Genomic DNA, 72,089 nt, shown 5'->3' with positions numbered 1-72,089 from the left:
TCTATATATAAGCTTATAGAAGAGATGTGAAAAACTACTGACACATTTCATTACATCGATTTCAAAAATTTTATAGGTGATGTGTTCCAGAAAAATATTGCTTCTGTGCTACAATAATATCGTCAGTAGATCATAGTTCAGATTCCAGAAGAATTGCTCAGCTGAGAATGCATTTTATAAGTCCACTAACAATGAGTATTGCAGAAACTTGTAACTAATAATTCAAATGTAAACAGGGAAGGTCCTACTGATTGGGTAGAAATCACTTATAGGGCTCCACCAGCCTCTGTCTTAGAACAACTATTGTTTCTTACATGTGTAAACGATTTTCTATCTAATATACTACAATCAGTATTAGTTCTTTTTGCAGATGACACTATAATTGTAATCAATTCAAACATATATACAGCAACAGAAGACATGGTAGGCAATGTTTTTAAAACTATTATTGAGTGGTTTTCTGCAAATGTTCTCACTCTGTTTTAAAAAGACAGAAAGTATTCAGTCATGCACTTCTAGAAGTACTACACCAGTGATAACTGTAACACACAGTAAGGATATAATAATTGAAGTTGGAAGTTCAAAAATTATAGGTGACCATATTGATGAGAATTTAATCTGGAAAAACCACATATTGGAACTCCTAAAACAGCTCTGTTCAGCTACATTTGTGCTTTGAATCATTCCAGATCTTCTGGATAGATAAATCAGTAAGTTGACATACTTTCATTAAAAAATATCATATATTTCAACAATGGCTATACCAAAACAAATACCTTCACAGACACCAACCACATCACACAGGGGGCCATATTGAACATCTCTGAACTTGTTTTTGAGTGAAAAAAAAACCTTTTTAAATACTCTTTGTAATGATGTATAACAGAAGGTTATATTATGTTTCTTTCATTAAATACACGTTTTTAAAGTTGTGGTATTCTTTTTTAATCACCCTGTATAACATTAATTGTTGGTAAGGAGGGTACCAGGTTGAGATTCATTGGGAGAGTGCTTAGAAAATGTAGTCCATCAACAAAGGAGGTGGCTTACAAAACACTCGTTCGACCTATACTTGAGTATTGCTCATCAGTGTGGGATCCGTACCAGATCGGGTTGATGGAGGAGGTAGAGAAGATCCAAAGAAGAGTGGCGCGTTTCGTCACAGGGTTATTTGGTAACCGTGATAGCATTACGGAGATGTTTAATAAACTCAAGTGGCAGACTCTGCAAGAGAGGCGCTCTGCATCGCGGTGTAGCTTGCTGTCCAGGTTTCGAGAGGGTGCGTTTCTGGATGAGGTATCGAATATATTGCTTCCCCCTACTTATACCTCCCGAGGAGATCACGAATGTAAAATTAGAGAGATTAGAGCGCGCATGGAGGCTTTCAGACAGTCGTTCTTCCCGCGAACCATACGCGACTGGAACAGAAAAGGGAGGTAATGACAGTGGCACGTAAAGTGCCCTCCGCCACACACCGTTGGATGGCTTGTGGAGTGTAAATGTAGATGTAGATGTAGATGTACTGACGAAGCAACCCTTACTAGAACTGGCATCATCAATCTATATAATCGTTGTCTGTGTGCTACAGACAATCCGCAGGAAATGGTTGAGGGATCTCATCAGCACTGGTTCAGCATCAATGTGTGGGCAGTGATTCTTGGCGACTACATCCTTGGACCCATTATTATTCCACAACCCTCTGACAGAGGAACGTACTTGAACTTCTTTGGAACACTCTGCTTCGGCTGCTTGAGAAGGCAAAGGCAATAAGACTGTTATTGTGATTTCTGCATGAGAAGCACCACACCACTTCCGCATTACAGTTCACTGTCACCGCAATAGCATCTTCCCTGGACGTTGGATAGGATGCAAAGATGCTGTAGCAGTACCTGCTAGATCATCAGCTTCAAATCCCCTGCCTTTTTATTTCTGGGAGCATCTGAAAAGCGTTGTGTATACTTAGCCAGTTCCTGATGTGCAGACCCGTCAACAACGTGTTCACAACACCTGTAACACTATTCAGAGAGAGGCCATAATGTGTGAAAGAGTGTGGCAAATTATGATACGCCATATGAATGCATACACTGTATCCCATAGAAGCCACTTTGAACATCTGTTGTGATACGGATGCAATGCAGTTCTCTACTGAGTTCCGGGACGATTAGTTGTCATTGCATCCACACCGTCCATTTCCAGAGACATGTTCATATGACCTTTTTCCCTCAGTTTCCAATTCGTCCCTGCAGTTTGTCGGTATTATTAACGTTCACCCAGTATAATCCACTGTAGTTCAAAAGGAACAACTATGTATATAATTACAAAACGAGATGGAAAAATGGCCTTCATTAATCCACATTAAGGTTGTCTTTAGCACCAAATGAGGTGCACAGTGTCGCAACAAAAATTTTCAGCCACTTGCCCAGTGATATCAAATGTCTGACAGACAGCAAAGTTAAATCTGAAAACAAACCAAAACAGTTTCTCCGTGACAACACTTGCTATTCTGTTGAAGAATTTCTATGATAGAAACATGTAATAGGTGATGGGTAGAAATTATTAAATCACATCTTTGTTTTTCAAAAAAGGTCAGCATGCAGCCATATTGCCAGTTGAATGTGTAATGTGAATGTAAAATGACTCATTTTTTATCATTACAAATGATCACACAAAAGGTCTGTGGAACATGAAACTAGCTAACTAATTCGTACTAGATGGAAAGCCAACATGATTTCATTTTGCTTAGATTAATATAATGGTGAAAGTGAGGTAATGAGATAGAAAAATCTAGACTATGGTACTTTTCACCTTCAATACAGCTAACTCTCTCACTTGAAAGAGGTGATTTAGTGAAATTCGCCGTATTAGTTTATGTGATGTTTTATATACAGAATAGGCCGCACTCGGTTCAGATATTGTAAAAACAAAATCATTTTCGCTTTTTTAAAAATATTCTTCTCTCTTGAAGAAGAGCACCCCTTTTAAAAAATATTCAAGTCGTCATTGTTTGCATTGTGCTACGAAAACAAAGCAAAATTATGGAAAAGACACTAAGAAAAAACAAAAGCACAAAATCCATTACTATAATATTAGTGAGCATCGCGAAAACATTGAAGTTCGCATGTTAGCCATTCCCTCCACCAACATAAACATCAAAATTTTCTTGTCTAGTAAACTTGAAAATGACGGCCCATTCTGTCCCGTCGAATTTCGTACCATTAATAGCTTTGTTAACGGTACCATTTGAAAGGCATTGTGGAACGTTTTGACGTTCTGTTCATCCCCTTCAATTATGTTCATCCATTTACGTTCTCATTCACGCAAAGATTAGGCTTTCTCTTTGTCCAAGCATGCTAAAATCTAAAGCTTTTTTCGCTTCCAAATGTCCTGCCTATTGTTTCGAAGGACATTCATAGGAAGAAATATCCAAGTTGCAGTGGAGCATCTACAGTGTGTCAGGAAAACAAAGCAAACAATAAAATAAAGAGTAAGGGAAAATAAGCTGAAGATATGAACTGAAGTTTGTGTTGGGGAGGGCACTGAACTTGGGTAGTTCGTGCAGCAAGGTGGACCATTGTGCTGTGGTGGTATAATGTTTAGCATTTCTGCATAGCAAGCAAGAAGACTGGGGCTCGATCCCGGCAGTAGCACAAGTTTTAAATCATTTCTTCTGCTACGATCATTAACGTAGACTTTGAAGAAGCAAAAGCATAATATCCACAACCTATAGACGACACCGACGTCCGTCCCCACTCCCCCTAGTCTGACCTGTCCTCACCAACATCAACGTCAAAACATTCTCCCCGGGGAACCTTACGGTTGACATCCCATGAAATTGGCAGCCTGTATGAATGGAGCCATTTGAAATACATTATTCAATGTTTTGACATTCCATTCTGTATAGTGTAAATTGCCCTTAAATGTTTTCCATAAAGGAGGAATCGCACTAGGCGTCAGCGGACTGTCACATCGTGTCACGTCATGTCACCGTTACATAAGGGTGTATTCACACCGTACAGCACATCACGTCACATCAACGCATTTAGCCCAGTATCTAACGGTGAAAGGGAGGTTATGAGATACCACCTGTGACACAAAAAGTCGGAATATCGTATAGGAATTGAGGAACTAACGACGATAACGCTCATTAATTGCCAAAGCAAACTCCTTAACATATATTCATTATCAGTTTTGCGTGTAAATTGCTGATGTGTCATGATGTGATGTGACGTGAAACGAAGTTTTGTACCGTTGATGGCCTGTGTGAATGGCACCATTTGAAATGCATTGTGGAATGTTTTGACGTGACATGATGAAATTGTGAGTTGGCATTAACAGGAACATGTTAGAAATAAATTACTGTCATTACCAATTTTTGCACTGCAATAGTGTCAGAAATTTATCACAACTGTTTGACATACACCCTACAAATGAAACAATTGACACAGAAATGTAGGATATGGGACTTATAAATCACCATTCACAATGCAGTTACCCTTTTATGAGCAGAACTGAAGCTCCTCTGTTTTGAAATTAAGAGAGGGATTGTGATGCAGCACAAAACACTTTGCCACAATAAGTGAGTGAAAACACTGCAGACTATGAAAAGCATTCTGCGCTGTTAGCATAGTTACTGTCGTCATTTACAGTTGTTGGTCGAGTGTTCTTTGTTTAATCCTGCATTTGCATTATAAAGTTATTATCGAATACCGAGTAATATTTACTGTGAATGAGAAAATAAGTTTGAGTTCCCAGAGTAGTGACCCCAAGAAGGAAAATGAGAGTAAAGGGTAACAGCGAAACACATCGTCTCAAAGAATGGATCCATTAATGTAAGCACTTGTAACTGGAATTGGAAAGGAAAAGGCTTACCACTCGACCCAATATCAGCATCCATGACTTTTAATTCACTGCAAAACTGCTTGACAGATGTAAATATACAAGACAGGAATATGTACACACAATATGGAAATTTTAAGCTTCCCATGTTCTGGTCAATGCCACCTCGCTTTGTTTCGTGTAAGTCGTATGCATATTTCACCAGTGACAGGTGTTCAATAATACCGATAGATTTAATATTGCGGTCTGACATGTGGACTTAGAAGTTATGGAGGGAACTAAAGAAAACTTATCACAGCAAAGTTACACTGCACTACAGGAAGCTCTCACATGGCGCTACATACTGTCACATGTATAGTAATTGCAAAAGATTTTCGCAGATGTAAAAACATGGGCGGTAAGACGCTGTCACAAGTGCTCACAACTCTAAGCACATTAGCAGGCCCAGAATTTCTACTTTAGTGGTCTTTAAAGGTATTATGACTTCATAAACTTCCAGCCACCATCTGCACCATCACTGCAGCACAAACAGACGTGCCATTGCAAGTCTTAGCAAAGAAAGCAGTCACCATTGCAAAAAGCTTAAGTGAGGTTTCTGCATACGCAAAAAGCTGCAACAGTGCCCATAACACACGCAACTACTTCTCACCATCAGCAACTAGCAACTTAAGTGACAAAACTGAACATGCAAATACTCGCCAGAGTGGAGGTACTGGTTTCGGCAACGGAGCCATCGATTCATTCAACACTGCAATTTCCCAAGTCTCAAAGATGGGCTCTAAGAGGCGCTAATGTTTATCAGCAACAACACAAGACCCCAGATCAGAGTCTGGTATGCAAACGCCACATTAGCAGCAATCAACCAATCACACCGAATGTTTGTACAGGACCAGTTGTCAGATGACAAGTTTCTTACTGATACATGTTTGCCAATGACTCAATTATGGCAACAGTGCAACATATACTTACTGAAGCCAACAATTCCAGGATCGCTACCTGTAGTGAAAAACGGTTAGCACTACACATGGATTCAAACCTCCACCTGACAAGGACTTTTGTGAGTGCAGACGTGCATGATCAAGTAATGACACTGGACTTTAACGACCTATTCCCGACCTGATCAACCACTGACTAGTACCCACTGTGCCTTCTATGTTGGGCCAACACAGTGTGACATGTTCAATGCTTTCTGCATGAAGATATCTGGTGTCTCTACCGCATCATCGGTGCTGGAGTATGTTGGTTCATTTACATAGCAAGTACAATGCAGGGTGCACAGGTGTAAGTCATCCAACTAGAACCCTGGGGGTCCTAACGATTCATGTGCTATTAGCAATATTATGGCATTATCTGAGGACCCACTTTTTCATAATCTACTCTTAGACTTTCTAGCACTCACCAAACCCTTCTGTGCCACCAGAAAACGCTCACACAATACTCATCATTTCCGCCCCTGTGGCTGAAGTCGCTAACACATGCTTGAGCAATGGCGCTCGCCTTGAGGGTAAGCCGGTCCAAATCCTGGTGGTAGCAAAAATTTTACTGCCAGTATTTGGCTGGCAAAGGGAGGACAGATGAGGGGGCTATGTAAAGTTGCTGATTACTAGACTTTAAATACCAAACCTCTCCACAGCGTCTCATGAAGTGAGGACATGTGACACTGTTGATGGTGACCCATCCATCACATGGGGATATTAAGCTTGGCAGCCTCCTTGATATTGTTCACGAAATGTAGTCTATGAGCTGGCACTTGGTGTCACCTTCTCCCTTCTCTCTTTAATACGGTCATCATCACACAACACCAACGTTACACTATGCGCGTGCACACACACACACACACACACACACACACACACACACACACACACACACACAAACACACACACACACACACACACACACACACACACACACACACACACACATACAAACATACACACAAACTCACACACACACACACACACACACACACACACACACACACACACACACACACACAGAATACATACACGTAGTATTACAAATATTGTAGTGGAGAATGTTACACATAATAAAATATTTTACATCTGCCAAAGAGAAGGTCAAGCCGTCATCTTTTGCCCATGATGCCTACATCCAGAAAAGCTACTCGAAGCACAAGCAGTGTTTGACCAACTGCTGAAAGCAGATATTGTGATTAGATTGGACAGTAAGCGGGCCTCCCCAGTCAACATTGTTCGTAATAAAGCTAATTCCAGGAGGATATGTGGAGATTATAGTGTTCTTAATAGACACACGACTCCAGATTGCTACCCTGAACCCAATGTAATGGATTTTAACAGCACCATCAGTAACACAAAAATATTCAGTGTCATAGACTTTGCCAAGGCATACTCACAGATTCTCGTGGCACCAACTGACATTACAAAACCAGCAGTGACCACACTACTTGGCTTTTGAATACTGTTTTATGCTCCCTGGCCTCAGAAATGCCTTCAAACTTGGCAACAGTTCACGCACGAAGTGCTTGGAGAATTACCATTCAGTTTTTGTTACAGGGAAGACATTCTTGTACTTTCTACTACAGTGGAACAGCTTGCAGCACACCTGCTCCAGCCTTTCAGCTGCCTGCAAGTGTCCTATGTCCGACTTTTGTATCTGCACAGTGAGTGTATTAATATGTACATACTTAGCTTACCACTTAGCGCGCAAATGGACAAAACATCTGAACTGTCTGCTCAAGCCCAGGGTGTCGAACAGCCATTCTAAATAAATATGGCCCTGACCCTGTAAGGCAGCTGATATCAGGTGTGGATCGTAACAAAATCATTATAAATGCTGCTGTCACGTACCTCGAATGCATGAATTAATAAAAGTGAAAGTTTGGTGTCTATTCCAGAAAGACAACACAGATATTCTCCTTTTTATTCTACATATAACTTATCAGCTGTTGCTTTCAGGGGTCAAGTGATAACCAACAATCATGTTCAAATACTTTTGACACTCAATAACAAAATATTTAACTAATGGATGTATTGAGATGACTATTATTAAAATCGTTATCTCTACACATAAAAATTTTTCATCACAGGAAAGAATGATTATTAAAATCCCCAACAGCTCATTTAAATCTACATTATCGTAGCTGGTCAATGCACTGAGTTGGTGGAGAATGAATTTACTTTTTGAACCAATGAATAAAGACTCTCATGTACACAATGTGAGGGTAGGATAGTATCCAAGCTTTTGATATTCAATGGTCAAAGCGTACATGAGTTGGAAAGAGTAAAATCTAAACTCAACATTTACTGTTGCCTAATGCGAAATGGTACTTTACCAAGCGGCATCTGCAACGGTGTTGTCTCCATGCTGGATCTGAAATGCTAATTCCCTACTCTGGCCTTGACTGAATAAACTCAATCGCAACTTTCCAGTGTTCCATAGAATTTCAATCTTTCCCTAGTCGAAATAATGGCTATTGCACACTCATTATGGGTTGGAGCAATGCACACAATTTCTTTGACTGAAAAATTCCTGCAGGAATAATTAACTACTGCTTTGCTATCTGTCGACACAATACGTTAAGTGTATCGTCCTCACTTTCTAGAAAGCAAAGCTCTCAATGCCCTCGCTTATTTCCACACACTTGTGCAGTCCACTGCGAGACGAGAGAGAGAGATAGAGTCTTAATTTTTGTTCTCAAAATGCCTTTATATAACAGGGATCTCCCAATTGTGTCTCATCTGCGTCGCCAAGTATGGCTTCAGCAATTCACTGTCTCATTAGAGGTGAATACATTTTTATTTTTCCTGCTGGGTCGCAGCCTAGCTCTTGGTCCTGGCCTTATGTACATTAAAAGGAATAACGTATCGTTCTGGCCTTATCCCTTTCCACGCTGAAGCTCGCCGTTCTCTTGCTAAATGGCAGTTTTACAGTATCATTAACCACCTGTTTGGCTCGTCCCCAAAATGCATTACACTTTAACTTGTTTGTTAATGCCAGTCCATATACTGGTAGATATTGTTTTGTTAGTTTTTGGTACATTAGGTTAACTGCAATTGCCTTTTGTTGATGTATTATAATTATTATTTTCTGAGGATCTCATAGTGTATCGTCCTGTCATTATGGATTAAGCTAATGTCCATAAAATCTGGATGCCTCACACAAGAATATGACATAACTATTATCATAGCAAAGTGTGTATTGGGGAAACATGAGATGAAATTCTTGGGATACTTGTTCTCCCCAGTGGGATGGTCACCTTTGCCAGATTAGATCGAAGCAGTATGATGCACCTCTTCCCACAACTTACAAGGGGCTTTGCAGAGTCTTAGACACGCTGAACCATTATCGATGGCACTTGCCTCAATTAGCTGCCATCCAATAGGCGCTAATACCTTTTCTCACTAGTGAGAATACTGTCGACTCCAGATACTGAAGCAGCTTTACAAGACCTCAAGAAACATTCAGCTTAGGCAATGTTCCTGGAACCCCCACGATTGAACACCCCATGGCACTTGTGTTAGTTGCGAGTCAAACAGACACAACAGAAAGTCGAGGGCAACAGGCAGCCACTTGTCTTTTTCTCTAAGAACGTGACTCAGTATCAGCAAAAATGAGTGCAATTGACCATGAGCTGTTTGCTATGTGTTTGTCACTTAAACATTTCCATCCATCTTTTCCATCCATCCTTCAGTGCAGCACTGATTTCATCTCACTGCAGGAATGTCGAGTACACTGCGCAGTTCTCAAGCAATGTGCAGCACTTAGCAGGGGAAACAACATGGCTTCAGATTGACTGTCTCGAAAATACGCCAGCTTATTTGTTTGTTGGGCAGAGACAGCATTAAAACAACAGGAAAATCTTCTTTCGCGCTGTCTCATATAGGAACATTGAAATGCGTCGCAGCTCGTTTGTGTTCCAGACAGTATTAAATGTGACATAGCAAGAGGGAAGCTGTAACCCTACATACAGGGACAGTACTGTCCGGAAGTTTTCGACACACTGCATAAATTAGCATGTCTAGGAGTCTGAGCGACAGCAAAGTTAGTCTCTGGTAAAGTTTTGTAGCCAGGAAATTTGTCGTGCACGAGCATGTATGTGTCTGACATGCTGCGGTAATAAGATTGGTAGCATCTCTCCACACCTGTTGCGCACTTCCAAATACCATAAACCATATTTTCGTACATATATTTGGACGTCTTAGGACCACTACCATCCTCTGCCAAACACTGTTATCTGCTAAGGATGATTGATAATTTTGCCATGTGGTCGAAGATCGTCGCGATACAAAATACATCCGCTGAACTGGTTTGGGAGCTTTGCTGCACCACACTTGGTTCTCCAGGTTTGCCATACCGTAAGGCATAACTACAGATTGTGGGAAACAATTTGAAAGCCAACTTTTCAGTGAATTTCTCCTTATGTGCAGCTCCAACCATCTCCACACTACAAACTACCATCCAGCTAGCAGTGGCATTTAGAGTGATTCCACCATGTACTCAAAACAGCCCTAATGTGCAGTTAATACTCCTGATTAGAAGCATTGCCACTAGTTTTGCTCAGGTTAATAACAGCAACCACTAGTTTTGCTTAGGTTGAGAACAGCAATGAAGGAGGAACTCCAGTGCTCACCAGAACAGTTGGTCGACAGTGAGCAGCCATGGGTTCTGGGAGAGGTGATCTTGCCAGCATCTGCACAATGTTGTACCAGAGCTATACACCCATTTTGCGCAATAACTCAGGGTCACAACGAAGTCCATTCGTCATGCCGCTCCTGTCAGACAACAGTGGCTGTTTGCTCCACATGCGGCTCAGGTATGATGTCATGCATCCATGCTTTGTTTCGCCACATTTAGAACCGTACAGAGTAATTGGAAGTTGGAGCCACACTTCCAAGACTGAAAAAGACTATAAACAGGAGACCGTGTCAAGAGAGCGGTTCAAGCCTGCATATACCGTAGAGTGTATGTCCCCTTCTCACACCACTACATCTCACTCCAATGAAGAGTCCAGGGCTTTGGCACCAATAGAAGACACTGAACCTTCTACTATGGACCAGGAGCAATCTTTGCCTGTGTCAGGCAGATTAAGTGCCAGTTCCCTCACATACTGAAGGCACCTACTTTTGTTTTTAGTAAAGGAGGAGGGGGTGGCTGATGGGGCGAAACCACAATACGCTTCGTTGCGGTAAGAGAACGAAATTATCGTGGACTATAAATAGTATCTTTACCGCCGTCGGCATAGTTACTTTCGTTATTTACAGTTGTTGACTTTGTCCTTTGTTCAGCTTATACCTGCTTAATACAGTTACTATGGAATACTGAGCAATATTTATCGTCAGCGAGAGTATAAGTTTGAGTTCTCATAAGATCTTTTATGTATGTACTGAATTTTTGGGGAATATAATGGTTTACCAAATTTCTAAGTTTAATCTGTTTAATTCTAAACTACAATATTGATTGGTTTTGGCTGCAATCTCACCACAATCGATGACGCTCATTGGCAATGTATCGGCATCGGATTTCGATCGCACATTTGTTGATTGCTGAAATATATCAAAAACATTCTCGTTGTTTCCAAGTCTCTCGGGTGTTCAGCCGGATGCGATCGTTTAAGTCCGACGATATTTTGGCGAATATCACCGAAATATGATGGGAGTTCAACGATCGCATCCGGCTGGGCACACGAGAGCCCTGGAAGCTACACACACGCCGGGAAAGCTTCCGATCACATAGAAACATTCTCGTCTGTGGTTACTTTTATCTTCAGCATGAAGTTCTTTGAGAACTCCGATGTTGTGATTGGCATGTTTGTTTATTTGTACTTGTAAAGAATAGAGTTAGGGATCTTGGAAGTTGTGGTACGTTATTAGCTGAAGTCAATAGTATTGTGCTTAATCGCTGGAAATTATGAACACACATTTGACTCCATGTAGGATGCATGAGAGAATAACTTTTGACAAACATTATCCCGGTTTTTACGTGATCTTTTAGTGCGCAGACGAGGGCCCCCATCTCTAAGCATTTTCAAGATGCAGGTGGTTCACCAAGTGTTTTCTAACAAACTGAGAACTTTTGCTTACCAATCAACAGCAAGGAGCCTATGTCTGTCCTGTGGGGCAATGAACAAATACGCGGCACGGGAAGGACGATTCTTGGCAAAGGTCATGAAATCAGGTCCTAAGAAGAAGTGAGTTTCCTTTTGTCATCTGAATATACTTCTTCATTATGAATCTTAATATTGCGGAGGTATTACTGCATAATTAAAATTTATTGTGATGTCAATACTGGCTTACACAAATGAGCACTGAAAACTGTGTTCCACGCTGTATCACCTGTATGATAAACGCTTCGACACTGTTGAAAATACGAGATCTTACGTTTGTTTTTGCAACACAAGCATTGTGACACAGAAGGCGGTACGTTACGTATACCAGATGCATGTAAAATCACTATCGGCCTATGATGTTCGCTGTTCATGATTATGTCATCGTTCAATCGGCGCGGTCTAGCGTTGTTAACGAAACCTACCGTACTGAATCTGTTTTTGTTTAATGTTGATACTCTTAAAATTTAATAATAGAACAACCAGTACAGAATGATCCAGGTATCCTATTGCTCTTTAGCCATATTCGAGTAGTACTTGACGCTCGCCAACTAGTTATATTTTGGTAACATGTGAACATAACTGTCAGAAGTTAACCTATGGCGAAATGTTAAATGTCATATGTGTGCATCACATACTCGAATGTGATTATAGAACAACGGAATATCAGGATCATTCTGTACTTTGGCTGTTCTGAAAGATGAAGAGGCCCAACATGAAACAAGTACAGCATTGGTAGCTTTAGCAATTAGTAATGAGGGCTGTGGATACCATTGTGACTGCTGTTGACAACCCTTTTATAAATGCATTGAGACTACTGAGTCATAATGTAATAGTCAGTTAATGGTCTTTCAGATCACTGTTAGGCCTAATGTTTAAAATCAGATTACATGATTCGTATTAAAATAATTGGAAAACAAGAATAATAAATTAAAATTGGAATTGAGGAATTTAAGAAGAATTTGTGAAATACTGACAAGTGCACAACACATCTGGTGTATGAAAAATAAAATGTAACATAGTCATAGGCTGTTTTTCAGACAGTTTTCCTAAGAAAATAAATGGGGGAAGCAGATTAAATCAGCATAAATATTGGATTACAAATAGCATCAAAACTAAGACGAGACTCCATTTGGCACCAAGGGGGCACATATTATATAACATGGTTAAATTACATTTCAAACTGTAATGCAAAATTCTAAGCAAAGTCAGAAGATCATCAAAATGTAGGCACTTGCAAGAGTAAAGCATAAATAAGCTTCTTAAGCAAAAATATAAAAACTGTTTGGAACAGAGTAAGATATGTAACCAGAAAAACAAATCAGGAAAATGTAGCAGTTTCTGTAAAGGTAGATAATGAACTGACCAAAGATAGCCCCAAAAATTACAAGAACTGTTAACAACTTTTCTCTGTCAGTAGCAGATAATTTAGCCCACAGTTCCTAAGAAATGCTTTCCAAAATAAGTTTCACAAAATTAAACTACAATCAACATCTGAGGTTTCAGTGTTAACTATCTTCAAAACATGTTCAGGTGACTATGATGAAATCGGGGGGGGGGGGGGGGATGTTTTTTGCTCTACTTAGTAATATATTAATTTACATTTGTGCTGAATCTTTTCACAGCAGTACCTCCCAAGAGAGACTTAAACATGCTGTTGTTAAATCAGTTCACAAAAAATAAGATAAAATGTTAGCAAAGAATCACTGAACAATGTCATTACTGCCAGCATTTTGAAAAATGTTTGAGAAAATAATGTACTGTGCAACAAACTTCATACATAGTTAGTGCAGGCCTATCAACTGACCAGGCATTATGTACCTTGACAGATGATATACTAGAATCAGTAAACCAGAAATTGCCACCATTGGAAGTATATTATAACTTGGGGAAGACATTTGATTCTGTGAACCATGCTACCGTAATGAAAAACCAAAAATATTATGGGATACCAGACACAACAATTTCATGGTTTTTATCTTAAGTGAATAACATAAAGCAAATGTTTTACAATTCCATGTGTTACATAACAATAAGCTCTCAGAATTAGAAGCAATAAGACATTGTGGGCCACAAGGTAAACTTTGTGTCCTATGTTGTTTCTGACATAGGGCCTACATAAATGATCTTCGATGTGCAGTGTCAGTAGATGCAAAATTTGTACTTTTTGTGGATGGTACAAGTATAGGAATGTGAAATAGTACCAGCCCCCTCACTGAAAAGACAGCTAATGAAGTATTCAAAAACATACAAAGATCGTTCAAAGCAATTCGATTATGGTTGAATTGTTACAAGACTTAGTTCAAAGAGATGGGCATTACAGAAGCATCCGATTCCACCCATCTGCTTTGACCCACAACACCATTAATATGGCTAGTTCCAATGTATACAATACAGTGATTATGATGTCACTACATACACATGCCAACAAAAGTGAACAAAATAAAAACGACACAATGATGTATCGCTCCAAAAATAAAATAAAACTAATGACACACACACACACACACACGGAAATATGGAACTGTCCGATTCCACTTGTCTGCTTTGACCTATGACGTCACAAATATGGCGGAAACAACCATCCACTATGACTCAAATATGGCGCCTGTGACATCATTATGTAAACATGACAACAAACATGAAAATACATTGAAAAACCAACACACACACCTTCCACAAAAAAACCTTTTCAAACTAATGGGTCTAGCGTAGAAAATAGGACATTTTTGGGTGGGGACAAACTAAATATAATCACACGCCAAACCTTCTCAAATTCCACTACACACAAAATCCACTGAAATCGATCTCTTCCCTTGAATAGGTCAACAGCAACTACCGATGCCACACTATAAATCCCAAAAATGTCATCTCACCACCACCACACTTAATCCTACCACAAAAAAAGACACCTGGAAAATCAAAATTGGAATCAAACACTTCCCTTGACATATATAGGTCAACAGCAACTACAGATACCACACTATAAATCTCAAAAATTTCACCACCACCACACTTAATCCTACCACAAAAAAACACCTTATCCTTACAACATCTCCACGTATAGCTGTCCCTGGTCAGAGATGCCGGAGCTTTAGTAAGCCTCATTTCTTCACGACTTCAGCCAATGGGCTGAATAGCTGAAGAAATTTTATTAGAAACAGCGCACTGTCCCCCATCATCGCCGACAGCCAAAAACTGTTGACCTTGTCAGTCATATCCATACCTACCAACGGCATAAACAAAGCAATTTACCGAAATTCACAAATGATGGAAAAAAAAAAAAAAGATCTCCAATAACATCGACATAACAAAACCAAAATCGTTAACGCACTGAAAAATATTCTGCTGAAAGTACAGTCACCACCGATACCACACACGTGCAACGCTACCACGCAAGTGAATCCCATACGTCACATAACACGCTACCCATAAACACACCACCAGAGAGAACCACTGACCGCAACAATGCGCCACCTATAAACATGCAAACTAAACCAAAAACATCACCTAGCACATAAACACACCACCAGAGAGCACCACCGATCACATCAAAACGACACCCACAAACTAAACTCCACGCCATTGTGACGTCTCGCACACCACAACAACCTTCATCACGGGTCAAAGCCCACAGGTGGGATCGGACGCTTCTGTCAGTGCTCCCCCCCCTCCCCCCCCCCCCCCCCCCCACACACACACACACATATTACCACACAAACTACCTAAACTTAAAAACCACGTTAGCACGATGACAACCAAAACACATATAAACTCAATACCACAAGTTAAATGCAGCACATCCACATCCAACACCAGAGGGCACCATCAAATACAACAACAAAAGATCTAAATACACAACCAACTCAAAAACACTGTACCGTAATGACATCACACACCACATCATCATTATGTTAGGGGTCAAAGTAGATAGTTGGAGTCTGATGATGCTTCCATTTACCCAAGAAATGAATACTTCTCACACTACTCCACAAGCTATAAAAATACCGAGCGAGGTGGCGCAGTGGTTAGCATAATGGACTCGCATTCGGGAGGACGGGGTTCAATCCCGCATCCGGCCATCCTGATTTAGGTTTTCCATGATTTCCCTAAATTGCTCCAGGCAAATGCCGGGATGGTTCCTTTGAAAGGGCACGGCCGACTTCCTTCCACGTGCTTCCCTAATCCGATGAGACCGATGACCTCGCTGTTTGGTCTCTTCCCCCAAACTATCCAATCCAAGCTTTAAAAATATAATTCTTAAACAGTGAAATATAAGAAGAAGAAAGTGTTAAGTGTTCGTGACTAGAGATAGATCACAACCTTGAATGGAATTTGTGAAGCACCCTGATTAGGTTGTGTTTGCAATGTGTGATTCTTCATATATATCCATACTTTGCAAACTACTGTGAAGTGCATGGCAGGGGGTACTCCTCATTGTAGCAGTTATTAACGCTTCTTCCCACACTATTTGTGTATGGAACGCTGTAAGAATGAGCATTTAAATGCTTCTGTGCCTACTGTAAGCAACCTAACGTTGTCCTCAAAATCCCTATGGGAGCAATATGTAGGGGGTTTAATGTATTTGTAGATTCATTCTTTAAGCATGGTTCATGAAACTCTTTAAATAGGCTTTTACTGGATAGTTTGCATCTATCTTCAAGTCCCTGCCAGTTCAGTTTCTTCAGCATTGGTCTCCCATGAGTCGAACTAATCTTTGAGCATGTATCCTGACCTCCCCTGTATACGTTGATCCTCTGTTAGGGCTATGTATCCCGCACACGTGAACAATATTCTAGGATGAGCCATACAAGTGATTTGTAAGCAGTTTCCTTTGTGTACTGAATGTGTTTCCCTAGCAACTTACCAATAAACAGAAGTCCATCACCTGCTTTAACTACAACTGAGCCTATGTGAGCATTTCATTTCATATCGCTGCAAAATGCGACGACCTGGTATTTGTATTTATGTTATCTGGTTCCAACTGCGATCTATTGATATTGTATTCGTGGGATAGTACTTTTTTTATTTTGTGACATGCACACTTTTACATCTCTTGGAAATCGAAAAATACTGCTTCCACTGAACTGCCATGATCCATGGCTTTCAGGATGTCATGAGAAAAGTGCGAGCTGTGTTTCATATGACTGATGTTTCCAGAATCCATGTTGCTTGGCATGGAGGAGATATTTGTGGATCACATCTGCTTCCCTTCTTGTAGGCGGATGTGATCTGTGCTTTCTCCCAACAACCGGAGATGGGTTTTTGTTCAAGAGACTATGGTAGATTATGGTTAACAGAGGGGCTAGCTCACTCTCAAATTTGGTACAGACTCTGATAGGTTCTGTTAGGCCCTGGAGCTTCGTTCAGTTGTTGTTATTTCAACTGTTTCTTAACACTACTGATCCTAATATTTGTATCACTCATCCTTGCAGTGGTTGGTAATTAAATTGGAGCAATACTGCTTGATTCTTATTTCTAAAGGAACATTTGAAAATGGACTTCAGCACTTCTGATTTCGCTTTGCTACCATCAGTTTCAATTTGCTGTATCATCCATGAGTGTCAAGACACTAACTTGGGCGCCTCTAACAGCTTTTACATATGAACGGAATTTCTTTGGGTCTTGTGAGAGATCCTTTCATAATATTCTGCTATGGTAGTCTTTTAAGGCTGCTGTAGCCCTAATCTTTGTTTTAAACCTATTATGCAATAGCCATTGTTTGTTTCGATGTTTGTTTATGGTGACTGTATACTAAGAATGATTCCTCCCATCATGAACTGTTTTTCTAGATGCTGATCTATAAAGTGTGTGATCAGCTTTTCTTCTGAACCTGAGCCATAGTTCTTCTACATGTCCTATCTAGCCTAAAAATGTTTCGAGTGCCTTGTTGAGATTACTCATCGCTGCTGCCTCTTCATCTATTTTGCTGAATGTGTAGATCCTTCTACATGTTTTAGTTACCCTTGCTATTTTGGCAATCACTGTTTGCTACAACTCCCTCATGCTCACTGATACAAGTTTCTTTGCAGAATCCTTAAAGATGTCTGGTGTATTTGCTGCTGTTAAATCCAACGCATTTTCATCATGAGTGGGCTTCCAAACAGTCTGTTCTAGGTAGTTGTTAGAAAACACATTTAGTAATGTTGTCATGTGCATCACTTACTAATCTATAATTTTCCCAGTTGATTGTGGGATTACTAAAGCCTCCTCCGACAAAGACAGTACAATTGGGCAACTTACATACTGTGTTTCCTCTTACAGTTTTTGGTTACATCTGGAGGTGAGTGTGGTCGCCGATAGAAGGATCTGACTATAACTTCATGCTCACCCTTGATACTGAGTCTTATCCAGACAATCTCACATGCAGTTTCAATTTCTATCCTGGTGGAGCCAAGTTTCTTATCAGCTATGACAAATAACGACCTCCATTTACTGTTAGCCTATCCTGTCAATGTGTACTTACATTTTCCCCAAATATCTCACTGGTATCGATTTCAGGCTTTAACCAGTTTTATGTATGTACTATAATGTGAGCTCCACAGCCTTTTAGGGCTGATTCAAACTCTGGCACTTTGTTGTGAATGCTTTGACAGTTAATCACTAGAATTGTAGTACTGTCCCATGTATGTTTAGTGCTATAGGCCCTACACAACACATTACCATGCCTAATAGGCCCTGGGAAACCAACCTGTTGGCATTCATAACAGCTTCCAGTCATCTCAGAATAGGTAAACATAGGTCCTATATGGTTTTCAAGGGAATCATATACCATTCTTTTGGCACAATAGTTGCAAGTTACGGTAATGATGATGGAGGCAGATAGCAATCCCACACCCTTTACTGTTACTTTGCATCTGAGATAACATGCTGTGCCCTTCCCATCAAGAAATCCTCAGTCCAGTCAAAAATTTTGCTTGATACCCCATGTGATCATACTTTTAATAATAAACAAAGACATGGTTCTCAGTCAAATGTTTTACTGCATTTGAGAAATACTGCATCTACCTGACCATCTTTATTCATTGCTTTAGGATGCCATGTGAGAAAGTAACGGGTTTCGTGTGATTGATGTTTTCAGAATCCATACTGGCTGGTACGTAGGAGGATGTTGGTATGTAGGCAGACATTCTGTTCGAGATACGCCGTTACTTTTGAGATCAAAACTTGTTGCAAGAAAGTGGATGTCAAGTATATTGGATTGTAATGTTGTGGACCACATCTGCTACCCTCCTGTTCGAGGGATCTACAAAACATTATGGTTAAAAGATGTTATGCAAAACAGAAATGTACATTTCAAAATTTTCCTGTCAGATTGAATGTTCAAACAAATTTTGGGCTTGCAACCGGTCATCGTCTAAGTCATCGCATGATATTTTGACTGGCAGGTGCCCAGTCTAAATACCATGGGATAAATTAAACAATGTCTGGCTGCAAGCCCAAAGTTAGTTTGAACAGGAGTGTACAATTACTGCATTACAGAAAATGCAAGTCCGTTTATATACAGTGCCTGAACAGTTAAGAGCTATGTAATAAATTAATATTAATAGAAAATGTTTATTACTTTGTGTTATAAAATTTTAAATTTGATTGTTATGAGGGTTGGAATCCTGGGCTGGTGGACAGAGATGCTATTGATGTTATGACAGCAGAGCACTAATAAACATCATTACTATAATTGCCAGTAAATTACAGTACACTGCTGCTGAAAATACTTAATGTGCATAACAGTAAACTGGAGCTAGTGAATCATTACTTAAAAATATTTAATTGATGAATGACGTTGTAGTTCAGTATAAAAATTTATTTTGCAGGAAATATTGGAGTTCTTTTGAAGACAACTCTGTCCCTTCTGCTACACAGATGGCAAGTGCAACTGGAGGGAAAAGTGCAAAACGTGTGGCTGTTTTAAATAAATTATTTATGAAAAATATAACAGGCTTGATGGCAACAGGAGAAGTAGCTGCAGAAATTCTTGGGAAAGGAATTGAAATCTCAAAGGTAAAGATTTGTTTCACATCCAGGTTTACTAGTAGTCAGTTCAGGGTTTATTTTAATGTTGTGAATATCAATTGAATGATAAATTAATGCTATCCAACTGTTTAACCCGTTGGAATAACAGACTTTAGGAGGCTGTGCTATATTTCTAGTGTTTTAATGATAAGAGACAGTAATTGGTAGCATAGAAAAAATAATTAAACAACCTTTAGCAGATGTGGAATAATTTGTATGAAAATAGTTTGTTTGTCAGAGTTATTGTTTTTGTGAGGTTTGTTGCCAAAATAGTCCACGTCTGTATCACATTCTGTAACTATATGTAGATGGATTACTGTACAGGAGAAAATAAGACTGTTCTATTAAACGGAGAGTTGATTACTGTCACAGAATAACAATTTCCATTCATCCATCCATCTAGCCATCCAGTCCAATCAATCACATGTTGTAGATTGTGTAAATAATGGATAACTGCTGCCAGAAATTTCTGCTTCTGCAAGCTGAATTCAATACAGTAAAAGTAGGCGTGCAGCAGCACAAAATCCACCACTTTACAGAAGATTCTAAGATTCTAATTTGTCATTTGCATTAACTAGTGACTGCTTATCTCTCATTGCTAGGCTAACATTTGGAGGACTGCATCGGTATTTATCATCGATAATCATTTATCTATTTGCTGTAAGAATAGAGGACTCTTCAAAATGAACATTTGCGTTGTGGAGGTAACAGTGTCTTCAGTCTTTGCTCCAGAATGCAGAACCCCACTCCGAACTCTCACTAAGGAGGCACAGCCCATGTGAATACTATGTTTGTCATTCGGTATTCGGTTTTCGTGAAGCACATATCAAAAGGCAGTAATATTTGTTACTAGTTGGCATATCATTAGCAAGTAAGTACAGTGGGAAGAGAGGGTAAGTACTCAATGATCTTTGAAGAGGCGTCTGTAATATATACAGCTGTCTTCTGTATACTTTATTACTACTCCTCACTTGATAAATGCCCACTTCATGTTAGCTGGATAATTTCAGAAGATAATTCAGTAATGCAACTGAATGTAAGAAAAAAAAGTTAGCACCCTGGTCTTTGTCAACACAGTGAGAAATTGCTTATATATTTTGATTGATAGAGTATGCAACCCTTAATGTTTATTTATGGTGCCAACAAGTTAGTTTTGTTTGAAATTGGACAGTGTTTAATGTTGACTGCTTGTAAGTCTTTCCAGCAGTCACCTGGGCGTATATGGTTCTTTAGTTATTGGGAGGTCATTTATGTTGTTTAAGTGCAGGAGCATATCCATTACAATCTGGCCATTATCTTATCCTGAATTACACTTGAAAACACATGCCCTTATTTACATTTTTTCCAAAGGGGTGGTGCATGAAAACTTGTCAGGTTTGGGTAGCGCAAATGGAATAGTCTACGTTTGAAAATATAATATGGGCAGATAAAAAAGTATACTCACCAAACAGCAACAGCAGGTGAAGAAACATGAAAGATGTGGAAACATGACCTTTCAGAGCCAGAAGGCAGAAGGGTTGAAGGGAAAGGGAGAAGGATAAAGGAAACTGACTAGTGGCATTTAGGAAATAGGAAGAGTTACGAGAAAGCTGCCCAGAATGCCGGTCAGGAAAGACTTCTGGGTGGGATGAGGAAGAAACAAAGATGATATGTACCAAGCAAAATAGTAGAAAAATTATGAGGGCTGGTGATAGGGTTATGTTATTGCAAAACTGCATTTCAAGTCTTGCAATTATCATCAATACTAAAAGGCAATGCTTATTGATACAACCGTTTCTATATCCTCCTTAAGCCATAGTTACCATAGTTCAATCCATTGAGCTAACTAATTCTAATTTCTAATGTAACCCAATGTTTTTTTTGGTGGTTGCCCGGTATGGTGGAGGTGGGGAGAAGGTAGGGGAGGACACAAAAGGCAAGGAGGGGGTAATGGGGTAAAATCACATCTCTTTTATGAGTATGTGCTTAGGCAGCACAGTGCCCTGGACGTTGTGTGTTACTTCACTTTCCATACTGTAAGTCCATCCTTCTAATATTGTTTTTCCCCCTCTGCCATTCCATTGGATAGCCTTCCACTTGTAGGACCATGCTTCTATTTGGTTTATAATTTTGGGCACAAGAGTTCCACCCCCCCCCCCCCCCCACCCCGCCCCATGCAGCGCTTTACACAGCTTTTTATCTTTCACTACTCAGTCCCAATTGTTGGTTTGACTTACCATTCCTCTTCCAAATTTTACAGAAGTGTAGACTGTGCAGGGAAGATCACCCAATATGGGGTACATTGGACCTTTTGTGCTTTTCTGTCTTTGCAACATTCTTTTCTGGCAAGAGATTTACGACCAAACCTAACATGGTAACCATCCCATTGTGGGAGGGTTATCCAGTATCTGCACGATGGTATCCCTTGACCATGCAGTGATCGGACTATTGTTGCCTGAGTTGGAAAGTCCCTGGTTATGCCGAGGAGTATGTGCCCGTCTTGGTAGGTGGAATCCGGGCAATGGTTAACCAGCCAGGTTACCATTGCTGGGCTGGATGGTGCCCATGGGGAGAGACCCCATTTGGAGTGGGTGGCACCATGGTGGATGAATTGCAACTGAAGCGGCATAAATTTTCTCCCAGTGGTGGCTTCATAGCCCCAGCAATCTCTTTTGAAGGAAAAAATTGCTAAAACGCAGAGGGGAATGATCCCACAATGTTTCCTTCCCTGCCTGTGCCGTGGGAGGAGCATAAGGCTGAGAGTCAAGGGGACTCTATGACCAACAGGGATTTCTTTATGGCAACAAAGCCATTAGTCTTCGTTTCACACCTTGAGGACAGTGATTTCGAAAATGAAAAATGATTCAGTTCTAATAAAACAGCATCCTCTGCTGCATATCGGGTGTTATTGCCTGTGTGACAAGCTGGGTGACTTACTTGTAACTGTTACCCCCCCCCCCCCCCTGCCGCCCTCTACTTAACAGTCTTAATATGGTGCAGGGTATCATCTTCCACCATGACCTTCTTTTACAGACTGATGATGAATTACATGCTAATTTGGAGTGGTGGGGTGTGCATTTTGTCTGTCATGTACAGCAGGGACCAGAGTACAGCAGGGTTGATTGTCTTGGCCTTTGAAGGTGACTTGTTATCTGAAAAGGGTCACATAATGGTGTATCTAAGTGATGTTGAACTGTATGTTCCCCTTCCCATGCAGTGCTTCAGATGCATAGTATTCTGGCACATATTTCCAAGTTGTAATGCCAGCCTCGTCTGTAGGATTTGTGGATGTCAGTTGCATTTGAATGCTCCTTGTGGCCCTCGCCCCATCTGCGCCAACTGTGGGAAGCACCATTCCCCTTGTTGACTGGACTACCCTGTCTTCCAAAGAAAAAAGAAAATCCAAGAATTCAAGATTTTGAACCATCTCATGTATCAGGGGCCAAGAAGAAATATGATTGTTAGTATCCTGTATGTATGATGATGAAATTAACTGTGGCGACAATGAGATCCTCCTCTGTAGCGAAAGTACCCTTGCCCATCATGCCTTTTACATCAGGCCCTCAGGGATGTCTGACTCCGCCTAGTCCCCAGGTGGTTGGGAGTGCTCCTACTACTGTTTCCCCCATACACACTTTGGGAGCATTTAACTGTTTCACCCACGCCCACTTTGGGAGTACTTACTCCCCATCCACCCAGGACTACCGATCGCCAATCCCTAGCTGGAGAAGTAATATCTTTCTAAGGTGTTCCTCAGCAGGAAAGGATCCTTCGGGATGCTCCCGTAGCAGGATTCTGCTGATCTGCAACAGGGTATGAGCCAGTGGCTGAAGGAGCCACAGGTTGCTAGTCTGTAAGAGTTCATGTTTCTCCTCTATCCTTGAAACTACAGTAGACAGTCCCTCGTGGACATGGAAATCATCTAAAGAGAAGAGCAACAAAAAGTTGATCTCCAAGACGGAGGAGGGTCCGTTTGCCTCCATGCCATCAGACAGTCCCAGCATGTTCCAGATCTGTACTCGACGTGGAGTTTCCGTTGACCTCTCTGGTACTGCCCCCTCCCCTCCTGCCCCCCCCCCCCCCCCCCGCCACACACACACACACACACACACCACACACACACATTACCTACTTCAGAACTGATGTGTATTGATGCCGTATCCTTGTGACTGGTGGCAGCAAGTGACCCTGGGGTATGATCTACCTCCTTGATCCCTTCATGCCCCCAATGGATAGCAGAACTGTGATCCTCCAGTGGAACAATAGTGGTTTTATCTACCACCCAGCTGAGCTATGACATCTCTCACACATTTCCCCTTTCAGCATTGCCTTCAAGGAAACTCAGTTCCCAGCATTGCAAACCCTTACCCTCCATGGCTATCTAGGTTATTCTAAAAATCGAACTGACCATGAGAGAGCGTTGGTGGAGTTTGTACGTATTTCTGGACTCTGTCAACAGTGAGCATGTGCCACTCGATACAACTTCATAGACTGTGGCTTTTCGTGTGAGGATGTCTGTGGATTTTACTGTCTGTGATGTGTATCTCCTCCCCTCCTGATGGTGAAGTGTCTCAGAACACGTTGTTTGCACTGATTTCTCAGCTCCCCCCCCCCCCCCCCCCCCCTCATTGTGGGCGACTTTAACACTCATAACCCACTGTAGGATGGAACTGTGACTATTGGCCATGTTAAACCTCTTGAAACTTTCTTTCAGAGCTTGATCTTTGTCTCTTGAATGCTGGTACTTTCACACACTTGATGTGCTGTGTGGATCGTATTCAGCCATTCATTTGCAGCCCTTGTCTTATTCCCTCCATCCATATGATGATGTGTGACAGTGATCATTTTCTGGTCGTCTTCAGTATCACTTGCTTGAGCGTCTATCCAGATGGTCTCTCATTTGCAAAAGGCTTATGCCACCACATGATGGCAGCACATCCTTTTTAGCCTATATGAATGGGATCTCCAGTGCCCGCTACTAGTTTTTGTCCGGTTTCTTGTGACACCATACTTTCCAGGTTAGTACTTCCCACAGTAACCCCCCCCCCCCCCCCCCAAATACACAGCAGAATTAGACCTCAAAGGTATCTCTATTTTGAGTGTGCCCCATTTTCTAGTGGCCATGAAAGGTCTAGCTACTGCTGTGAAGGTGACAGTGTCACCCTTCCTGTATGCTGACAATTTTTCCATTTACTATTGCACCTCCACAGTGGCTGTTGCTAAATAGCCACTGCAGTGTGCTACATGAAGTGTGCAGTCCTGGACTCTCACCCATGACTTCTGGTTTTCCATCACCAAGATTTCTGTTTGCTGTCAAACTGCCAATCAACACCCAGAACGCTAACTCAATGCCCTGTTGCTCAATATGGTGGAGTCTCATTGCTTTATGGGACTAGTCTTCGATGCTTGGTTGGCGTGGCTTCCCCATCATCACCAGATTAAGCGAATGTGCAGGTCACACCTTAATACTCTTTGCAGCTTCAGTAACACCAGCTGGGACACAGATTTCTCTAAACTTTTATGGCTGTACAAAGCGCAGATCCTGTCCCTACTTGATTATGGGAGTCTGGCATATGGCTTGATATCACTTTCAGCATTGCAGATGCTGAACCCTATTTGCCATTGTTGTGTCCGACTTGAGACAGGTGCATTTTTAAACAGTCCTGTGAACAGCCTACTCATGGATGATGGTGTCCCTCCACTACAGATCAGGAACCAACAAATGCTCCTCAACTAAGCGATACACATTTGTTGCTCCCCTGAGCATTCAAAAGGCTGAGTCCTTTTCCCTGGGAGGGAGATCCACTTTGCACAACAGTGGCCCACATCTGGAGTCATTATCACAGTTTGCATACAGTGTCTCTGCTCTGAAATTCAACTTCCTCCACTGTTGCCTCTTTCCAGATAGCAGTTGTGTACACCACCATGGTGAATGTCCCATCCTCAGATCTGTGTTGACCTATCCTTTCTACTGAAAGACTCTGTTGACCCATGGTTTGTCACCATCTGTTCCTTGACACCTTTATGCATTTCTGGGTCAGGAAGTGGTATACCCTGATGGCTGCACAGTCGACGAGTAAACTGGTTTTGCCTACTGGTATGTAAGATGCAGTGAACTATGCTTTCTGCCTAGTGGATGCAGTGCATTCACTGCAGAATTGGTGGCCATATCTCGAGCCCTCAATCATGTTTGTCATGCACTGCTCAGATGATCTTAATCAGCAGTTACTCCCTGTGTAGTCCTCAGGCTATTGACCAGTGCTACCCTCAACACCTCTTCGTTGTTGCTATCCAGGATTTCCTTTTTGACCATCATCAAGCTGGACAGCTGGTTGTCTTTGTCTGGACCCCAGGTCACATTAGGATCCCAGGGAACAAACATGCTGACTGGTTGGCCATATTGGCGGCCATGATGCTAAATTAGGAGCTAGGGTACTGAAACTGGACCTTCGATCAACTCAACACTATCAGTTGTTGGAGGCTTGAGACACGGATGGTGCACCCTGACTTCTCCAAACTATGAGCAATGAAGGGGCCACAGCCATGTGGCAGTCTTCCTTGATGGTTCTCATTGGGAATCCACCATTTTGTGTCAGCTTCACATTGGCCTCATTTTGCTGACCCATGGCCACATCCTACGAAATGAGGATCCATCCCTTGTCAGTGTGGTGCCCATCTGATGGTGGCCCACATCCTACTCAGCTGCCCCAGTTTGGCCACCTTAGGACAAAACTTTAAACTTGCTGACGCACTGCCGCTAGTGTTAAGGGACAACACCAAAATGGCTGATGTAGTTGTATGTTTTACCCATGAAGGTGGTCCTGTTTTCTCTTATGTGTTTCTGCGCTCCACACGTCAGTCTGCTGTAGTGAGTGGTTGCCTTTCCCTTATTTTATATAATATGTGGCAGTTTTTTTTTTTTGTCAGTGTGCCTGTTTGCCACTCAGCACTTCCTACGTGTGGTGAATAGGAATCTAACCTTTCAGTATAATCATTTCGTGGTGACTTATACCTCATTTCAAGCTCAGCTTTCTTGAGGAGAATTATATGTAAGTATTTGTCGTGTCTGTTCTTTTGGTCATGTCCAGCAGAGCGGACACCTTTATTTGATCCAGCAGCCATACAAATATAATGTCAAAGGTTTTGGTTACATAGCACATTTGGGCATTAAAATGGCAACAGGTGAATGCTGTAACACTCCGGTTTAATCTTACGGACTTATCCCGTTCGATCGGGATCTGATAGCAGCCCAAATAGATATTAATTAATGTGACCGTGTACCTAATGGGGCTGGCAATCGGATTGGACTGCTACGGAGTTGTTACATTCCATTTTGTCCTTCTCGAATGCTGCAATAATGAATGTCTGGTGCCAAGAAGAACAGCAACACATCTTCATTAATCAACAACCTATATTTATCACCAAAAACACAACGTAAGGAGACAGCCACTGCCTTCGTCGTACAGAATTAATAACGGCTAATCTCAGCACAGGTCCTTTCGTTATTCATTACCGTCACACGCAATTTCAATCATTGTAATCCAACACTGCAATCCAACACTGCAATCCAAATAATGCCAGCGCGGTAGACGCGTAATTACAAATATCGGCACAAAAATATCATTGAATCACACTAGTAATTATACCTTTTCACTTTCCCGAATATTCCTAACACAAAGGGGTTAAACCACGGCGATGGCCACTCCCTTTGTCAGTACGGTCTTGCATTCCAGCAACAGACCTCCACCCGGCTCGGCCCACAGCGCGTACCACACTACTCTGACTCAACACTCGCTCTCGCAACCCGACACACACTATCGATTGTTTGTCCTGTCGACCTGTGCTGTCGCAAATCTTATAGTAAGGGCCTACGGACCCCTTACAATGCGAGCCGTTACCGTAACTGTCTCAGCCATCTGAGCAGTTCCGATGTATTTTCACTTACCCACGAACCCCTTTCTTGCAGTTCCTGATTCCATGTCTGGTATAAATTTTCATCTGTTACCATTGGTTCATTTCAGTACACAAATGCAGCTAATGTCATTAAAAACTTCAACTGGAATTACAATGCCATTGCCATGCAGAAGTCATGCAGTTGTCTTCTTTCATTTTGTAAAGAGTGTTGTTTCATGTTTTGAATGACGTAAATACTTTTATAGTTATTTTTCATGTAGTGTCAACTTTGATGAGGCACAAATCAGATTGTAATTTTGTGATCAATTGTTTACGGCCAGTTTCAGTATTTCCATTGTTTTATGGTTAGTCATATTATCACAATTATGACAAATGCAAGAAACTGACCACATTGCTTACTTTATCAATTCTACAGTGAATAAGACATGGCTGTAAAACTTCACATTTTGTGAGCACAATCACATTTTCTTACTTACGGATAAACCTAGTTATGAGTTACAAATATGTGTAGCAGCTACGTAGTGGTTGCAGTCTATGTGAACTTATACCATCTAGACATATTTTTTACAGCTTGTAAAATAGCAAATTGCCTCTGTTGAAATGTTCAGTAATTAGTTATTCCACCAGCAAAGCGTGTTCTCATTCCTCTTGTAACCTCCTCCTCACTTATCGACCTTAATGACAGTGAAAAATTAAACCGCGTGTACCTAATGGAAATTTGAGAAAAGCAATCGTCACCGAAGTTAATCTGTCGGTAAAGAGGGAGGAAAGGGTTACATCTAAATGAAAGGAAAAATGCAAATGAAACTGGTGGAAATTAATTTTGAAAAGGGGTAAAGTTAATAAAGAAAGTAAATGTGCGGCCGTTACGTTAACAATTAACTAGCGGTAATCAGATATTTGAGATTTGGGGGAATTACAGTCGCCAGTCCTAAGGACAATTACTATAGTAACTGAAAAAGAAAGGTTATTACTCATATAATTAGCACTAGAAGCGTGGCAACTGAAGGTTGACACGTGTAGTGTGAAAACTGAAAGTTTGTCAGAAGTAATAAATTTCGCTACACTCTGACTTAATTTAGCAAAAGAATTAATAAAACCGTAAAATCAAAAGTTAATTTAGTGACTGAAGTTAATAGTGAGCTTTCTTTCTGAAGCACATCGAAATTCAGTAAAATACGGTTAGTCTTGGACTACCTGAACAATCATTTCAAAAGCTACCTGAATCTACGCAATTTAGAAATAAGAGATTTAACTTTGAACTTGAATTAAATGATTCTGAACAATTAACAATAGTAAAATTTAGTACGTACCAAGCTGAGCTGTAGTCACAGGTAAGCTAAAATATGGTAACAAAACTCGCACTCATAATTTGTGCTTGTGTAATCTAAATATTGTAGCCAGCTATGAATACTTTAACTGAACTTTGAAATTAAAGCAGTGAAATAGAATAATATTGCTTTAATGCTGGCGTTTGAATTTCGACGACACTCAAGTTCATTCCGGAAAAGGAAGGGACCCTGCTTGGTAATGCAATTGGGACAATGAGCAACAAAGGTTCATGCTACGTTGCTGTAATTTTGTGATTTGAACAGTTTTAAAAGCTGAGGTCTGCCATACAGTTCTAAAACTTTACGTGCTTCCAGTCTTCCTTGTTGGTTGATTGAAGGTTTGGAGCCGTCGATAGAAGAGGTGGCGACAGTCGCTCATTGTCGGCCATCGCTGTTGCAGTAGCTGGATGTTGGCGCGCCTCCTTCTCGACACGGACACCAGGCGAAACGGGCTCTTGATGTGCGCCAGCTAATGCTTCCCGTCCGCGACACCGTATCAGAAACTATCATAGCAAGTCGAGCGCAATTACATGCTGCCAAACCCCCAAAAGTGCGGCAACTCGCGGGAGCGTCACACAACACACCTGCTCCACTGCACTACTCCAGCCAGACTCTTTCTGCTCAGCCCGCGCTCCACGCAGCAGAGTTAACACTACCGAAGATCCTAAACACTTTCGTTCTCCACACGACCTATCGATGTATTCGTTCGATAGTATAGTTTTCCCTAGGCCAGACCCAGCGTATAAATACAAATAATATTCACAAAACAAACCAATTATACATCAACATAAATGCATATATATACAAATAGTAAAACCATTACAATATACAAAGACACAGAAATGTTATATCTTCAGGTAACAAAATAAGGAAAAAATTTGCAGTGCAATAGATGGAAATAGGAGTATATGCATTTCCGGCCTTACACTCTGCAGCATTGCCTTGTTTGTTGGCTGTCACAGAGATCTGAAAATATGGGGGTCAATTGAGCCTATCGATACCAGACATTGGCTTTGCCTTCTGATGTAATGGTGTTGTGGCAAGTCATGTCACAGGCACATAAACAGAAAGAGAATAGACACACATCATATTTGTTTTGTGTTTAAATTATTTTTTGAAATGTAGTTTGTGGTAACAGACTGATCTGTAGCATGGCCCAAGGCCTAGGTTGGGTTGAAGGGTGACAGTTTGAGAGTTGGCAAAAATCAATGTATATGATATCATGTGAATAATTGTAATTTTTATTACAGCATCTATATGTATGTTATAATACTGAATTTCGATGAGTCATTTATATCTGATATTTTGATCGTGTTGTTGGTCAAAGCCTTGCATAACTCTGAACACTGGTAATGTATGTCTAAAACTTATGCTACATTTGTGTGGCCTTATCTGTGTATTTCTTGTATTTGTCACAGTGTCTTATTGTGAACTCTCTGAGATACTTACTAATAACTCTGCACGGTTTAATGTCTGTAACATCGAAACTACAATATTATACCTACTGCTACAGTTAAGTAAACCAGAGATTTTGGTTGGGTGAACATTGTCAGTTACTTGCTTGCAGGTGAAGGTGGCATCTGACTTTAATCTGGTAAATGTATACTGGTGTGCAAAGGGAGATGGAGGTGATGAAGACATTGAAAAAACACTGCAGTCAGTGGCGGGACAGCTTCGACATGAACTTTCTCAGCTTAGAGTGATGGGTGTTGTGCCCAGGATACAGTTTGTTAAAGGTATACCAGGCACACTATGTTAAAAGTTTCCAATGTGAAGTGGATGTTATCTGTCATTCTAGTAGGCCAGGAAATTTTTGTACTTCCTTTCGAAGCCTCCTGGCATCCCTTTCAGATACATTAGGTCCTGTAGCAACTGCCCTCCACTCCATTGCAACACCAAGAAGAGTACAGGCAACTTAATTACCTTTATACCACTCTTTAGTTACATGACAATACACAAATGATAAATACAGAACTGTGCACATTCACCCATTTCCAAAATTCAGTATACTGTGAAGTCTTTGTTTGCTCGATTGACGACTTCTGAATGTTTTGGCATGGAATCGAAGACCACACAGAAGCTTTTGTTGAGAATTTCATACCATACAGTTCATATATGAGTCTATGAAGCATAAACTGTTGTTGGTTCAGCAGGCAAGTTGCAAACCAATTTCGATGAACAACTAGTCATATGTACATGCACTATACTAGTTTTCGGGAGCAGCATAGTTGAGATCCCTGCTTGGCTGTTCAGATTTGGAATTCCATGCTTTCCCTAAATTACTTAAGGCGAATGCTGGGGTGGTATCATTCAATCATCAGCTTAGTTCTTCAGATTTGTCCTATCTGACCTTATGTTTTGCCTGTAATCACCTTGTTACTGACACCATTAAAGCCTAAGCTTGCATTCTTCATCAATTTTGAAAGTGCAGGCCATGGGAAAAGGGCTACCAATTCTCTTTTGAAGATGGCTAATACATATTCACTTCATGTGACTTCTCATTGAACTGTTGAACTATGATGTGAAATTGCCTGATGAAGTCAATACCTTGGCCTTAAACTTCTCCACATGGCGGCTGCTGTTGTGATTTATCATAATATGTAGTACTCATGGTCACAACGTTGTATTCAGACATACCCCCAAACCATCTCATTGTCATCCGCCATTTGACAACCCCTGGTGGATGTCCTCCAGTCTTTTGCATACATTACGATTTTCAGCTGTACTCATCCTGGCAGCTCCTGCATGTTTTCTCTCATCAACCCACTGTCCATGATGCTGAAGTCTCAGTCTTATCCCTTGGAATGCAGCTAAAACTTTCTTAGTTTGTCTATAGTACAGTCACCTAACTGTATGTTCTGCCCACCCTTCCATAGCATTCATAATTACATCTCTTACTCAAGTGTTCTGCCTGATCCATTCATTTGTTTTCTCTTGTGTCTTAATAATTCCCAAACTGTTCCTTGATGATGTTCTCTATGTCATTCCTCAGTTTTAGTATTGCAAGGCATAAAATAGTGTAATGAGACCACTGAGGCCAGCTCTGATCACTTTATCACTGTAACTCTGGACTGGGAGCCTTGACATAGGATGTACCATAGTATCCTGTATCTTGGTAGAACATCTGAAGGAACTGGCAAAGCATTGTGTGCAGAGAAGGTTATTCTTATTTTTTTCATACCTAAGAATGTTGGTGCCTCCATGAGACATTAAGAGACATTGGATTCTAACCCCTTCAGTGGTACGGGTGTGTATAGAGTTTCTTGAATCTGTTGCCCAGTGAAATATGTTTTGGAGATGGGGAGAAGTTTTAAGGTTAGATTAAAAGAACAATTAGGTAGGAAGAGCTAAAAAACAACACCCAGTACACACTTATGTGATGAAAGACATTCTATTTCTAATGGAATGGTTCCAAAAATTTAAAAATTTTGCATGATGAATCTAAGGGCCATATGCTTTACATTTCAGATGATGTGGTAATAATGGGCAGGTAAAATCATGTTAAGAAGTCAGTCATCTTGTTTTGATTTGGGGGTTGTTTCCATGGTTATGATTCTGGCTCTTATTCAGCTGTTCTTGTTTCTGAATTTCTCTCTGGTTATTTTATTCATGATGGCTGTATACTTTGGGGCACCAATTTCATGCTGGAAGATAGGGAATTTGTATCACCTACCTTGATTGAGGTTCAAGGACATTACTAAAAGGTCCATATATCTTACATGTCAGTCAGAATTTTATCAGTTCAGTGTTTTGTTTTAATATAGTTCTAATAACAGTTATTGTATCTTCTTTAGGTCAACAGTTTTTATATGAAAATATGACTGTAATGTCATAAAACTAACTGTGATTAATAAATCAGTTTGATGCAGCTGTTGCAGTTTTCACAAAACTAAATGCGTCACCACAATTGTGATTGCTCCTCATACCAAGTAATTTGTTTTAGTTTTGTTTGTGACTGTACCTGACAGTTAATGCTAGTGTAGTTGCTCTTCATAACACTATCCCGTACTAGCAAACCAGTTATATCTTTACCTGCAATTATTCATACTTTAGGTACTAGGGCTATGCATGGCTCTATTGAACAAGAATAGCTTGATGTAGTCATAGTGTCAAGAAATGTATGATAGTATAGACAGAGAGCAACCATATCAGGCTCCAGGTGAATTGGTACTAAAAAGAACTGATAAGGATAGTAATAATAATGGCAATGAGAGGAATGCAAGGTAGCATAAAAACCGAAGGAATGTTGTCCAATACTTTGGAAATTAAAAATGGAGTACGGAAAGGTGGTGCATTGGCATGCCTCCTATTCAATGCTGCATTTTAGAGGGTGATGAGAGAAGCAGATATCTTGAATAAGGGAATAATTTTTCATAAATCTTTGAAGATACTGGCCTATGCGGGTGACATCGATGTAGAAGCAAGGACTCTGATGGCAATGGAAGAGATATTCACAACACTTGAACAGTCCAGCAGGAATATAGGACTAAATATCAACAAGCAGAAAACAAAATATATAGCTGCTGGGAAAGTGCACAGGGAGAACATACCAGCCAAAATAAAGATGGGTAGTTATACCTTTGAAAGAGTCGATCATTTCAAGTATCTGGGTTCAATTGCAACCAGTCTAAATGGTACCTCATGAAATAAAACAGAGACTAATTGCAGCCAATAAAGGTTATTTGACCTTAGCAAAGCTTCTATCTTCAAGACTCCTGACTATAACCACAAAACTAACCGTCTGTAAAACACTGATCAGACCAGTGCTTACTTAGGCCTCTGAAACCTGGGCACTGACAGCAAAGAATGCTGAATCACTGGATTCATTTGAGAGAAGAGAATCATCAGCCCAATGTACAAAAGGGAAACATGGAGGAGGAGATACAACCATGAGTTTTATGCTATCTACAAAGTTCAGCCTGTTAGAAGAATTGTGAAGTCATCCAGGCTGAGGTGGGCTGGACATGTGGTACAGATGAATGATACAGAAATACCAAAAAAGATTTTACAAGGAAAGCTAGGTGGGCAGTGTGAAGTTATGGATGAGTTGTGGCTCCTTGGAAATATTATATGTTCGGAGTTGGGACAGCCGCACAGGACGCTCGTCAAAGCCACGGCCCGGCAGTGACCACGTGGTGCTGAACGTTAGCTTAGCAACCACGTGATGCCGCACAATGGCCAGCCCAGCCACGTGGCTGGGAATTCCATGGTGGTGCTGTGTTGATAAAGGAGACAAGCCGGGAGTGCCAAAGATGGTGGACTTTGTGAAACCTTAATGGCAGACATTTCACAGTTCGTATGGACATTAATAGTAGCCAGATGAATCATGATACCTCAAAAAGAAACATATAAATTACTATTGTTTGCACAACGATTCTGATGGTGTAATCAGATTTTTCAATATCTTTATTAGTTTAAAGTTTTGTATCTGACGGTAAATTATACAAGTAACACCCAGCAAAGAATTTCCAAAATATAAACACTTCATCCAATTTTGTTGATCACCATGTCTTTAGAAAGCTATTAGTGTAAACCTAAATTGGTATGAATTACAGGTATGTAACTTGACTAGTACATGAGTTATTGGAGGCCAAAGTGGCCGATTACTATCGATTATGTCAGGCCATAAGTACTCCACAGTTACACGATAAAATGGTAGCAGCATACTTATAAATATATTTATTCATCTATGTCTTTGTTTATGTCCGATATATACTGTTCATGAAGAAATTGGTTAAATATTTACTGTGTTTTAGAAAGCACAGAGAGATTAGGCTACTGGCCTACCTTTTGTTTTATTTGATCTGTGTTTTTTTAATTTGTTTATGTATTTAATAATGTGTGTTAGAGCGCGTTTATGGTCCAGCTGTAGGAATATTTATTTAATTTCAGGTTATTTAAATGTAACTCCAGTATTTCGTATGTGTTTAAATATGCTTGTGAGTGTACGTTGACTTGGAGGGAACGCTCTAGTCAATCACAGCACTCGTTAATGGTGAGACTGTATGGAAGTGGGGGAGAAGGATCATTTCGAGAGAGGACAAGGAGTTGGAAAGTAGGGCACAAGACACGGGAAGTGCTAGACACGGGAAGTGCTGGACACGATGGTGCGACAGATGCAGAGTCGGTGGAAAGACTTGGACAGTGGAGCAGTTTGCGCATAGTCGCAGAGGATAGAAATATTTCGGAGTGCTGACCTGTGCTCTTGTGTGATTTCCGTGGCTTCTGCAGTGAAGTTGTAGTATGTGTTCAGAAGTGAATGTCTCGTGATCTTGTGAACTATGTTGTTCATAACTAATTACTTGAAGTAGGAATCTATTGTCTCCCTGTTATTCAACTTATATTTTATTTAATTGCTGGACCATCAACACCAATAAGTGTTTTGCAGAAATATACCGCATTCTCAAAAATACTTCTTCTATCGTACTCATCATTACTTGCAGATTTTATTTAATTAAAATCTTTCATTTATGAATGTATATGTTACTTTCATAATTTGCAACTGCCAAGTGATAGAAACCTTTGACCATTCGATTCATGTGTGTGTTCTTATCGTATACTGTAGACTCAGCAGTATTTGGCCTCTAATGCGGCAACTACGTATCCCAGCCCCTAGGCAACGAAACCAGCAGAAACTTTCAATATTGCAACTCTGAGTAGGAGGGTACGTAGTTGAGGGCAACCACCTCACATCATTGCATTTTATTATTTGAAAGCCCACAACAGAGAGGACAAGGTCAACTGAAAGCTAGAGGAAATGATGGACTCATAGAAGAACTAGGGAAAATGGGCTACAGGAATTGGAAAATGCTAGCAAGGGACCAGGATAAATGAAAGGATGTAGTTGAAGAGGCCAAGGCTCATAATGAGTTGTAGAGCCACAGAAGAAGAGAAAGAATCCTCATCAGATTTCTCTACATATTTTACAACCTTTTTCGTGCGCTCTTTATGATTGGACTGCTTAAAATTGTTCCCCATTTTATTCTTGTTATAACTCCCATAGGGATGGTGCAGGAGTAGGTTTAACAATGAATAAAAAAATAGGGGCATGAATAAGTTACTACAAACAGCATAGTGAACACAATATTGTAGCCAGGACAGATGTAAAGACCACACCCACTACAGTAGTATAAGTTTATATGCCAACTAGCTCAGCAGCTGATAAAGAGATTCAAGAAAACTGTGATGCAATAAAAGAAATTATTCAGATAGTTAAGGGAGATGAAAATTTAATAGCCATGGGGAATTTGATAGTAGGAAAAGGAAGAGAAGGAAAAGTCATAGGTGAATACGGACTGATGGAAAGTAATGAAAAAGAAAGCTGCCTGATAGAATTTTGCCATGGTATAATTTAATCATAACTAATGCTTGGTTTAAGAATCATGAAAGAAGGCTGTATACGGAAAGATACCTGGAAACACTGGAAGGTTTTGGAGTGGTTATATAATGGTTCGACAGAGATTTAGGGATCAGGTTTTAAATTGTAAGACATTTCCAGGGGTAAATGTGGACTCTGTCCACAATTTATATTATGAACTGTAGAGTAAAACTGAAAAAACTGCAAAAAAAGTAGGAATTTAAGGTGATGGGACCTGGATAAACTAAAAGAACCATAGGTTGTAGAGTTTCAGAGAGAGCATTAGGGAACAATTGGCAAGAACAGGGGAAAGGAATACAGTAAGAGAAGAATGGGTAGCATTGAGGGATGAAATACTGATGGCAGCAGAGGATCAAGTAGGTAAAAAGACGAGTGCTAGTAAAAATCCTTGGGTAACAAAAGAGATATTGAATTTAATTGAAAGGAGGATGTATAAAATGCAATAAATGAAGCAGGTGAAAGGAAATAAAAATGTCTCAAAAGTGAGGTTGCCAGGAGGTGCGAAATGACTAAGTAGGACTGGCTAGAGGACAAATGTAGGGATGTAGAAGCATGTATCACTTGGGGTAAAATACATGCTGCCTACAAGACAGTTAAAGAGACCTTTGGAGAAAAGAGAACCACGTGTATGAATATTGAGAGCTGAGATGGAAAACTAGTTCTAAGCAAAGAATGGAAAGCAGAAAGGTGGAAGGAGTATGTAGAGGGTCTCTACAAAGGAGATGTACTTGAGAGCAGTATTATGGAAATGGAAGAGAACATTAATGAAGATGAGGTGCATGCGTAAAGAATTTGACACAGCACTGAAAGTCCAAATTTGAAACAACGCCTTGGGATAGACAACATTCTGTTAGAACTACTGATAGCCTTGAGAGAGCCAGCCATGACAAAACTCTTCCATCTGGTGAGACAGGTGAAATACCCTCAGACTTCAGGAAGAATAAAATAATACCAGTTCCAAGGAAGGCAGGTGTGAAAATTACTGAACTATCAGTTTAATAAGCCACGGTTGCAGAATACTAACATGAATTCTTCAGTGGAAAATCCAGGATAGAATGTAATAATATTATGAAAAGGAAAGTTGACAGCAAAAGACTTAGAGGAACAGTTGAATGGAATGGACACTGTCTTGAAAAGAAGATATAAGATGAACATTAACAAAAGCAAAACTAGGATAATGGAATTTATTTGAATTAAATCAGATGATACTGAGGGAATGAGATTAGGAAATAAGACACTTAAAGTAATAGATGAGTTTTGTTATTTGGGCAGCAAAATAACTGGTGATGGTCGAAGTAGAGAGGATATAAAATGTAGACCGGCTATGGCAAGGAAAGTGTTTCTGAAGAAGAGAAACTTGGTAACATCGAGTATAGATTTAATTGTCAGGAAGTCTTTTCTGAATGTGTATGGAGTGAAGCCATGTATGGAAGTGAAATGTGGATGATAAACAGTTTAGACAAGAAGAGAATAGAAGCTTTTTAGATGTGGTGCTACAGAAGAAGGCTGAAGATTAAATGGGTAGATCATGTAACCAATGAAGAGGTACTGAATAGAATTGGGGAGAAGAGGAATTTGTGGCACAACTCGACTAGAAGAAGGGATCAGTTGGTAGGACACATTCTGAGGCAACAAAAGAGCACCATTTTAGTACTGGGCAGAGAAGTGGAGGGTAAAAGTCAGAGAGGGAGACCAAGAGATGAATACAGTAAGCAGATTCAGAAGGATGTAGGTTCCAGTAGTTACTCAGAGATGAAGAGGCTTGAACGGAAAAGACTAGAATGTAGAGTTGCATCAAATTACCGGTAGTCTTTGGAGTGAAGACAACAACAACAACAACAACAACAACAACAACCACCACCTCCATCTTCAACATTTATGGCTTCTGTGCCAAATTTTTGACACCTACAGAATTTTTAAAGTAACGTAACCTTTGCATCACTGGTTTATTTTGCCAGCTCCAGGCCTGAGATGCAGTGATTTCTAATTTCCTGACCTCATATCCTGGTGTTGCATTTCATGAGGCTCCTGCCCCTCAAATCATTTTTCTCGGGTTTGATTTCCATTGTGAAAATTCCCATTTCCATTTCCCCTTTGAAAATTATTATCATGGTGATAATTATTTCTCTTATGATCTTATAATTATTGTGGCTATTACTATAGTTCCTGTCCTGGTACCCATTTTCCTGTCTACTGTTCCCATTATGTGGCTTGAATTTCAATGCTTGTTCAAAGGTTTCTCAATGAAATCTAAAAATTCATCATTAGAATTTGTCAGATTGTCTCATTGTAAATGTTCTGGTAAGCGTTTTTTGGAGCATTGTAATCTCCATCAACACTCCCCCAACGGATGATTTATGCATGTCAGCTTAGCCAGTTCACCCACACAAAAAAATCCCGTATCGACACACGTCCTTACTTGAAACTTCATCTGTTTAGGAACTCATTCTGAATTCACATTAGCTTCACTTCACTCCAGACGTTTGAGGAAACAACTCTCAAGCACTTCATAGGTGGTAAATGCAAGGACTCATTAATTTTGTACATGATTGTGCGTTGCCCTCAAGATGTCTTTTCGTGAATGTAACTTTTGCCTCTTTTGACATTTGTTGCACAAAACCATCTCTACATGCAGCAAGAAAATCAACTGGATGGTATTACTCATCATTTGCAAAACATTTTGTCATTCCTGAATTAACACACAGAATACCTATCCCAGTAGCAGCCTGATTATCTGCTAAAGAATTTAATTCTGCCCATACATTTTTAATCTGCTGTTCCCACTGGAAAACTTCATTATTAATCTCTGCTTCCAACTGTTGTCTCTTTTTCGCATTCTATCACTCTACCTGATAAATTATTAATAGATTTAGTGGTCACTTCCTCGAGTGCATTTGCCTTAGCACACAGTTCTTAACATCACCACCCAGCTTGTCCTGTATCTTTCCCAACGTGTCCCCCAAAACTTTTTCTGCTGTGTTGACTCTGGTGTTAACCAGGTCAGCCTCCTCAGAAATTTTGCCTACATCTGCTATTATACGAGGGTCGGTCAAAAAGTAATGCCTCCCATTTTTTTTCTACTTAAAGAAATTAAGTTAAGTGAAAAATTTGAATTTGGCGCCATTCCTCAAACCTTCTTCTGCAATCCACTGCAGTAGTAACTTTCTGTGTCAACAGGTGGCAGCACAGCAGAAGTTTGTAAGATGGCCGACATCGATGTTCGTTTGAGACAGCGTTGTGTGATTGAATTCTTGAATGCAGAAGGTGAAACGCCCATACGCATTCATGAAAGACTGAAGAAGGTGTATGGTGTTGTGACAGTGGATGTCAGCACTGTTAGACGATGGGTTCGTCGTTGTAAGGAAGCTGAAGGGCAAACACCGTTGACTGACGAAAAGCGGAGCGGCAGGCCGGTGAGTGCAGTGACTCCACACAACATTCAGCAAGTTGATGACATCATTCGTGGTGACCGTCGGGTGACTGCAGATGAAGTGTGTCGCATTATTTCTCTTAGTAAAGGCAGTGTGATCACGATTATTAAACAATTGGGGTACTCAAAAGTTTGTGCACGGTGGGTTCCAAGAATGTTAATCGATCAGAATAAAGAGGCAAGGAAAACAATAGCCTCCCAACACTTGCAGCGCTTCCGTTTTGAGGGAGATGAGTTTCTGAAAAAAATTGTGACCGGGGACGAAACATGGGTGCATTTTTTTGAACCCGAATCAAAGAGGCAGTCAATGGAGTGGCGTCACACAAGCTCGCCGAGGAAGAAAAAATTCAAAACTGTGCGATCGGCAGGGAAAGTTATGGCAACAGTTTTCTGGGATACAGAGGGTGTGATTCTGGTTGATTTTTTGGAGCAGGGATGCACAATAAATTCTGTTCAATACGTCACAAGCCTCAACAAACTTAAAGCACGTCTTCAGCGAGTTCGCCCAACAAAATCAATGGCAGATGTTCTTCTTTTGCATGACAATGCAAGACCACACACCAGTCGTCACACCTCTGACGAGATTGTCAAAATTGGATGGGAAGTTTTGCCTCTTCCCCCGTACAGCCCTGACCTGGCACCATCAGACTTCCATCTGTTCGGGCCACTAAAAGAAGCTCATCGTGGGATTCATTTTGAAGATGAGGAGGCCGTCAAAACATCCGTGCGTCAATGGCTTAGGAAGCAGAGCTGTGATTTTTACCGTGCTGGGATACATGCCCTTGTTCAAAGATGGACCAAAACTGTAGAGATGGGCGGAGATTACATTGAAAAATGACAAAATGATCCTCAATGTTGTGGTTTTCAACCTATGTAATTGCATTTAAATTTCCTGACAATTAAACGTAGAAAAAAAAATAGGAGGCATTACTTTTTGACTGACCCTCGTAGCTTCTGATTTTGAATCAGTCATCCCTTCTATATCAGATTTAATTTTTTTCACCTCAGTTTTTACTGTTCTGCTGCATTTATCCGTACTGAACCTAACTCTGTATTTATTGAACCTATCTTTATACGCAGTACCCTGTATAGTGTTCAAATTTGTCAGAATTTCCCTTAACCATGCCATTGAATCATCTGCAATTACATCTCCCATTTCTGATTTCGGACTATCTGCCACACTAATATCACTTCTATCAACATTACCACATTTAGATTGTGGACTAACTGGCCCTCTCGCATTATCTGAACCACACTTGTTAACGCTAATGGTTCAAATACTTAACTTATCAGTCATGCTGGCTGCTGCTTCTTTACTTTTGCTGTCTGAAGTGTCAATGCTGATGAACTCAAAGTTGCTGCTGGTGGCCTGAGCTGCCACTTCTGCCATTGCTGCTTGCATCTTGTTGAAATCTCCACTGCTATTGGCTGCTACAGACATGAACTCGCCATGACTGCCTAGGCTTTTTCTTTTTCCTTGAAGTTCCAGCTTCCCAACACCTAACTTCTGCTCCTGATTCTCATGCACGTAACTGCTGCAAAACCTTATGCTTGGAGTGTTAAAATTACGACTGCAATTCTGAGGTGATTTGACTCATATCCTGGATGAGAAAACGCCAATTACAACCATACCTGATGGTTACAGATCATGTAGTTACTCTTCCTAACAGCATCCCATAAGAGCATACCAGTTACGTCTTTACGAGCGGTTACTCGTACTTTAGGTACTTGGGCTGTTCGCAGCTCTGATTAAAGAGAATAGCTCAATGTAGTCATAGGATCAAGCTGCACACATCTGTGTTCAAGCCCCGCAGCTAATTCATTCCAAATAATAATCTGCAATGGCGATTCTGCAGTCAAATAGTCTGCGCATTGGCTAGAATTGCGAGTTAATAAAATACTCCAAAATACAAAATAAGAGTGGAATGAATGATTTAATAACAGTGTTCTATTCTAACGTCTGTAATTGATGTAGATGGCAGAGAATTATGTTGAATGATGTTTATTCAAGAAAGGACATCTCAGATAAATGGGAAGTGGCCCTACAATGTTCATTTAAAATACAGAAAGAAAATACCCTTATCAAATGCCGTAAGTTGGGAGTGTCACGAGAATGGTAGCAAAATCTCCAGACTAAATTGTAATCAAAGATATGTGAAAAATAAATCTGTTTCATAACCACAACACATGAAATATTCACCAGCTCAAAATAGTTCAGAGTTCAACATGACGATTCACTAATTAACATATGCAATACAAAGAACAGTAACTCATACTCTGCCTATCCTCATTTCCTTAATACAAGTGGAAAAAATCCTTCACTGGCATATATTCAGACCTCTCTAAACATAAATTCCATTCTGAAGTTGAAGTATGGTAGCAGTCAATCAGTGCCCTAAATCAAACACCTCCACGATTAGATACCACTCAGCACGGGCAGGTCTGACTTCTAGAACTCACGTAAAAATCCCCAGACTCCCTCCCTTGCGCTCTTCACTCAAAAAGTCCCAGTCTCCTCTTAATTCCGTAATGTTTCGCTACTGTCTGCTTTTCCATTGGTTGAAGGCGCTCCTCACCAAAAGTACGTCATTCTTATGTTTTAGAGACATAATTTGTCTCAACTTGACCACTTCCCAGACTGAACTAATATATTATGACAATATTCAACTAAATAAATGTCATAACCTTTTGGCCTCTCGGAACATTCACAACAAGTATAAATAATGGTTTGTCCATAAATAAATAAGGAAGTATTCTTGCACAAGTGCACTCACGATAAATGTCGACAGATTGTCATCAAACAGTAAATCATCGAGTACAACAGAAGTAATATCTGGCATTCCGCAAGGTAGTGTCATAGGCCCTCTGCTATTCCTCATTTACATAAATGATCTAGGTGATAATCTGAGCAGCCCCCTTAGATTGTTTGAAGTTGATGCTGTAATTTACCATCTAGTAAAATCATCAGATGATCAATTCCAATTACAAAATGATCTAGAGAGAATTTCTGTATGGTGCGAAAAGTGGAAATTGGCACTAAACAAAGAAAAGTGCGAGGTCATCCACATGGGTACTAAAAGAAATCCGACAAATTTTGGGTATACAATAAATCGCACAAATCTAAAGGCTGTCAGTTTGACTAAATACCTAGGAATTACAATTACGAGCAACTTAAATTGGAAAGGCCAATAATATTGTGGGGAAGGCGAAACAAAGACTGTGCTTTGTTGGCAGAATACTTAGAAGATGCGACAAACCCACTAAAGAGACAGCCTACATTACGCTTGTCCGTCCTCTGCTGGAATACTGCTGCGCGGTATGGGATCCTTACCAGGTAGGGTTGACGGAGGACATCGAGAAAGTGCAAAGAAGGGCAGCCCATTTCGTGTTATCGTGCAATAGGGGTGAGAGTGTCACTGATATGATATGTGAGTTTAGGTGGAAGTCACTGAAACAAAGGCGGTTTTCTTTGTGGCGAGATCTATTTACGAAATTTCAATCACCAACTTTGTCTTCCGAATGCGAAAATATTTTGTTGACACCCACCTACGTGGGGAGAAATGATGATCATAATAAAATAAGAGAAATCAGAGCTCGCACGAAAAGATTTAGATGTTCCTTTTTCCATCGCGCCATTCGAGAGTGGAATGGTAGAGTAGTAGTATGAAAATGGTTCGATGAACCCTCTGCCAGGCACTTAATTGTGAATTGCAGAGCAACCATATAGATGTAGATGTTATTTAGGCTTGCTTGCCAGAAATGGAAATGGAAATGCCGTGTGGCTAGGGCCTCCCGTCGGGTAGACCGTTCACCTGGTGCAAGTCTTTCGAGTTGACGCCACTTTGGCAACTTGCGTGTCGATGGGGATGAAATGATGATGAGAGACACACAACACCCAGTCATCACGAGGCAGAGAAAATCCCTGGCCCCGCCGGGAATCGAACCCGGGACCCCGTGTGCGGGAAGCAAGAACGCTACCGCAAAACCACGAGCTGCGGACTGCTTGTCAGAAACTCCTTTTGGCACTGTTCTACAAAGATGGTGTCAGCTAATGCATGCAGTTGATCACTTCTTAAATTAGCATGATTTTGTATTATCAAGTGTAATTATTATTTAAATTAATTTAATGTAAGTTTTCATTATTAATTGTAGAGCGTACAATATTCTGACAAAAATTTGAATAAAAAAAGATATAATAAGTCAGTAAATAAAACAGATGCAGATGAGCGACTTTCAGGGATGATAGCTATCTGAGATATCATTCTTTGAAATCAAATGAAGCGTTTAAAAGTTGTTAATTCAGAGGTTCATTGTAAATTATTAACTTTTGTTGTTTTACAGATATTGAAATTGTTGTTATATTGGTGGCATCTCATTTTTCTGGGATTGCCGATGTATTCGGATTTGCATTAATATTTGATTGCAAGCTATTCTAAGACTCTCAAAGAGCTGTAAGAAATGATCTTTCAGTTTGTCTGACACCCCGCCGATTATTGGAGCATAGTCTGTCCTCTAAAGCAGTCGATACATCAAAATTCCCCGTACTGGAATTTAACCCACATCTGGCCGTGCTGCTCAACTCTGCACCTGGCTGGTCTGTACCAGTTACTGTGGCTCACCATCTGCAGCCATTTGACTGAGTGACCACATTGTGCCCTGAGCCCCAGGCATGCACAAGCAAATTCACCATACCTCCTGCCAACTCAAGGCAGCCAAATTGCTCAGCCACATACTCACAACATTACATGTTGCTGTTCGTCGTATAACGTCTGCTCGAGATGTTATACATTCTGTTCCAAGTTCTTTACATGTTCTGACAGAATAACAGTGTTGTCGAAAAACGTCCGAACTTTTATTTCTTCTCCCTGTTTTCCCTTCCCAAGTTTCTCCTTGGTTGTTAGGAGGTTGCTTTCAATTGTATCTCAGTCTTTTCTCAGCTACTACCTCCCTTTCATGTTTCTCAATTCACAGAACAGCAGATTGGTTTCTACACAAGTTATAGATAACATTTTGTTCTGGGTATATATCTCGGGAAAATGTAGTGGAAATAGCAAAATAGATAAACTTGCAACTCTCATAGTTGTGATGGTTGTTGATTGGAGGACATTTGAGAATTTTTTCTCACAGAATTATGGTCTACAGAAGGAAACGATATGTATGTCACAAAACACTACTTACTTGAACAGTGAGTGTCGTTGTGTCCCTGCAAAGGAATTTCACAGCGGTATTGAACATTCTGCATGTTGTCTCCAGTAAAGTGAACTATGTTTTAAAGAAAGCAAGTAGCTTGCTTGAATTTCTCTTATAACACATTTGTCAGAATCATGGTATTGTACATTGCAACACGTATTTATTTAATAAATGTGTTTGAGTTTAAATTTGCCTTATTTAAACTGTAGCCTAAGTCATCTGTCAAAGTAACATAAATAATACTGCCTTATATGTTAGTAAATGATATAATGAAAAGGATAGATTGCTGCTCACCGTATAGTGAGATGCTGAGTCACAGACAGGCACAACAAAAAGACAGCTAAACAAGTAAGCTTTCAGGCAAAAGGCCTTCTGAATTGGACAACATTCACACAATGCAACTCATACACACATGACAACTGTCTATTGCTGCCAAGGCCAGATACTTGGAAATTTGAAAAGTTGAGAGTTATCTAAACAAGCCAATACCAACTGAAGCTGCAAACCACTGGCAATCATGAGTAGACAATAGACAACAATCATCAATGGTTGACAATTGGTGCCAGTGGTTTGTTGAATGAATATGATTAGTGTTGGAGTTATGTCTAATTTACTTCCCAAGGCAGTTAAATGGCTATGAATTCATCTTGAGACATGAGAAGAGAAATAGCTTTGGGTAGCACCCCCATAGCACGAGTCAGTAACAGTCCATCGAAGGTGAAAGCTTTTAATATCTTTAGTTTATTGTGATTGAATACATTTCTCTGTACATCTTTCTTTCTAACTTCTGGAAAGTATGTTTTTTTAAAAAATATTATTATTGTTATTCCAGATAAACATTACTCAAAAACAGCTGAAGTTGAACGCCTGTTGCAAACTGCAGATTTTGGTGAAGATTATGTTCCTTCTGCCGATGGTTCTTCGATCCGATCAGAATTTACAGAAGAGTACACACTAAATCAAAAGAAAGAGGTAAATAGTATTTTTAGCTGTGTTGCAAGTGACTGGAAAATGTGCAATTCATATTATGGATAAATAGGCAGAGAGATCCATCATTGTTTACGTGACGGCTGAGCAATTACAGGAAACAGTCATTATTGTTAAATGTCTTGGAGTGTTTTTACATGGCAGTTTAAAGTGGAACTACCTCCTGAAATTAATCCCTGAGATTCATTGAGAGAATCCTTAGAAAGTGAAAGCCACCCATGATGGAGATAGCTTACAGAAACCTCATTTGACTGATATTTGAGTATTGCTCATAAGTGTGGAACTGTCACCAGATGGGATTAATGGAGGAAATACAGAAGACCCTAGTAGGAGTAGTATGTTTCATGACTTATTTGTTTAGTTAGTGCAAAAGTGCCACTTTGATGATGATACATCTTTAGTGCTAAATGCCACAAGAGGTTTTGTGCATCAGTGTGGTTTACTATAAAAATTACGAGAGTGTATGGTCCTATAAGAGTGAGTTAGTAGATAGTTTCCTGTTCCATTAAGTTGTGCACCCTGTTTTATTCTGTTATGTTGCAGAATAATTTTGTAGTATACGCTTAAATTTTTTAAAGTTCTATCCCGCAAGTTCAGGGTAATAGCATTGGCCTCTCTCTCTCTCTCTCTCTCTCTCTCTCTCTCTCTCTCTCTCTCTCTCTCCCCCCCCCCCTCCCTCCCTCCCTCCCTCCCTCCCTCCCTCCCTCCATCCATCCATCCATCCATCCATCCATCTCTCTATCTTCCTCCAGCTTCTCCTGCCTGCTCTGTGTCCATATCCTCCTCCTCCTCATCCCCTCTCTCTGTGTCATTTCCTTCCCCTTCTCTCAGAACTCAGCCTTGTACATTGTTGTTGCAAACAAACCTTGATTGGGAATTGAAGTTGCTTAAAACGAATGGGTAAATCAGTTGGGATCACTGGAATGCAGGGTGTGAGGGAGACGTCCCCAGCTGCTGGATATACGAGGATAGTAGCTTCAGTGACAGTGTTTCACATACTTGTAACCTGCAGACAGGTAGCCTTAGAAAGTATTAGATGATTCAGATTCCTTAGGAGTATTCTTATTACAAGCCAATGAGGTGTGAACACAATGTTTCTGGTTTCTATTGAAACCACCTGCGTGGAAGAAAATGAAACCGCACATTGTTGTGTATACAACAAGTATTATAATTATGTAAGCAGAAAGAATATACATTAGAGAAGCAGTTTGTCTAATGGTTTTAAATGCGCCACTATCGTAGTCACAACTGACTGTGAGAAAGAAAACTGAACCACACGTTTTCACTGCAGAGCATTTCCTTTCTTGCAGCCAGTTTTAACAGAAAACCTTTGCCTTGTTATTTAAAAAATATCTAGCCCATGCCCTCTGAATGTTTAGTACAGTATCATATAAACATTTGAAGTAAATTGGTCAAGAACTTGTAGCGGTTCAGCTACTTTGTTTCTTCATTTGTTGTCCTCGATGTCGACATACTACAATGCTACACTGGCTGAAAAATTTGTTGTGGATTCCAACACTGACTACTGTAAGTAATGTAGGTGACAGGTACACAGTTGTGTTTCACAGTACTTTAATTTCACTGATCACAGCCCCCAGATAATACACAGTTATATGACCAGTACACTATTGTTTAACTTTTGATAAGCCTCATTAATAGTGTGCAGGACCTCCAAATACTGCTACAGTAGTTTACTATCTATGAGCAGTAAAAACCTAACACATTCACAGTTCTTGAAGAATAGAAAGGTATGTATGGAACAGACACTGTCATTGTTTTTACACACGACCTAATTGCTCAACCCTTATTCCACAGTTAAGTTGAAGCATTGTTGTTGTTCTAACCAACACAGGTTTCTCGTCTGAAAATCAGCCGTGGACTGACTGACTTGAGACCATAAATTGAGCCCTTGTATGTCATCACAATAATACGTACTTAAACTACACATTTATGAGAAGGGGATCAGTAATGGGGATATAGAAATCTTAATTCCCACCTATGTCATAGCTTGTATATATTTACACTTGATACTGCATCCGTACAGAATGAAGTATAACAAAGAACTGACTAAAGTAAAGTTAAGATGGAGGATCGACAGAGCATTTAGGGTTCACAGACATTAAGTTTCGTGGTCGATATGAACTGTCGATGCCACACAGCCCCCCCCCCCCCCCCCTTCAGTAAGGAGGTCCGAGGGTGAGGGTGTCGGTGTCAGTGGAAATCGTGTGCGTAGGCAGGCGCACCACAGGTACTTCCATCTTGAACGAGGTGGGTTGTGCAGGCGAGAGGCAGGTCCACTTCGTAGTCAGTCAGCCACCGTGGTCGGGTGAGATGGCGGCCGGCCTGACAGTAGTGGGCAGGGCGGTCGACGGCATGGTGGAGGTGAGTGTGGCTCTTAAGTGGATCGAGCCGTCTATAGAAATGAAAGCACATAGAGATACTCGGTCACACTCGTGCGGGAGTGTGAGGTTGTGTGCAATGTTGACATGTAAGGGACCGTCTGATGACGGTACCTCAGTATCTGTCAAAAGAATGAGCACTCGGTCGTTGAATGTCACTATAGAAATGTCGTTCATTCAGTGCAGCCTGTAGGACAAACTGGTAGTAGCTGTGTGTGTCTCTAATGTTGGAGGTGAGGGTGCGAAACCTGTGCAGGGTGAAACAGGGGGTGAGGTCGGGAAACCAGCGAACAGTCTTCGGCGGGAGAGGTGTGTGCTGAGCTTGATGGGAGCACATCTTTGTTCTCAATCAATGATGGATCGTCTGCAGAGTCTGACTGCGGCGATGTGAGACCATCAGGGTTGACGAAAGCCGGTTTCAGGTGATGCAGAGAAACTGTCTGTGTGCAGTCTTTAATCATGATATCAAAAGTTGTCCTCCCCCCGCCCCAGGATTTTTTAGGGTCCAAGATAAGGAGGTTGAAGAGGCTGCGTAACCGCATCATCACGCAGCATGATGTGGGCGCAATCGTAGAGTGCGGTGGGAACATTAAGTCTCGGGTGGTGAGTGACTGATGGGCAGGTGCAACGCGTTTGTTGAAAATGCATGCGCATCTGGCTAATGAAATCTGGCGAGGGGGGAAGATCCTCACTAACCTGGGGAGGAATAAGTTCCCCCGGTAAGACCAGATTCTCACCGAAAACAAATTGGGATATAGTACCCTGTAGGTCAGGTTTATAGGTCGAGTGTAGACCAAGTAGCACCCATGGGAGAGCTTCCGACCAGAGACAATCATGGCATGGAAGGGCCGTCTTGAGGGTGTGGTGCCATCTCTCCACCAACCCATTGCTTTGTGGGTGGTAGGCAGTAGTGTGTATTTTTTTAATACCGCAAATATTGCAGACGATGGTGAAAAGGGAGGATTCGAAATGTCAACACTGATCGGTGGTGATAGTGGTCGGGCACCTGAAACAAACGATCCACGAGCCAATGAAAGCCTTGGCTACCATCTCGGCTGTAATGTTAGGGAGAGGGACAGCCTCGACCCAGCGAGACAAACGGTCGATAGTTGATAAGATATATCTATGGCCCTCCGAAGGAGGAAGAGGCCCGATCAGATCAATACGTACATGACAGAATCGTCCTGCGGGAATGTCCTGCAGGAATGTTGAACTTGCCCAGAGGCGGTGAGGTGTGGCGGCTGATCTTTTTGCGCTGGCAAGTGACGCAGCTGCGTGCCCAGGTTTGACAGTCCCGTTTGATATTCTTCCAAACAAAACGTTCTGACACGAGATGTGAGGTGGCTCAAATGCCTGGGTGGGCTAGGTTATGCGGGGCATCAAAAACCTGTTGGCACAGCCCAGATTGGAGCAAAGGGCGTAGGGTACCAGTTGAAGAATCACACGACACCTTGTTGGAAACGCCAGGGAATTTAGCCTTTGTGAAAACAAGTGATGTTTGTGGGCTTGTAGGAGAGTCTGAGAATCTTCGTCAGTAGCTTGGAGGGAGGCCGGATAGGAAAGATCAACTATGCGGAAAACAGCAGTGATTCACGAGAAGAAATCCCCAGCAACGTTATCTGCACCCTTGATGTAACAGACGTCCGTTGTGAATTGAGAAACCAGGTCGAAGTGGCGGTAACGTCGAGGGGGTGGATCCTCAGGTGGGTTGCAGAATGCTTCTGCCAGTGATTTGTGATCGGTGAAGATGAAAAACGAACATCCCTCGACATTGGGGCGGAAATGTTTGAGTGCCTTGTAAACAGCAAGGAGCTCTCTATCGAATGCAGAATATTTTCTCTGAGCCATAGATAGTTTCTTGGTGAATAAATGAAGGGGAGAAACTGTGTCATCCTTGCGTTGTTGCAACACTGCCCCCACCGCGATGTCGCTGCCATCTGTAGTGATGAATAACTCGGCCAAGGGGTCAGGGTGCACGAGTGTCACATTGTGAGCTAAAGAAGTCTTCAGAGCCTTGAAGGCCTCTAGCATCGGAGGAGTCCAATAGACGGTTTTGATAGTGGAAGTTTGTTTGCCAGATAGCGCGTCTGTCAGAGGTGCCTGAACAGCGGTGGCGGAAGGCAGATGGCAACGATAGTAATTGGTGGTGCCGAGGAAACAGTGTAGCCCTCTTGTCTTTGTTGATCTCGACACCATTGGAGTTCAAGGTCTGGAGGATCGTAGACATATGATTTTCTTGTTCCTCTGCTGAGCTGCTGAAAACGAGAATGTCATTCAGATAAGCAAAGCAAAACTCGAACTGTCGCAAGATAGAATCAATGAAATGTTGCCACGTTTGTGCCTCTTTCTTTAGGGCGAATGGCATGAAGTGGCATTGGAATAAACTGAACGGCGTGATAATAGCCATTTTAGGAATGTCTTCCGGCACCACGGGAATCTGGTGGTAGGCGCGTTTACGGTCAGTAACACTGAAAACTGTGGCGCCCGATAACATTTGAATGAAGTCATTGATGTTCAGCACTGGGTTTAAGCGTCTGTAATTGCCACGCATTGGAAAAGATCTGTTGTGTTTGGAGACAAGGTGGATTGGTGAAGACCAGTTGCTGTCTGAAGGTTGCAAAACACCTGCCGCCAAAAGTTCATTAATCTGCTGCCGGGCCGTGCGCAACTTGATAGGGTTGAGGCGTCGGACCTTATGCCTAATAGGAGGGCTGACAGTGGTAACTATCTTGTGTGTTGGTCCATCAGTGATGGAAGAAACTGAGAACTGCACATGAGATTGGTTATGTCCTGGCACCGAGTATTCGCATGAGTAGGGCGTGATGAGGTGTAGCCGTCAGTGCGAGTGGGGAAGGGTAACTCAAAAGTCACGTCTCTTACGGGAGCGCGGTGTGCGCTTGTGTGGAGGGGATGGGTGCGTATGCAGCGCCCAGTGAAGGAGATGGGCAGCGACTGTCCGTTGTTAACCGTGCACTGGACAACCGGTGTGGGCGAGAGCAGTGCTGGCATCACATGTGGGGCCACAATGGCTGCTGGGTCATGTGGCCAGTATGTGACAGAGAGGGAATGTTTATCAACACGCACAGTAGCTGTCCAAGAGGTGGACGTGGTCGCAATGCGCACGTAACTGCCATTAACATCACTGTTTGAAACTCACGGCACTTGATGAGACGAGTGTGACGGGGGTGTTGGAACGTCACACGCAAGTAAAGTTTGTGGATTAACCTGGTGAGAGTTCGAGCTAGGCTCAGCTGAGCAATCTTGTTTAGGTGGTGGCGTCATGGACTGCAGTTGCAGAAGCGAGGTACGAGTTGTGACAAGCTTGCTGTAAGTGGATGCAATGCAGCGAAAGACTTCCCAAGTGGCCACACGTAAGGCCTCCCCGGTTTGTCCGACAAACAGGTCCCAGGTGCTGTCTGTGGCTGACACTGTCGTTGAGCCAGATGCTGTCGCCTGTCCTGTTTCAGAGGAAACCATTCAGCGTGCAAGATCCAGGCAATTGCAGAGGGTGGGATTATTGGTAGTTGGGAGCTCCAATGTTAGGTGTGTTATGGGGCCCCTTAGGGACTTGGCTGACAAGAAGGGTAAGAAAACCAATGTGCACTCCATGTGCATACTGGGTGGAGTCATTCCAGATGTGGAAAGGGTCCTCCCGGGTGCCATGAAGAGCACAGGGTGCAGCCAACTGCAGGTGGTTGATCACGTCGGTACCGATGATGTGTGTCACTTTGGATCAGAAGAGATTCTCTCTGGTTTCGAGAGGCTGACAGAAGTGGTAAAGGCTGCCAGTCTTGCTTGCAAAATGAAAGCAGAGCTGACCATTTTCAGCATAGTTGACAGGACCGATTGCGGACCTCTGGTACAGAGCCAAGTGGAGGGCCTGAATCAGCGGCTCAGATGGTTCTGCAACTGTGTAGGCTGCAGATTCCTTGACTTGCGCCAAAGGGTGGTTGGGTTTCGGGTTCCGCTGAATAGGTCAGGTGTCCACTATACGCAGGAGGCGGCTACACGGGTAGCAGGGGCTGCGTGGCATGGACTGGGCGGTTTTTTAGGTCAGAGGGTCTCGGGAAAACAGAAGAAGGGCTACAGTCACAAAGGGTGCAGGCTAAACACAGGAAGAACATAGATACAGGAACCATTGTTATAACAGTTGTAAACTGTCGTAGCAGTGTTGGGAAAGTACCAGAGCTCCAAGCACTATTCCCCCCTGCGGGTTCGGGGTAAGAATAGGCCCGCGGTATTCCTGCCTGTCGTAAGAGGCGACTAAAAGGGGTCTCAAATGTTTTGGCCTTATGTGATGGTCCCCTCTCGGGTTTGACCTCCATCTTTCTAAATTGTTCCGAAGAGCGAGCCGATTGGAGAAGGGCGCCTTACTTGGTGCTTTGTGTCCATCTTGCGTTGAGAACTTTCGCCAGCTTATTCGTCGTTGCATTGCAGTCCTGCCCGCTCTCCATCTCTTGGGCATGGACCCGTTCCTGCGTGCACTTTCCGCCATGCGATGAGCAGTGCCAGTTTCTGCACAGATGAAAACCGTGGACGACGTGTCACCTAAAATCCAGCACGGTAGCCAGTCCGTTGTGGTGGGGCTGCCATGTACCCTCTTGGTTGTAGCCCCCTGACAACACAGGGATCGCTCTACTGATACCTGCGCCGTTAACTCCCCACGTATGCCAAGGAGTAGATGCCCATCTCCCTGGGGCATCGGGACTCCCGGCAATGGCCATCCTGCCAGGTGGCCTTTGCTGTGGCTGGGTGGCGCCCGTGGGGAGGGCCCTTGGTCGGAGTAGGTGGCATCAGGGCAGATGACCCGCAATGAAGCGTGGTACATCATCTCTCGCTGGCGGCCAGCCGTCAGCAGTCTCTAAGTGTTCCAAAGCTCACTTTAAGGCTAATGTGTATGACCCCAAATCGTTCCCCTCCCTGGCCACACCATGGGAGGAACGAAAGGCTATGAATGAGAGCGAAAGGTATTCGCCCCAGTATCTCGTCTGTACCAGAGCTGACGGGGAATCATTTATGTCTGTGAAGCTGCAGTTCTTTGTAGAACATTTAGAGGACAAGTTCAGGGAGGTGGAGGGCTTGTCCAAAATGCGGTTAGGGTCAGTCTTAATAAAAACAGCATCCTCTGCCCAGTCACGAGACTTGCTCGCTTGTATGAAGCTGGGGGATGTTTCTGTTACTATCATCCCACATAAAAGCTTAAATATGGTCCAGGGAGTTATTTTTCACAGGGATCTCCCGCCATGGACACTTTCATACTCCAGTGGAACAGCAGCGGTTTTTTCCACAACCTAGCCGAGCTCCGACAACTTATTGGCCTTCACCCTTTCTTCTGCATTGCACTTCAGGAAACTTGGTTTCCAGCAATGCGCACCCCCACCCTCCATGGCTTTCGGGGTTAGTATAAGAACCGGGCAGCTTATGAATGGGTGTCTGGTGGCGTCTGCATCTATGTCCTGAACTCTCTTCACAGCGAGTCTATCCCTCTACAAACAGCTTTAGAGGCTGTCGCTGTTCGGGTGTTGGTGCCACAGGCTGTTACCGTCTGCAGTCTTTACCTTCCACTGGATGGTGATGTCGCACATCATGTTCTGGCTGCGCTGATAGCCCAATTGCCGCCACCTTTCTTATTACTGGGCGACTTCAATGCCCATAACCCTCTGTGGGGTGGGTCAGTGGCGTCAGGTCGAGGTGCCACCATTGAGCATTTATTGGCACAGCTCGATCTTTCACTGTTAAATGATGGTTCCTTCACACAGTTCAGTGTGGCGCATGGCACGTACTCCGCCATTGACCTTTCGATCTGCAGCCCTAGCCTCTTATCGTCTGTCCAATGGAGAGTGCATGACGACCTGCGTGGTAGTGACCACTTTCCGATCTTTCTGTCACTGCCACAGCGTCAGTCTTCTGGGCGCCCTTGCAGGTGGGCAATGAATAAGGCTGACTGGGACTTGTTCTCCTCCATTGCCGCTATTGGGCCTCTCTCTAATGATGACATTGATGCGGTGGTTCAATTGGTCACCACCGACATCGTTACTGCCGCCGAATCTGCCATTCCCCGTTCTTCTGGGTCCCCTCGGCGGCGGACTGTGCCTTGGTGTTCGCCTGAGATCGCTGAAGCGATTAAAGATCGCCGGCGGGCGCTACAGCATCACAAGCGACATCCATCCATAGACCACCTTATCGCCTTCAAACGGCTGCGTGCACAAGCCCGCCTCCTTATCCGCCAAGGCAAGCAGGAGTGCTGGGAGCGGTATGTGTCCATCATTGGCCTCCATGTCACTCCATCGCAGGTCTGGGCCAAGATTCGACGCATCTACAGCTATCGGACCCCTGTCAGCGTCCCTGCGCTCTCACTGAATGGAGCAGTTTGTACTGACTCCGGCGTCATTGCAAACTGCTTGGCAGAACATTTTGCTATGACTTCTGCTTCTGTGAATTACCCCCTGGCCTTCCGCTCCATTAAAGAACGGATGGAGCGTCGGAGCCTTTCATTTCGCACTCACCATCCAGAATCTTACAATGTTCCATTCAGTGAGTGGGAATTTCGCAGTGCCCTAGCCGCTTGCCCTGATACCGCTCCTGGGCCAGGTGGCATCCACTGTCAGATGCTGAAACACCTTTCAGAGGACTGCCAGCGGCGCCTCCTCAATCTTTACAACCCTATTTGGGTCGAGGGTGAGTTTCCGTCGCAATGGCGGGAAAGTATTGTTATCCCCATTCCGAAACCGGACAAGAACCCTTTGGAGGTGGACAGCTACCATCCCATTAGCCTCACCAACGTTCTTTGCAAGTTGCTTGAATGGATGGTGAGCTGGCGCTTGAATTGGGTACTGGAGTCACGGGGCCTTCTGGCTCCATCTCAGGGTGGGTTCCGTAAAGGCCGCTCCACCACCGACAATCTGGTGAGCCTGGAGTCGGCCATCCGTACTGCTTTTGCCCGCCGTCAGCACCTGGTCGCTGTCTTTTTCGACATGCAGAAGGCGTACGATACGACATGGCGTCATCACATCCTTTCTATGCTTCATGGATGGGGTCTTCGGGGCCCTCTGCCGATCTTTATCCGCAACTTTCCGTCGTATCGTACCTTCCACGTGCAAGTCGCAGCCTCATATAGTTCCTCCCACGTCCAGGAGAACGGCGTGCCACAGGGTTCTGTTTTAAGTGTCTGCCTGTTTTTAATAGCCATTAACGGGCTCGCTGCGGCCGTGGGAAATTCTGTCTCCGCTTCCCTGTATGCTGACGACTTCTGCCTTTACTACAGCTCTCCTGGCATTGCAGCTGTTGAACGTCAGCTCCAGGGCACTATCCGCAAGGCGCAGTCTTGGGCTGTAGCGCACGGTTTTCAGTTTTCGGCTGCCAAGACCCGTGTTGTGCATTTCTGCCGGCGCCGAACAGTCCATCCTGAGCCGCGGCTTTATCTTGCCGACGAACTCCTTGCTGTGGTGGAGACCCACAGGTTTTTGGGTGTAGTTTTTGATGCCCGGCTGACTTGGCTGCCTCATATTCGGCAGCGTAAACAGATGTGTTGGCGGCATTTGAATCCTCTGCGATGCCTGAGCCACACCAGGTGGGGAGCCGACCGATCTACTCTCCTACGGCTCTACCAGGCGTTAATCCAGTCTCGTCTGGATTCTGGGAGCCTGGCTTATGGCTCAGCATCCCCATCTGTGTTGCGAGTGCTGGACCCAATACTACACAGCAGAATCCGACTTGCCACTGGTGTTTTCCGCACCAGCCCTGTGGACAGCATACTTGTGGAGGCAGGTGTCCCTCCACTGCGGTTACGACGCCAACAATTAGTGGCTGCTTATGCTGCCCATGTTTTTAGCTTGCCCGGGCATCCAAATTACCGTGTCCTGTTCCCACAGTCAGTCGTCCATCTGCCAGTTCGTCGGCCCCGATCGGGTTGTCCGATCGCCGTACACGTCAAGGAGCTTCTCTCCGGGCTTGGGTTTTTCCCTGTTCTACCTCCTTTCCGGGCACCTCTGCGTACACCCTCGTGGTGTGTGCCTCGCCCTTGCCTTCGGCTCGACTTGGCACAGGGCCCGAAGGACTCAGTCCCTCCAGAGGCCTTCCGCCGCCGCTTTTATTCCATCCTGGCCACGTATCAGGGCTCTGGCATTGTTTACACTGACGGCTCGATGGCTGCTGGTCGAGTCGGTTATGAGCTAACTCTAGGGGACCATTCCGAACAACGTTCCTTGCCGGCTGGCTGCAGCGTTTACACTGCTGAGCTGGTCGCCATCTTTCGAGCCCTAGAGTATATCCGCTCCTGCTCGGGTGAGTCCTTCATTATCTGTAGTGATTCCCTGAGCGGTTTACGAGCTCTTGACCAGTGTTTTCCTCGTTCTCATCTGGTGATGGCTGTCCATGAGTCCCTGCATACTCTTGCACGTCGCGGCCGCTCTGTGGTCTTTGTGCGGACCCCAGGCCATGTTGGGATACCCGGCAATGAGAATGTTGACCGCCTGGCAAAAGAGGCCACCAGTCAACCACCTCTGGAGATTGGCCTCCCGGCGACTGATTTGCGGGCACTATTACGCCGCAAAGTTTTCGATTTCTGGGACACTGAATGGCGCAACCTGCCCGTGCCAAACAAACTCCGTCGTATCAAGGAGACGACGACTGTTTGGCGGTCATCCTTGCAAGCCACCCGCAGGGACTCAGTCGTCCTTTGTCAGCTCCGCATTGGCCACACCCGACTGAAGCACAGTTATTTACTGTGTCGTGAGGATCCATCTCTTTGTCGTTGTGGGGCGTCCTTGACGGTGGTCCATATTCTGTTGGAGTGCGCCCTTTTAAATGTGCTCAGGCAGACTTTTGTGCCGCCTGATACACTCCCTGCACTTTTAACTGACGACTCTACCATAGCGGACTTAGTTTTGCGTTTTATTCGGGCAGGGGGATTTTATCGCTTAATGTAAATGTGTGCGTTTTTGTGTTGATTCTAGCCTATGACCTACGATTTTAGTCTGCTTTTTAATGCGTTTCTCGGTGGTTGACTTTTCCCTTTTTTCTCTATGGTCGGCCAACCACCGTCACACTTGGTGTGATTTTAATTTGTTTTGTCTGTTCTTTGTCGGAGTATTTCTTGTCCTGTGTCATCTGCCGTCTTTCCTGTTGTTCGTTTTTATTCTCTTTGGGTGGTTTTAATTTTTTTTCGAAAAAGGGACCGATGACTGTTGCAGTCTGGTCCCTTTATTCCCACCAACCACCCAACCAATCCAAGCACTAGTAGAAAGCACTGATGCTCAAATCATTATAGGCACTGAAAGCTGGCAAAGCTGAATATAAGCTCAGCCGAAATTTTTGCGAAAAACCTCACGGTGTTCCGAAAGGATAGGCTAAACATGGTTGGGGGTGGCATGTTTGTTGCTGTCAGAAGTAGTTTAACTTGTCGCGAAATTGAAGTAGATACTTCCTGTGAGTTAGTATGGGCAGAGGTCATTGTGGACAACTGGAATTGGATCCTTTTACCGACCCCCCCAATTCAGATGATACTGTTGCTGAAAGGTTCAAAGAAAACTTGAGTTTTATTTCAAACACATACCTGACTCATACCATTATAGTTGGTGGTGACTTCAATTTACCCTTGATATGTTGGCGAAAATACGTGTTTAATTCCTGTGTTTAATTCCAGAGGTACACATAAAATATAATCCGAAATTGTGTTCTCTGAAAATTATTTCGAGCAGTTAGTTCATGAGCTCACGTGAATAGTAAACAGTTGTGAAAACACACTTGACCTCTTAGCAACAAATAACCCTGAGTTAATAACAAGCATCAAAACCGATTCAGGGATTAGTGAACACAGGGTTTTCGTAGTGAGATTGAATATTGTAATCCCAAAATCCTCAAAAAATAAGTGACAAATATACCTATTCAAAAAAGCAGATAAAAATTCACTTGATGCCTTCCTGAGAGACAATCCCCACTCATTCCAAATATACCAGATGTGGTTTAAATTCAAAGATTCAAAGAAATAGTATCGGCAGCAGTTGAGAGATTTATACCATATAAATTAACAAACGATGGAGCTGATCCTCCTTGGTACACAAAACGGGTTAGAACACTGTTGCAGAAACAACGAAACAAACATGCCAAATTTAAACAGATGCAAAATCCCCAAGATTGGCGATCTTTTACAGAAACTCGAAATTTAGTGCGGACTTCAATGTGTGATGCCTGTAACAGTTTCCACAACGAAACTTTGTCTCGAAACCTGCCAGAAAGTCCAAACAGATTCTGGTCGTATGTGAAGTATGTTAGCGGCAAGAAACAAGCAATGCCTTCTCTGCGTGATAGCAATGGAGATACTATTGAAGACAGTGCTGCCAAAGTAGAATTACTAAACACAGCCTTCTGAAATGCCTTCACAAAGGAAGACGAAGTACATATTCCAGAATTTGAATCGAGAACAGCTGCCAACATGAGTAACGTAGAAGTAAATATCCTCAGAGTAGTGAAGCAACTTAAATCACTTAATAAGAGCAAGTCTTCTGGTCCAGACTATATACCAATTAGGTTCCTTTCGGAGTATGCTGATGCATTAGCTCCATACTTAACAATCATATACAACCATTCGCTCGACGAAAGATCAGTACCCAAAGACTGGAAAGTTGCATAGGTCACACCAACATTCAAGAAAGGTAGTAGGAGAAATCCACTAAATTACCAGCCTATATCATTAATGTCAATATGCAGCAAGATTTTAGAACATATATTGTATTAGAACATTATGAATTACCTTGAAGAAAACGGTCTATTGACACACAGTCAACATGGGTTTAGAAAACATCATTCGTGTGAAACACAACCAGCTCTTTATTCTCATGAAGTGTTGAGTGCTATTGACAAGGGATTTCAGATAGATTCCGTATTTCTGGAAGGCTTTTGACACTGTACCACACAAGCGGAGTGAAATTGCTTGCTTATGGAATATCGTCTCAGTTATATGACTGGATTTGTGATTTCCTGTCAGAGAGATCACAGTTTGTAGTAATTGATGGAAAGTCATTGAGTAAAACAGAGGTGATTTCTGGCGTTCCCCAAGGTAGTGTCATAGGCCCTTTGCTGTTCCTTATCTATACAAACGATTTTGGAGACAATCTGAGAAGCTGTCTTTGGTTGTTTGCAGATGACGCTGTCGTTTATCCACTAATAAAGTCATCAGAAGATCAAAACAAACTGCAAAAAGATTTAGAAAAGGTATCTGAATGGTGCAAAAATTGGCAGTTGACCCTAAATAATGAAAAGTGTGAGGTAATCCATATTAGTGCTAAAAGGAACTCCTAAACTTCGGTTACACGATAAATCAGTCTAATCTAAAAGCTGTAAATTCAACTAAATACCTTGGTATTACAATTATGAACAACTTAAATTGGAAGAAACACATAGAAAATCTTGTGGGGAAGGCTAGCCAAAGACTGTGTTTTATTGGCAGGACACTTAGAAAATGTAGCAGACCTACTAAGGAGACTGCCTACACTACGCTTGTCCATCCTCTTTTAGAATACTGCTGCACGGTGTGGGATCCTTACCAGATAGGACTGACAGAGCACTTCGAAAAAGTTCAAAGAAAGGCAACACGTTTTGTATTATCGCAAAAGATGGGAGAGAGTGTCACAGAAATGATACAGGATTTGGGCTGGAAATCATTAAACGAAAGGCGTTTTTCATTGTGACAGAATCTTCTCATGAAATTCCAATCACCAACTTTCTCCTCCGAATGCGAAAATATATTGTTGACACCGACCTACATAGGGGGGAACAAACACCACGATAAAATAATGGAAATCAGAGCTCGTACAGAAAGATATAGGCGTTCATTCTTTCCTTGCTCTGTACGAGATTGGAATAATAGAGAATTGTGAAGGTGGTTCGATGAACCCTCTGCCAGGCACTTGAATCTGATTTGCAGAGTATCCATGTAGATGTGGATGTAGATGTCAATTGTTTGAGCTTCTCGTTGTCCTGGCGGAGTTGCGTCGCCGAGTCGTATTCTGACAGTAGGTCGGTAACGGAGGTCACAAAGTTGCCCACAAGGGCGGAGCACTCACACATGATATCGTGTGTTGCGGTGGAAACAGAGCATTGGACATAGGTGCGGGTGCATGGTATGTGAGTGTTCGTAGGATGGTGGACTACTTAACCCTGTACGATGTTCAGAGATAGTTTGTAATGAGACAAAAAATCCATACTGAGGATCGGTTCATCGATGTCGGCAATGTAGAATGTCCACGGAAAACGTAGAGAAGAAGGTGGGGTCACCGTAACCTTTAATGAGCCTGAAGTACGTAACATCAACACATTGACAGCTCATAGAATTGACTTCATCTGTGAAGAAGCGGGTGGAGGCATCGAAGTAGGTATGATCGACACGTCAGCACCAGTGTCAACCAGAAAAACTAGACCTGATGCAGTGTCAGTCACATAGAGATGACCACTTGGTCGGACAGACGAGTGAACAGAGTGGAATGTAATAGGACGCCTGTTAGGTTTCCTACAGGACTTGGTATCTCTTAGTTCCTGCAGTTGGCGTTTGGGTGTTGGCGTGGCAACCTGCACTTCTTGGTGTCATCGCCGAACACTTTGTTGTACCAGCAGAAAGGATGAGGAGGAGGTGGAGACTGTGACAGCGGAGACTGCTTATCCTCATTGATTTGTTCCGGTAAATAGACTGGTACATAAGATGCGTGGACAATCCTGGAGTGCTCGGAAAGCGGAGAGAGTGAACCAACACTGCCAGGAGAAGTAGACAAGGTGACGGCGGAGTGAGGCCTGCCTCTGCAGGCTGAAGGTCGATATGCAGGGGCGGCTGTGCCGGCGAACGGTGTGAAACGAACCGGCTGATGTTGCCGCAGCAGCGAATACAACTGGTCAGCGATGCGTAGGTGGGAGCCGATGGATCGAACGAGTGTGGTAATAGATCAATCTGTAGATCGGTAGGTAGTTTGGCAGAACACACAGCCCTTAGTGTGGTGTCAGGCATAGTATGTTCGATCACGAGCAATTGCAGGTGGCGCCAGAGTTGTGAGGTGGTGCGTTCCCCCAGGTGCTCCTCGTAGAGAATCTCGATTATTAACTCTTGTGACAAGCAGGCAAGTCGTTCCGTTATAGTCTTCTTTGCAAACTCATATTTTGGTGGAGGTGGCGGCAAAAGGAGCAGGTCACAAATCAAATCCGAGTGGTCGTGGAGGTGTGTGATGAGGCAGAGAAATTTTGAGTTGTCGTCAGACACATGATGTAACTCAAACAGATGCTTGACAAGTGGGAACCACGATGCCGGGTTGTCCTCGTGTAAGGGCGGTGACTTCGGCAGGTGGCCATGAGGGTATGACACAGCAGCTTCGGTGTCTCCTGGGGTAGCGGCTGGACTGAGGTTAAGTCAGAGGCCGGCGCAGTAGCTCCCGGATTTAAACCAGGTGAGCGAATCCGTAGTAGCAGCAGCTGGCATAGTTGACGGTGTGGCACGAAAACACGGTGCAGCAGGAACAGACGGTACCGTGGAAACGGGCAGATGGACGGCACATGAGGGGGCCCCGTAAACTGGACTGTGAGTTATGAGTGCTGGATGGAAACGACCCGTTTCCGGAAGAGGATGAGAGACCGGTGCGCAGACACAGGCGGTGCTGTGGGAGTGGCAGGCGGTTGAGCGACCAGAAACGGGGATCCCCGCAAGTGGGGGGGAGGGGGGGTTGAGAATGCCACCCGCATGGTAAGTATCTGATGCATAACATCCCTGTAGTGCATGTGGCGGGCCACTGAGGCAAGGTAAGGGGTCCATGTTACATGAAACACTGACTTGTGCATGTAAATTAGACACAACTGGAACACCATGTGCGCGGAATGGATCCGGCAGTAATGGCAGCATTGCACACGGCACGACAGTAACTGATGATGTTGCATGCCGGTGGGTAGCTAAACACATGTTTGAATGGAGATAACTTTGTTCTTAAAACACTCGATTTGAAGAGACACATTCAAAATATTGTTCAGTTCACATTTCACTGTCGGATGGGTATAAGCCGGTGAAGCAAAGCCTGAGTCCATTGTTCGCTGTAACAGCGTAGTTGTCGACCATAGAAAACTAATGAGGTTAGCACACGACATTGGTTGAGAACGTGAATCACTGTGTGTAAATGATGAATACGCCAGTGGCGAAGAAACGATGAAACTCGGTGAGCGGAGTTGTATTTCCACATCTTCGAACAACACACCGGTGCAGAAGACGCGAAACATGAACGAACTGCGGGGTCACCACTATGGGAATGGGATTGGTAATCAGGATATAGATTAATTCCCATATATGTCATAGTTTGTATATATTTACACTTGGCACGGCATCTGTACAGAATGAAGTACACTACTGGCCATTAAAATTGCTACACCACAAAGAGACATGCTACAGATGCGAAATTTAACTGACAGTAAGAAGATGCTGTGATATGCAAATGATTAGATTTTCAGAGCATTCACACAAGGTTGGAGCCGGTGGCGACACCTACAACATGCTGATATGAGGAAAGTTTCCAACCGATTTCTCGTACACAAATAGCAGTTGATCGGCATTGCCTGGTGAAATGTTGTGATGCCTCATGTAAGGAGGAGAAATGCGTACCATCACGTTTCTGACTTTGATTGTAGCCTATAGTGATTGCGGTTTATCATATCGCAACATTGCTGCTCGCGTTGGTCGAGATCAAATGAATGTTAGCAGAATATGGAATCGGTGGGTTCAGGAGGGTAATACGGAACGCCGTGCTGGATCCCAATGGCCTCGTATCACTAGCAGTCGAGATGACAGGCATCTTATCCGCATGGCTGTAACGGATCGTGCAGCCACGTCTCGATCCCTGAGTCAACAGATGAGGTTGTTTGCAAGAGAACAACCATCTGCACGAACAGTTTGATGATGTTTGCAGCATCATGGACTATCAGCTCGGAGACCATGGCTGCAGTTACCCTTGACGCTGCATCACAGACAGGAGCTCCTGCGATGGTGTACTCAACGACGAACCTGGGTGCACAAATGGCAAAACGTCATTATTTTGGATAAATCCAGGTTCTGTTTACAGCATCATGATGGTCGCATCCATGTTTGGCGACATCCCGGTGAACACACATTGGAAGCATGTATTTGTCATTGCCATACTGCTGTATCACCCGGCGTGATGGTATGGGGTGCCATTGGTTACACGTCTCGGTCACCTCTTGTTTGCATTGATGGCACTTTGAACAGTGGATGTTATATTTCAGATGTGTTAAGACCCGTGGGTCTACCCTTCATTCTATCCCTGCGAAACCCTACATTTCAGCAGGATAATGCACGACCGCATGTTGCAGGTCCTGTACGGGCCTTTCTGGATACAGACAATGTTTGACTGCTGCCCTGGCGAGTACATTCTCCAGTTCTCTCACCAATTGAAAACGTCTGGTCAATGGTGGCCGAGCAACTGGCTCATCACAATACGCCAGTCCCTACTCTTGACGAACTGTGGTATCGTGTTGAAGCTGCATGGGCAGCTGTACCTGTACACGCCATCCGAGCTCTGTTTGACTCAATGCCCAGGCGTATCAAAGCTGTTATTACGGTCAGAGGTGGTTGTTCTGGGTACTGACTTCTCAGGATCTATGCACCCAAATTGTGTGAAAATGTAATCACATGTCAGTTCTAGTATAATATATTTGTCCAATGAATACCCGTTTATCATCTGCATTTCTTCTTGGTGTAGCAATTTTAATGGCCAGTAGTGTATAAGAAAGAACTGACTAAAGTGAAGTTAAGATGGAGGCTCGACAGAACACTTAGAGTTCACAGATATTAAGTTTTGTGGTCGATACGAACTGTTGATGCCACGCATTGTTTGAAGTTAAATTTACAGAGATTAAAATTAAAACTTAACTCATTAAATTAACCGAATGCGTCAAAAAATTCAGTCTTTTTAATACTTTCTTCTACTAGAAGGTTTAGGCCGAATTATTTGAGTAAATTATGAAATTAACATACATAGTTGACAAAACTGTTAATTACTTTGGAATTAATGAAGAGCTGGTTTTGCTAACATGTTTTCGAATAGAGCCGAATAAATCATTTAAGAATGCTATTGTTTTGTCTCCCAAATATTTATAATTAGTATAGAATTTATATTTTTTTATATGTCAACAATAGAATTTAAGTTACGAAACAATTATTGATTTCACCCTATAATGAAAGATACTAACTAGGAATAGTTGAAATAAATTAGAAAATCAGTTACATACATAAAACTAAGTGCAAAATTAGATCTGGTGTTATATCTTTAAAACTGAGGGCCAATCTTTCTCTTTTATGAAAATTCAGATTATATTCATGTATGTTAATAGTAATTAATTCAAAAATGAAAAAAAAAAAAAATGAATTTTTAGGAGGCAGATGGCAAAACAAGAGGGGAAGTAAACATATCCCAGCTTGCTTCGTCACAAACTTTTTGAGCTTTCTGTCAAAAACGTTAAACAACCACCTTTCTTTATATGGAATGAACATTAATAAAACTGACAAACTGCAGGGACGGATTCCTGACTGGAAATGGATGAAAAAAGTCCCTATAAACATGTGTCCAGAATTGGACAATGTGTGTGAAACAACAACAAATTGTCCCAGAACACAGTACTAACAGCACACTTTGTCAATCACCTAATGGTGTGTGGCAGAGGGTACATTTGATACCACTGTGTGATCCCTCCAACCCTGTTCCACTTGCAAATAGTGCATGGGATTAATGATTGTCGGTAAGCCTGTGTCTTGGTTCTAATTTCTCAAATTTTCTCCTCATGGTCCATATGCAAGGTGTATGTGGTGGGAGGTAATATGTTGTCCAACTCCTGAAAAGAGCTGTCCTGAAATTTCAATAGTAACTCTCTCGGTGATGCACAAAACCTCTCTTCTAACATCTGCCAGTGGAGTTAGTTTAGCATCTCCGTAATGCTCTCTTGCCAGCTAAACGATCCCATGATGAAGAAACGTACCACTCTCCGTTGGATCTTCTCTATCTCCTCTATCAGTCCTACCTGATAGGGATCCCACAATAATGACCAATACTCAAGAATCAGGTGAACAAGTGCCTTATAAGCCACTATTTTCATGGATGCGTTACAGTTCCTTAAGATTCTTTGATGAATCTGAGTCTGGTATCTGCGTTTCCCACCATCTGTTTTATGGGGTCATTCCCCTAATGGTCGCTCTGGGTAGTTAAGCCTAGATATATTGTGGCAGATGCTGTCTCCAGCTGTTTGTAATCAATAGTGTATCTGTACAGTAGAGGATTTCTTTTCCTGTGTATGCGCCATGTGTTAGATTTATTGACATTTTCAGGATCAGCTGTCATAGTATGCACCATTCATCAATCCTTTGCAGGTCATTCTGCAAATTCTTACTATCTTCTGGCGTTGCTAGTTTGGTATAGACAACTGCATCATCTGCAAATAGCCTTAAAGAGCATCCGATGCTTTCTGCTAGATCATTTATATATACTGCAAACAGCAACAGACCTATCACACTTCCGTGTGGTACTCCGGATACTAACTTTACATCTCTTGATTTTGTTCCGTTAAGAGCGACATGTTAAATTCTGTCTGCAAGAAAGTCTTGAATCCAGTCACAAGTCTGCTTCGATACTCCATAAGCTCAATTTTTTTTCATTAAATGGCTATTTTGGACAGTGTCAAACACGTTACTGAAATCAAGGAAAATGACATCAACCTGAGTGCCATTGTCCAGTGTGCTGTGGATCTCGTGGAGGAACAGAGCGAGCTGAGTTTCGCAGGGTCTCTGTTTGTGGAATCAATGTTTATTTTTATAGAGATGTTCATTTTCCAAAAATATCATAATTCTTGAGCGTAAAACATGTTCTGTAATTCTACAACAGACTGATGTCAACAGTATAGGTCTATAACTGTCTGGATCTGCCTTTACAGCCTTTCTTAAAAACAGGAATGACCTGCGCTTTTTTCCAGTCATTAGGTATCTTTCATTGCTCAAGCAATCTACAATAAATTGCTGCTAGAAGGGGAGCAAGTTCTTTCACATAATCTTCATAGAATGTTACAGGTATCTCATCTGGTCCTGACACCTTTCCACTACTAAGTGATTGTAGCTGCTTTTCAATTCTGCGATCAGTTATCTCAGTCTCTACCATTTTGACATTCATATGATGATTGAGAGGAGGGAAAGTGTTAAGATCTTCCACGGTGAAACAACTTCTGAAAACCGAATCCAGTATTTCAGCCTTCTCTCTGTTATCTTCAGTTTTGGTGCCAGTGTGGTCACTGAGAGAATGAATAGATGATTTTGACCCACTTACTGATTTAACATATAACCAAAATCTCTTAGGGTTTTTGCTCAGGTCGGTTGACAATGTCTTACTTTCAAAATTATTACTTACTAGTCATCTTCTGATGGAGTGTCTGGGTCTTATCAGATGCTGTTATTTATCCACTCAGGATCATGTCTTTCATCTTGTGGAGTATCACCAGGTGGAGGAATTGCACTGTAATGTGTTTTCTGAGGGACAAATAAAATGTGTTCTCAGTACAGGTGACAAGAAAGTGAGTGCGTGGACAAGAAGAAAAAGGAAAAGATGAAAGCGAGTGCCTGTCATTCCTTTAACGTACACTGGTACTAACCAGGAAGAGAAAGTGATTTTCACCCTGTCTGCAAAATTAGAGACATCTTGGGCTCCATAAAATATCCCGTAGGACTGTGAACACAAAGTGTGTCTTGCATTACATGTTTTAAGACCACCAATACATTGGCCACACACAGCTCATGTTAGAGAGGTGAGTAGAACATGCCAGGAACTTCCACCTCAGTTGCACACACAAGTCAGCATTGGTGGAGCACATTTGTGTTGAGGGGGACACATTCAATTTTGAAGACACAAAGATGTTATGTCATGCCAGGGACTTAAGAGTTTTCTGTAATCAAGGAACAAATATAAATAAGAGAGCATGAAAACCTAGTGAAGAGACAGAGCAGCTTCCATCTCAGCTGAACTTAGGATGATGTAGCATAAATATTGGACACTGGTGTTCACTGATTAGTGCTCGGACAGTAATAGATGGGACACATTGCTGCCCAAGGCTAGGCACACTAACACCTCTACCCCTCCTGCTCTGGCACTTACTTCCAAGCTGTAGTAATGAACTCTGACAGTGACATGGAGCTGTCACAGTTGTTGGAGATTGATCCCTACCTCCAGCCCTCACTGCCAGTGGTGCTGCAATCTACAAGCTGTCTTCACAAGAAGTACTCTGGAGAAAAGCCACACCCTCGGAGCTCACAACATGTCACCTGACAGGACCCCGTGATCTCCGATCAGCTATAATCATGCACCAGCTGCGCAGAACTCTCATTCTCTTGTGCTCCAGCTCAGTTGAATGTTCTCTTTACCAGCTGCTATCTGTTGACAAATTTAGCTGTGATCTTGGACTCCGTACGGAGTTTAATATTGCCCAGCTATCTTCTGTTTGTGTGACATCAGACTTGTATGTTTTTGTCTTTCCAGTTTGTTTCTACTGTATCAGTGTAAAAAGCCAAATAAATTGTGCTCACAACAGCAGACATCTACATGAGCATTCATCACTGACTTGCTTAGTGCAACTCGAGGAGGTGGGAGACATATTCGGGAATGGATAAATAATGGAATTCGGCAGGAGCTGGAGACTTTGCCAAAAAATGACATGTAAGAAACTTGAAACGTTGCTGTGAAATGAACATATTGAGTCATCAGTGAAAAGTGACAGTTGTACACAAGTTACCCTCTGTCACATACTGTAAGCTGGCTTGTGGAGTAAATATGTAAATTTACTTTCAAAGCAACAGCTCAAAAAATGCTTCTTATCTTAAAAGTTGCTTTCTGATACAATGTAATGTATGGGAGTTACAGTCATAATTGTCGTGCACCCAAAAAACCATTTCGGCAACACCACTGCAAAAGTAAAAGAAAAGAAATCCTGTTGAAGATTAGTGATATTGCTACTTCTTATATATTTAGTTTGTAACTGTAAGATATAACACGAACGTTGATAAAGTAAACTGGATTATTTCCTTTAGATTTCATCTTTACTGTTGTTGCATTTATAAATTTTTTTCTGCTTTTAGGAGAAAAAGGATTGTAAAGATGATTTGTTAAATGAAGTGGAATATGATGATGATGACCTGGACTTACCAGTCATGAGAATGGATGTGTTGGGTGTTGATCATAGTGCAATAATGAAAAAGGTAATTTTAAAACAAATTTGTCATTTTTTTCTAAAGAGTTACTCATTTTCACAAAAAATTCTGATATTGTTAAGCTCATTTCATACTACATAATCTGCACAATAATATAAAAAATGAAGCTGCAGGTGAATGGACATGATAGATAACATGTTATAGTTAATGTCCATAAAATTAGATGCAGCTGAGGATAAAAACAGAAACTTAATGTGGTTAATAATGAGTGTTTGAGTTGATGCTTGCTCTATTACAGTAATTGAAAAGTGTAGAATGTAGAATGATGTAAAAATATGTACTGAGTAACGTAAGATAGGAAAATTTCTTATGCTGATTCATATAAAAATAGATTCAGGACAGACATAAGAGGAACTTCTTATTCCTATAGTGGCATTATTTCAGATCCATTGTTGAGCGTGATTTGTTGATTCCGTGAATAAATATGGCAACCAGTTGACAGCACCTGGTTATTGTATTTCTTCATGTATTTAGCCACAGCTAAAACCGCAACTATCACAAATTTGTTGATTTTCTTTTTAAGAAGTCCACTAAACATTTTTTTTTTACGACATTGAGAACTTGGAAGAATGCCAAAGATTTATTTCACGGACGTAAATTTTTTATTTCGTTTTTTCGTGTTGGTAAATGCAATACGAACAATACCAGTGCAGTTTTTGGTGGGAAAAGCGATGTCATTGATTGTTTCAAGCATTTTGAAGCTCATATGAAGTAGGCGATACTGAGAAACACCCAAACGTACAAGAGAATGTGGTATTGAGCACTTCAGTTTACATCCCCTCGACTGAAGCATGCGATTCCCATCAACACCTGAACAATAAAGGAAAATGGTATTGTACACTTCAATTGACCTATAATATGCCTCAAATGAAACAGGTCAATCCAATCAACCCTTTGACATACAAAACAATACAAGGAAATATTACCGAACACGTATTTTAACCTATATCATATCGCATATCTGTTTAGCACTACCATCACCCACTATTAACGGGCGAACTGGCTGCCAGCAATTCAGTTGTCGAGAACAGTTGTCGCATCTTCGAAATGGAGTCAACTGAAGAGTCCGATACTCACTCTCTTCTTCTTCTTCTTCTTCTTCTTCTTTTTATTCCTTTTTTTTAGTCCGGCATGTTGTTGACATCATGGCTAAAAGCAGACGGGTGGTATCCAATCCTTCAGTTATAAGTAATTTTCGCTGCATGATATCCAATGTCGGAGTACCGTCAAACTTTTTTTTTTTAGAAAAAAGCGCTGGTCCCATGTGACCTGAACAGAGTGCAGGTAATTCCTTTTTACAAAAAGGTTAAAAGATAGGGTGCACAGAATTACAGACCAAGATCACTGATACATTGCAGAGACATAGGGCACGTAGTAAGTTCAACTGGTAGGAAATTTTGTGGAGGAAAGTAAGTGTCCATCAGTAAATCAGCACAGATTTGGGAGAAACCACTTGTGTGTGTAATGGTTTGCTTTGTTGAGACTGCAACTCAGTGGATCATCTTTACAGTAATTAGCAATCTATCTTTACAGTAATTAGAAATCTATCCTTTTTCTAGTATTCGGGATTTCCAATCTGGAGTTTCCATTGTTCATATTACCATTTCTACTTCACTTAATCATTTTTCTGCTTTTGTATGGAGTAATTTTGGCGGTGTGTCAGTTTTCCATCTGAAGTCGTCATTCTTCATTTAGCTCTGTTATCCTTGTGAGCAGTTTCTTTCAGATTTTCAGTTGACTCTGTTTCATGATCTCAATAGTAACTCAGTTTGCTTCATTTGCTCACCACTATCACTATAAATTGCTCCTGATATTCATCATCATCATCAGCAGCAGCAGCAGCAGCATCATAATCTTCATCCAGAGTAATATCTTTGTTGTGTTGCAGTGTGAATTATACCTTTTTTTGTGCCTGAAGCTAATAGATAGTTTGTCTTAAGAACTGAAGCAGCACACAAAATTTTCATTTATGTACTGTGCATTTCAGGACTTGATTGTCATATGGATGAAGATCATGTGGCTCTGTTGTAGACAACTTCTCACTTTCCAACATGTAGCTAATATTCTATTGTGTTTATACAGAATTCACTAACATTCTGAGGTAATTTCTGCTTTAAGAGATTTAACAGTTTATAAATATCATTTTTGTCCTAAGGAAATATTTACTGTACAGCCTGATAAAGATTTCAGTTAGTAATAAAAATACCCAACATTTATTACAACTTTCTCTTAGTATGAGTGTATCAGTTAAGATTCATGAATGGCACAAATGAGACTAATTATCTGAAATGAGAAAGTGTCATTAGTGATTTTTTTACTGTTTTTATACTGTTCTAACAACTTCTAAAAGTATTTGTGTTATTTTGAGTCTTTTGAATGTTGTTGCATTTTACAGATAGTGAGGTCAATGAAAAAAGCAAAAGCATCTCATAGATTTGAGTGTCCTGAAAAGCCATTGGGCACTCTTTCAGAAAGTGATACAGATCAGAATATTGCATATCTAACTCCAAAGCAACAAAGATTGGAATTGAGTAAATTTCTAACACAACGGAAGAATCTTAAAAACAAGACTCGCACAAGGTCCAATGTGGATTTGGACATGTTGGATGAGGATAACGTCACTCACAACAGTTCCTTCAGTCAGTTTTTGGATGATGATAAAGAGGAACAAGATTTTATTGAGTATGATGATTCTTATTTAAGAAGACACTGAATTGTAAGTGCTCAAAGGATGTTGCTCCATGTACAAGGAATAATAATCAAATAAAATTAATGTCTTAAAAGTTATTGGGCTGTTGAAAATTGATATTTTCAGTGTGGTGCTGTAATAGCAATCTTACAGTGAATGCTGTACTTATATTTAATTTGACTTCTATGTTGTATACCTAGCTGTTATTGGCATGACGTAGCTTAGTGAATGGTGCATATGGCAGCAGGTTCTTGGCAAAGTTTAATATGTGGTTGATGAATTGTGTATATAAGCAACAGCTGTTATAGTTAACAAATATTGTAACGATGTTGCCTTTAGTGAAAGCATAAAACAATCATTTCCAGTGTAATCCATGTATCATAAGCGTCAGTCCTTATTTGAAATTAACACTGTTCCTTGATAAATACATCATATATCATTCAGTTGTAAAGAAGAGAAAAATTGGAGTTACTGATTAAGTAAAATGGAGTGTAGAATTCAATGATTGGGAGCATACAGGTTTCCGACATAACATCAAACAGGAACTGAAGAAAGCTGTCCTCGTTGGGCCACAACAGTCA

General features: G+C 42.0%; 1 protein-coding gene across 2 annotated transcripts; it reads left to right on the top strand.

Annotated features, from left to right (window-relative positions):
* The first annotated feature begins 11,593 nt into the window (after positions 1 to 11,593).
* LOC124798277 (putative ribosome-binding factor A, mitochondrial) lies at positions 11,594 to 71,606 on the top strand. 2 transcript variants are annotated; one of them, XM_047261599.1, is made up of 7 exons: positions 11,594 to 11,678; positions 11,812 to 12,007; positions 19,738 to 19,924; positions 30,728 to 30,896; positions 45,991 to 46,130; positions 68,688 to 68,807; positions 71,215 to 71,606. In XM_047261599.1, the coding sequence occupies exons 2-7, from the start codon at positions 11,850 to 11,852 to the stop codon at positions 71,530 to 71,532; spliced, it is 1,092 nt and encodes a 363-aa protein (XP_047117555.1). In that variant the 5' UTR covers positions 11,594 to 11,678; positions 11,812 to 11,849; the 3' UTR covers positions 71,533 to 71,606. The 2 variants fall into 2 exon arrangements, with proteins under 2 accessions (XP_047117555.1, XP_047117556.1); XM_047261600.1 differs by lacking the exon at positions 11,812 to 12,007 and having other exon boundaries at positions 11,600 to 11,678.
* The last annotated feature ends 483 nt before the right edge of the window (positions 71,607 to 72,089 follow it).

This window comes from Schistocerca piceifrons, chromosome 5 (genome assembly GCF_021461385.2).
Source record: "Schistocerca piceifrons isolate TAMUIC-IGC-003096 chromosome 5, iqSchPice1.1, whole genome shotgun sequence".
In the NCBI taxonomy this organism is placed as follows: domain Eukaryota; kingdom Metazoa; phylum Arthropoda; class Insecta; order Orthoptera; family Acrididae; genus Schistocerca; species Schistocerca piceifrons.
The sequence above is the reverse complement of the archived record's forward strand: the minus strand, read 5'-3'. Positions and strand labels throughout refer to the sequence as shown.

Bases quoted from the DNA above. Each gene is read 5' to 3' on its own strand.
- LOC124798277 (XM_047261599.1), top strand. From the start codon at position 11,850: ATGCAGGTGGTTCACCAAGTGTTTTCTAACAAACTGAGAACTTTTGCT. The intron at 12,008-19,737 runs GTGAGTTTCCTT...TTTATTTTGCAG, and splicing joins AAATCAGGTCCTAAGAAGAA to GAAATATTGGAGTTCTTTTG. The intron at 30,897-45,990 runs GTATACCAGGCA...TTGTTATTCCAG, and splicing joins CAGGATACAGTTTGTTAAAG to ATAAACATTACTCAAAAACA.